This window comes from Lepidochelys kempii, chromosome 8, assembly GCF_965140265.1.
Source record: "Lepidochelys kempii isolate rLepKem1 chromosome 8, rLepKem1.hap2, whole genome shotgun sequence".
NCBI lineage: Eukaryota > Metazoa > Chordata > Testudines > Cheloniidae > Lepidochelys > Lepidochelys kempii.
Window position 1 is genome coordinate 54,277,364 of NC_133263.1, and position 62,018 is coordinate 54,339,381.

Here is a 62,018-nt window from a genome sequence, read left to right on the forward strand (position 1 = left end):
TCCCCATCTCACAAAAAGACAGTGCCTACTGCCAGCTTTGCATTAGTGGCATTTATTGGTCATTCAGAGACAGTCTTTGCATTGTGTGAGCTGGGCCAGAGAAGTCAGCCATAAGAGAACCTTACAGTGATCTCCTTTACAACCCCCCAAGATCCACACAGCTTCCAGAGCAGAAAGTTCCTCTTAGGTGTCAACTAAGAGGCCATTTGGCTAAAATAAAAAGTCTAGTATCCACTTAATACCTAATCAGGGGCTGCCTCCTGCCCCTGCAGGGGAATGGACTCTGATCATTCTAATAGGTCTTCTCCATCTCCAGCTTCCATGGTCCCGGTTTTATCTGGATGACAAGTCGTGCTGCAGTTCCCATCCCCCTCTCTTGGCATCTGACTGGGGCTGTTGCTCCCTTCCTCATTGCAAAGGCTTCTGAGGAGACACCCTGTACAAGCAGGCATGACCTTTGCACTAACAGCCAATATGAGAAGACCTAGACCGGCCGCACCTTTCTTCTTCTCCCCAACAGCCTTTGGCTCTGACTCTTCTCTCCATAATTCCTCCCCTGCCAGTCCTGGGACCCATTCACCCTCTGACAGGAGATAGGACCCCACACACTTACATGGAGGAGTAGTAGGGGGAGAGAGGTGGCTTGAAGACCACAAGTTCTGTTACCCTCTTCCTTGCTTTTGTAGGGTCACCTACTAAGCTTGTTGTTCCCCATTCCCTTGTCTGCATCTTCAGGGAAACGGCCTGCGTCTGCCTGCCCATTCAGCAGCAGCAGGATTGAGAAATACTGTGCCAGCCATGCGCCTTCCTACAGCACCCTAGGGACTTGCCTCATTCTTAGGCCCAAGGCCCTGTGAATGCACCATGCGGATATCTTGATTATCACTACAAAAGTTTTTTTCTCCTGCTGATAATAGCTCATCTTAATTAATTAGCCTCTTACAATTTGTATGACAACTTCCACCTTCTCTGTATGTATATATATATCTTCTTACTATATGTTCCATTCCATGTACCCTATGAAGTGGGCTGTAGCCCACGAAAGCTTATGCGCTAATAAATTTGTTCGTCTCTAAGGTGCCACAAGTACTCCTGTTCTTTTTGCGGATACAGACTAACACGGCTGCTACTCTGAAACATGTGGATAGGGCACCCCCAGAGCACACAGGGCAGAGGGGAACAGGGGATGGTAGACTCACACCCTATTGGGAAAGGAGGTGTATCTTCACAGTATGGTCACAAGGTGAAAACATTTGCTAGTTCTTGCAGCCCAGTTTGCCTGTCAGTGAACAGAAACAGCTGTGTGGGGATGTGGTGTATGTGTGGTTACCTGCAAAAAAAACCTGCCATTGCGTGTTAGGGAGAAACTGATGTCATGGGTATACTTTGCTGAGCAGCTCAGCAGTATACATATGATGCTAAATGGGAGAGAAAACTCCACCCCAGACCAGACTGTATTATCCGCCCCACCACTCCGAGCTGAGTTTGGCCCCATCACACATGCTGAAGTTCAAGAAGCCCTAACCTGTGACAAGTCATAACCTGTGAAGCAGATCCAGGTCCCTCCTAGATGGTGAAAGCCAGTGAAGAACTGTGCCTACTACTAAGGGAAATGCCTCCTTCAGTGAAGCACACTGCGAACCTGGGAAGCCAACTGCCAGAGGGAACACCATACCATAAATCACATCGGGCCTGACACACTGTTGTCAGAATCTGTATCTGAAAGATGATATGTAAGGTGTCACACATGAACAAATAACATGCAATTCATTAATGTTATTGTGTGATGTATGTATAGGCAGTGTATAAAGATATACAGTTGAGTGCTGGAGATGTTCTTAAAAGGTGTTTTGCAAGCAGTTCATAAGCCCCGCCTGTCTCAGACCAAGAAATGTTGTTTCACCTGATTTCGTATGACTCCAATGTAAATTGAGCCAGGGGGACAATGAAAAGTACATCTACATCGAAGGTAAACAAAGCTCTCATGCTAACAGGCAGGGGGGAAGAATACTTAGCAATCACAATGGGGGATGGAGCCTGCACCCCCAGGAAGCCTGCCTGACTCTTGATCAGAAACAATAGACCCTGGGAAATATAAGCAAAGGCAGAACACCATTTTGGCATCCATCACTTGGGGATGAACGGGGAGCAGCACCCTTTGACCTCATGAAATGTGGATCCTCTTGGCCTGAAAACCAAGGAGAGCTGGAACTGACTATAGGTGAGAAACCTGCTTAGACAAAGATTGTAACTTGCTGAAGCTAAGTTATAGTCTCTAGAAAGTGTTTTGTTTTACCTATAACCATACCTGTGTCTTCTGTTCTTACTTATCACTTAAATATCTGTTCTTTGTTCATAAACTTATCCTTGTTTTATTACAAAAGCCATCTCAGTGCTGTGTATTACACTGAAGGGTGAAATCCTTAACTAAGCTAACAGGCTCTATGGAGGCAGTGAATGTGAGTATCCAGGGAGAGGGATTGGATGCTGCTGAAGGACGTCTTTGGGGAACTCGGGAACTGGGTTCACTGCCTGTTACTACAAGGCAAGGGTTGGACTGGCAGAGTCCTGAAGAGTTTGCTGGCAGGGCAGACACACAGCTTAGGTGCAGCAAAGCTCTCTCTTGTTGAGGCAGAGCAGTAACACAGTGGCTCGCAGTTCTGAGTGACCTGAGCAAGCGGTCACACTGGCATAGTCAAACTGGACTTACACACAGCAAAGTTAGAACTGGCCAGGATGGAGGCTGATCAAAGAGATAAATAATGGGAAGCTGCAAAAACAGTGCACGAATACCAAAGATGGGAAGCGAATCACAGAACCAAAGAAGCGGACCAGAGAGTCAAGAGAGGAGGTCAGCAAAATAACAGCAGGAGGAGGCATACCAAAAATGAAGAGAGAAAGAAGCCCAAGAAAGAGAGGCTATATAACCTGAGCATGTTGGATGAGCAGGAACAGATCTCACAGTCCACAGGTGCTTCCCACCCATGGAACACCCCGCTGGGATAAGCTGCAAAGAACAGTGCATCGAGGCATAGCTCATTACTTTGGAAAAGATTTGTGAACTACATCAATTCCAGAGGACAAGGGAGTCCCCACACTGATTGCACAGCTGTCTGGTAAAGCATTAAATGTATTTAATGAGCTGGAAGCTAGGCAAGCTTTTAAAATCAAATGTATTTAAAAAGGCTCCATGGCAAAGGTTTCACATTACTGCCGTACTGTGTACAAGGTGAGATTTAGAAAAAGGTGTCAATATGAGTCATAGAGAATAAAATATTTATAAAATGTGAGATTTGATGAGGAAATGAGCAAAGGGAAAAAGGGAAAAGTGAGAATTCTGACCAATTATTCGACCTCTTTGCACAAGAACATTTCCTGACCATATGTTCTGAGGAGATCAGAGAAGTAATATGGGATAAATCTTTGCATTCTGTACAGGATGTTGTCGATTTGGCTGATATCTATGTGCAAACCAGAGTGCCTAATGAGCATGAGACAGAGAAGGGCAGAAACCTGAAGGATTCCTGATACACCTTGTAAGGTCTGACCCATGGGAGGTTTATTGAAGTTGCCAGAATGAATGGCAAAGAATGCCGAGGGTGGAGAGACACGGGTGCCCAGATCTCTCTGGCTGGAGAGGGCATGCTGCATGGGGAAGTTTTAAAACCATTGTGCTTTTAGCCTAAGGAAAATGGAATGGGAGGTGCAGAAGGCATTTTAAGAGTTGGTGTGTTAGATTGCAGTCCTGCAGAAATTCTGGTGGGAAATGATGTATTAACTATGTCTAAAACTGCTAATAGTGTAACCCACAAGAAGAAGGAATATTGTTCTGTAGTTCCAGGAGGGAACTGAGGCCAGAGAAACAGCTGAGGGGAGAAAGGGATCTCCAGCCCTAGCATGGCAGAGCGGTAACAGTGGCTCACAGTTCTGAGTGACCTGAGCAACACACACACACACACTCTCTCTCTCTCTCTCTCTCTCTCTCTCTCTCCTTACAAAACTGCTTGGAAAATGCAATAGCTCACCCCATCCTCAAGAAGCCAACACTTGACCTGGAAGATCTCTTCACTGCCATCTCACCTGCAACCTCCTGTTGCTGGACAAAAGAACTGAGAAAAGTAACAATCAAGTTCCAACAACATGCGACATCAGCCAACACAGATGCCTCATAAGGCGTTCAGATGAGAACACAGCACACAGACTGCTCTAGTGGCACTGAAAGATGACCTCCTCATGTCTATGGACACAGGAATTATCATACCTCTGGACCTCTCGGCAGCCTTTGACACAGCGAAATGCTAACCCATCTACATGACACAGCAGGAGTAGATGGCCTAGCACTACAGTGGTTCTATTTGTCCCTAACCAGCAGAGCTCAGAGTGATGATGGGCAACTGCTCCTCCTCTGTGAAGGCCCTCGCTGGTGGGGTTCTGCAGAGATCCATACTAGCCTCACTTCTCTACAATATCTAAATGGAACCACTGTGGGAAGCAGTGAGATGGCTTGGCCTCAGCTGCCAATGGCACCCAACTATATACCTCATTTGCAGCTGGTGCAATCACAGCCACTAATAAGACAGCAGAATGTCAAGAAGAGATCTGCTCTTGGATGAAGAGCAGCTGCCTCAGGCTGAACCCAGGCAAGACCAAAGTGATGCTATTCAGACAGAGGAAAAACTTCAAAGAGCTGGCCAAGGTGTGTCTCCACCTTCAAATGAAGCCATGCATCCCCTGGTTGTCAAAGCAGAGTGAAGCCTTGGGTCCTGTTTGACTCTTCACTAAACTTGGGTGACCAGGTAGCATCAGTGTCCAAAAATGTCTTCTACCTTTCTAGGAATCTTAGTCCCACCCAATGAGGACCTGGCCACAGCGATCCATGCATTTGTCACCTCCAGGCTGGATAACTGTACCTGAAACTGAATGTGAAGATGATGTATAGATGCCAGCTGGTACAGAACATAGCTACACCTTCTCCATGGCTCAGGCTGCTCTGTACACATCAAGCTTGTGCTCAAATCCCTCCATTGGTTCTCAATTGATGGATCAAGCCCCAGTTACATCAAAGACCACATTTCAATCTAGGAACCCCAGTGACAGCTGCGATCGCCTGGGCCAATGCAGATCACAAAGCCCAGGACGAAGCAAGTGAGAACAGGGGACAAAACATGAATTTGATTTTTCCTGTCTAGTCTCCTTCTGAACCCCTTAATGATGACTTCTTAACTGCCTCCCTTGACAAATTGTTCCCTAGGCAGACTTATTGATAAAGATCTTTTCCAAGTGTCTACCTCAAGTATTCTTGTTTTGTAATTTCAGTTCACGACTCCATTTTAAGAATCTCTCCTCACTTGTGCCGCCTTTTACCACTTTAAGTGGTACCTCCATCCCATCTTTGATACTTACTATAGCCATGCATATCCTTTATTGATCTTCTCTTTTTTCTAGCTTACATGTATTACATTCCCTTGATCTCTCTGCAAAGGCCAAACTCTTAAATCCTTTTATAATCTTTGTCTCCTTCCTTCGGATTCTTTCTATCTCATTTATCTCCTTTTTTATTATTTAGTCAGGACTCCTGGTTTTTGCTTTACTAAGGCTGTGTAAAGAGGGATGATCATTATTGCTAGGACTGGGAGAACTTACTTTATCTGAACTAGGTTAATTCCAGCCATCACCAGGCAAGGCTTAAGTGTGCCCTCCCACAGAATTAGTCATGAGACAGGCTGGGATGTGGGACTAGAAGTGCTGTGAGTTCCCTTTAAATCTGCCCTTTAAGGAGGAGGGAAGCCAGAGGGAGCTTGAGGTAGAATCCCAAAACCTGAGGGTCCCGGGAGATCCAAGGGGAAGACAAGCCCAAATCTGTCCCCTCCTTGCTGCTCCTGTGGCCCCTCCTCCTGTCAAGAGGAGGCACAATTCCTGAGGGAGTCATGCTAATACTGACTAGCCACTCCCCCTCCCCTGCACACACACACACCAGGGGGGCCTGAAGGTAGAGAGCAATATTAACTCACTTACAGCTGGTCAGAACGTTCCAGTGAAACATTTTTTTCACTGGAATTTGGAGATCTGTCTAAATCAAAATGTTTTGCAAAGGACAGTTTGAAGTTGAGGAAGTTCCAGTGGAACCCAGGCAGGTTTTAAATCCCACCCGGTTACCTGCCAGCTTACCTGTGTGGCTCCTTGGCAGCCTGCCTGCTGGACTGCCACTGAGCTGGGAAGTCCAGGGCTTACAGGGTCTGTGGCTCCAGGACAGCCTTATCATGCTGTCTGGCTTGGAGAAAAGGACCCATTCCCTCTGGTGAAGAATTTCAAAATTTTGGGGTTTTATTCCAAGTTGGACTTAAACCAGATTTCAAAAGATTAAAATCCTCCTCAAAAAGGAATTATATTTCCCTGCACCACTCTAGACTCAGTCAGGGATATCAGAGCAGATACGAGAATCCTCTGACATCATGGCGAGTGTCTCCCCTTGCCCTAAATCCCACTCTAGATCCCTGACATCCTGCAGTCTGCTAGGAGAAGGCTAGGTCAGACAAAATGGGGATTGGTATTTTAGATGCTCATTCACACTGACCCTCCCAACATTGTGGGGTTTGTTCATCTTCATTTACATTTTAAGCTCTATGGGGCAGGGACCGTGTCTTCTTCCTCTGTGCTTTGTACAATCCATACACACTGGTACTCAAAAATAAATTATTAACTCCTCAGTCTCCCACATAATATCTCTGTGTTTGCTTCTGAGTATAACATTTACTCTCTTTCTTTTTTTAGGAGGAGAGGGGGCTCAGCATCACACCTTGAGCTAATATTTAATTTGTTGTCCACTATCGCCAGGGTCAGCCCTGGCTTATTGCAGGGCGCGATGCAGAGTAAGCCATGAGGAGTCGTCATCCATCACTCAAACTGTGAAATGCTGGTGGTTAAGGTGTATGTGCATGGCACCCCTGAAAATAACTAGCAGAGGCTGTGGGCTGCTACTAGATCTTCCACAGAGTCTTCTTTGTATTATTCCTCTGTAACCAATCTTCTGCTTGTTTTGAGCTGGTAGTTGGTATTTGTCTGCCCGAGGTGTACAGCTTCCCATTCATGTAAATTAAACCAAAATTAATGCCATTTCATTTCTGCTACATACAAGCACACATGCTCACACGTGCATGCTTGCGTCGGTCACATACACACAATGGAATCTATTTTCAAAGGCAGATCTCTGCACACAATGTCCAGATCCTACGCGGTATGCGTTAAATCAGCCCTGTGACTCAGAAAATGGCTGGATGTTCCTTCAGTGCTGCTCTCAGAGCTCATACGTGGAAATCAGACACCTGAGGTTCCCTTTGGCCTGCAGCTTTCCTCACGCTAGTTTCCAAGAGCTCCTCTGCGTATCTTCAGCCTGGCTGATATGCTGGGCTCTGGAGATAGAGAACTGTTGAAAGGACATGGTTTATTAAATCCACAGTCCTGGGGTTGAGGGAGCAGACCTGGATAAACAGCAGGCTGGATAAACTGAGCAGAGAGATGGAGTGAGACTGCCATTTGTCAGTGTGTATATGACTAAACAGCAGGTGAATTAGCTCTTCTCTGGGTGTAAAGGCAGTTTCTGTGTGATGCCAGAGTCAAACCACTGTCGTCTGGCATTATTACAGTAGCACGTAGCAGCCCCAGCTGAGTTTGTGGGCACATTGTGCAATGTACTGTACATACATGTAAGTGTTAGCTGCTGCTCTAGAGAGCTTACACGCTACGTAGACAAAACCTGGGTGAAAGGAAGTACCTAGTTCACAGATGGCAACTGAGTAGGGCGATGAAGAGACTTGCCCAAGATCATGCAAGGAAGCTGTAGCAGAGACAGGAATTTCACTTAGTCTCAGTTCAGGGCCTTAAGCACAAGACCATCTGTACCAGAGTCCGCAGCGTCTCCAAACTGTGTTAATGTGTTTGATTGTTACCAAAGGTGAGGGGCAACATCAATTCTAAACGTATTTCAAGGACTTCATTCATCACACTGCAGACGAATACCTTCCAGGGCTCATTGCTGGAGAGAAATACTTAATACACTGGCCCTTCCATGCTTATAAGTTACAGGCAGTTATGCCCTGGTTACTGAGGAGCTTAATAGCACCTCCCAGGCGTGTTGTGAGGGTAAATACATGAAAGATTGTGAGGTGCTCAGACACTGTGGGGATGGGGGCCACACAAGTACCTAGGATAGACTGATTGATCGGAAGAGGGAATGGGAATGGGAGGGAGAGAAAATTCTTGAAGATCAAACAAAAACATCATGAGCCAAATTCATCCCTGATGTAACCCTGAAGCAGGGATGAACCCTGACCAAAGACATCAGGGACAGTTTTTTAAAGGTGCCTCAGCCTCTAGACACTTTGGAAGATCCCAGGAGGTATCTGTAGGTACCTAACTCCCACTGGGTGCTTTAGAAGATCCTACTAACTGACTATCTGCACCATTAGGCACCTAATACCTTTAAAAACATGGCCCTTTAGGCCTTGTTTGCACAAGGCCTTTTTGCCTAAAATTTCACACGGTTGCTACCATCAGTGGGACTGTTAATGTGGACATGGTCACTGGTGTTTTAATCTCGGTGTCACGTAAAATGTGCTAGGAGACAACATGGTGCTTAAAACCTCTGGAGCCCTGTCTACACTAAGACTCGAACCCTCATTCCTTCAGCAGGAGTTAGTATTAAGTCTGTACTTTTTTACAATCTTTTTTTTTTTTGCTTCTTTTTATTTTTGTTATTTCAAGACTGTTTTCAGAAGAATAAAAACCAGATATACGAGAAATCAACAAAAATTCTCACTCACATACAACCCCAGCAAAAAAAAGCGTACAAGACAGAATTAGTAATAAATATTCACACACATGCACACGGACACACAGTAAGAAACTGCGGCTCTGATCATGCAAAAGCTTGGGCACATACTTAAATTTAAGCATGTGAGTAGTCCTGTTGAACTCACTCCGAATACTCCTCTCCTCAGCATGATCCTTCGCAGGATCAGGGCCCAAGTATCAAATATTTTTTCTGCAGTATCTTTTTTCTGTAAACATCTAAACAAAGCATGTCCATACTTATTAAGAAGACATTTTCAACTGTAAAAAGCAGACACAAGACAAAGAATTAAAAATAAGTAGATTGTAAGCCCTCTGGGGCTTTGTTCTGTATTTGTACAGCGCCTAGCACCAGGGGGTCCAGGTCCAGGATTGGGGCTCCTAGGTGCTCCCACAATACAGATAATAAAGAAGAGGAGGAGGAGGAAGAAAAAAAAAGAGGAAAAGGGGAAGAAGAAGGCAGCAATAAAGGGTTTCTGAGAATTAGCTAAAAGAAAAGGCGTACTTGTGGCACCTTAGAGACTAACAAATTTATTTGAGCATAAGCATCCGATGAAGTGAGCTGTAGCTCACGAAAGCTCATGCGCAAATAAATTGGTTCGTCTCTAAGGTGCCACAAGTACTCCTTTTCTTTTTGCGGATACAGACTAACACGGCTGCTACTCTGAAACCTGAGAATTAGCTATGTGTGTCTTGATGAGACTTTTAAAAATCTAACTTGCCAGGTTATTTTATTGGTCAGTCTCAGTCAGTTAAACTGGCACAGCTCCAGCACCCTGTGTTCACGCTGCCACCAGACAGGAACCCGGATTACAATACAGACTGGATAGTGTCTGTAAATTCCCATCACATAGATTGCAACTCCCTGGGGCAGGGACCTGCCATTTTCAAGTGTCTAATACCACCATGCTAGCGCTGCAGATACAAGAAATAACAGGGTCAGTGGCTTCTGGTGTAAGCATATGTATCTCGGCCTGTGCATTCCTTAGAGGGCTTTCAGTCTCGCTAGAAATTCTGTCTCCATTGCTCCCCCCACTAAATATTTTATCTGGGTTTTCTCCCCCCCCCAGCCTTCCCCCCCTTTTTTAATTAAGAACATTCACATAGGCACAGGCAAAAGTCCAATTAGCAGCCAGTCTCTTGTCAACACATATTATCTTTGAATGTGAACTGCATTCTTAGCTGGCCACTTAATAACACGTTACCAGTCAGAGAAAATTTTCCACATGCTAGGTAATCCCGAATTGGGTCATGTGGAAGTGCTCTACCTCGGGGCCGTGTCACCAGCTGCAAGACACAGGCTCAGCAAGGGACAGAGAGGGCCCAAAGCCAGGAAAAAGGAGAATCGGCCCTCTCCCATATTTGGGATAAAACAAGAGCTCAAAGTGGCAGCGGATGGCATTTGGGAGGGGAGATTGGAGCTCTCCTTCTTCAAATAAAAACACACAAGGCCACGATTTTCAAACGTGAGGAACAATTTGGGGTGCTTTCATTTCTGGGTGCTCTTCGAGACACTGGAGCACAAACCCTCTGAAAAACAGGCCTCTGCAAGTTCTCTCAGGTTGGGTCTCCAACATCTTGGCCATGGAGCAGTGAGGGCTTGTAGGGGAAGGAAGAAGTTATTCACATGTGAATTGCAGTGCTTTCTGAAGGCTGTGAATACTGAACTCCTCTGTCCATCCACAGAACAGACAGCTACAGGGTGAGCTTCCCGGCACTGCTCTGCCCCTGCCATGGAAGGAACCACCATTTAGGGGGAAAAGGCTAGATCAGGTACCATGGCCCATTCAATCCTTGGACAGCTGATGAGACTGCCAACAAGAAAGTCACGTGGCGAGGCGGGGGGGGGGGGGGGGGGAGGATTGGTGATATGCACAACAGTGATTGGACACCACCCAACTAATCCCACAGAGACCACTGATTATCTTAGGCTGCACACGGTCCTGGGGTCCCTGTCACCAACCCCAAGACTCAGTCCTACAACACTTACTACCATGAGTAGCCCCATTGAAGTCAAGGGAACTACTTACCTGAGTAAAGTGTGTAGGATCCAGCTGCTGGGTTGGATTGAGCCAGCATCCGGAGGTGTAAAGGCACTATAGTCCGCATGCAACCCTGTGCTCCCCAGGGACTCCTGCTTCAAGAACAGCCTCTTGCATAAGCTGAGCACCTTAGCTGACTGCAGCTACCACTGAATGCCATGCGGTAGATGCAGGGTCTCCCAGGTAGCCAATGTCCCTTGTCAAGCCAACAGGCCATTCCAGTAGCCAGGAACAGCCTGAACATAGAGATGCTTCCACCACTCTCCTTATGTCAAGGGGGTGTGTGGGTGTGACATATGGCTCTCTGCCTCGGGCTCCCCAAGGAGCAAGTCAAGCCAGCCCTGCGGTGCATTTGCCCAGGGGAGAATCTGGCCCACTAGGTTAGTTCTTTCCAGCCTGCATAGCAGGGTGGGGATTCAAGTGTTGCCTTGGTCACAAAGGAAGGAGTTCAAAAGGAAGGAAATCTCCTCCGTAACCCCTCTTTGCCTGCAGCTCAAAGCCACCTCCCAACAGCATGGAAAGACCGAGCCCAGCTATTGTGAAACAGTTAATCAAATGGAAATGCAGACAAAACCATTTTACCACTGACTCCAAGCAGTGAAGTTCAAAGGGTTTTCCAGAGGAAAATTCCACTCTATGTTCCCCATGCAGCCTTTTTCCTGGCTAGCTATCAGCTGCCTCTGGGCTTCCTCCGGGGCTCCCGCCATGGACTTTTTATTAAAGAGCCATGTTGTTGTCCAGAAAGCTGCTGCTGTCACGGCTCCTCACCGTTTCACATCTGGAAGGGAAGAGTTCAGGAACAAGCAAGCAGGGCATTTCCCTCTTGCACATCTGGGAACTGAACTTGTTTATTGCTTTATGGAAGGGAGGGCTTTTTGCTGTGATTTTTTTTCCAAAGCTGGCTTTGAGTCCATGCAAAACAAAGCTCCGCCCTTACCAAACTGAAGGCTGGCTGGGTGCAACCAGAACAGAAAATGGAGAGACCTTTGGTGGGGGAAGGAGATATTAACTACCTTTTTGTGTGAAATGAGAGCTGGATTGACAGCTCTGAGACACATGCCCTGTGTTTATCCTCAGAGCCTGTCCAGTGCAGACAGCAGCAGCACAAGCTTCCCCCATGCTGTCTGGCCAAAGCATCTCATCCCTTAACACTGGGTTGAGAAGGTAGGTCAGTTGCCATGAGCCATCCAGTCCCTGGCCTCTCCTGAGATTAGCAATGAGCGCACTGTTTGGAACTCGCTGTGGGAGTTGGGGGATGCAGACACCTGTTTGTTAGGTGCTGGACCAAACTTACTGAACTCATTTCATACAGTATAGATCTTCAAGCAACTACCAGGTGCTCACAACAGTGTTTGGTCACAACCCAGCTAGGCTGGATTTGGGCAGGTGAAGCTCTCTATTATCCCATTACCAAGTCCTCTATTTATTGTCTTAAGAATTAGAATTGTGCAACACCCCTCATTCCTGGATCCCAACGTGATGGGGGACTAGACTTTTATTCACTCCCTTATTTTTCAGGTGATCAGCTAGACACAGGGAGGTTAGTAATGGATTCAGAGATAGAACCCAGGTCTCCTGACTCCCAGTCTCACACTCTGAGCAGAAGACCACACCTTTCCCTTAAGAAAAATGCCATTTAATCCTAACACATGGTTGCAGTGCTATAATCACGATATGTTGCAACCTATAGAAAACCAGTATATGCCATACAGAATTGTACTCCATCAGATCCCTGTATCAATGAAATGCGGCTTTTCCGTAAGCTACCAAATTTGCATGTTATCATTAGAAGTAGCCACTGGAATTTAGAAGTAGATAAATAAGGAATAGGAAGGAATGCTGTTTATTCATTAAAGTTCTACAGGCAATTAACATCTCTGTGTCCCTTTGTTGAACGTGGCCTGATTAAATCCCTATTCATATTCACAAATATCTAGGAGCAGCAGCTCTTGAGTACAGGTCAGGAATCTGATTTCTTGGCCACTTAGCTATGAAACTGACAAATGGCCTCTAAAGGCTTTATGTCACTTATAGCTGAGACAGTTCAGGGCAACTACATCTGCATTCCCTTTCTATGGTCCACCAAGGGCACCTACCCTTAGGCTTCCTGCTCCCTAGCTGTCACATCTCTTAGGCAGAAGCCCACATCTCTCCCACTCCTGACAAGGGTTTTTCTAGGCTGCACAATTCCCTGCCTACATTGTTTCAGAGTAACAGCCGTGTTAGTCTGTCTTCGCAAAAAGAAAAGGAGTACTTGTGGCACCTTAGAGACTAACCAAATAAATTGGTTAGTCTCTAAGGTGCCACAAGTACTCCTTTTCTTTTTGTCTACATTGTGTTATCCCCAGCAAGCCAGACTGCCCAAGCAGGCCTGCTTTGCTCCTCAGTGGCTATAAACAGCATAATTGCCCACAGCTATAGGTTACCACACAGCCCTTTCTAAGCAAGCACGTTTATTCTTAAGGTAAAAGCATTACAGAGAAAACATGAAAATAATAGAAGAACCTACACACATGCTAATAAACTTACCAGAGATCACCCCACCTCTGGCAGGTGATCAGTCTTTCAACCCCCACCAAGGAGCTTTTTGTGGTCACATGTTCATAACAGCTGTTAGCTCAGAACAAGCACCCCCATGAATAGGTCAAGTTCTCCCAACCCTTCCCCGGAAGGATTGGGGCCTCCCTTGGACAGAAGGTTCTGTCCATTTGCTTGATTAGAATGAAGGCCCTGAGTCAGTTTAAACTCAAGCTATTTATCCCAAAGTCCTTTCTTTGTGTGGTGGTCTCTGGAGAATCCAGTTTGAATCAGTATATGCGAGCCTCTCCTGGTGGTGGCATCTCTCTGGAGATGTTACAACCTGAGTGAATTTGCCTAATCACCCCTCACTGTTCTTAGTTCCCGGAGGGCTCTAGCTACCTGTCCCCACACCATGGAATTATATACTGGCCCACAGTGATGCAAACCTCATTGAATAATTGCCATATCTGTTGCCATAGTGATGGGTGAAAAGACTAACATCCAAAGGTTGGGAAGCCAATCTAAACATTAACAGAGCTAGCCGACCCTCCTGGGTCTAGACATCTCATGAGAATGGGCTCCCTCAAGAAACTGCCAACATATTCAACAGGACCAGAACTGCAGCGAGAACATGTGCTTTGCACTAATGCAATAGCACATGCAAAGCAACCACACTTCAAAATAGGTCCTGTACAAATTTGGTTTAAGGGCTAGGCAAAGGTGTGATCAGGTCCTAATCAATACAATCCCCAAGTTTATTTTACAAGCATCTTCATCCTTAGTCATTCAGTTTGGAGCTGGCTGTATCAACCCAGTAATGATCCCTTTGGCATTGGATGGGGAAGGGATGCAGAGGGAAGCCCACTTCAAAAGGCATTTCAGGCAGAAAGTTGGATGCTGGCACAGAAATACTATAGCTCGTCTTTACTCTACTAGTGGTTCAAAAGGTGCAAATGGCTTTATACATTAGGTATAGAAATATCTTGGTATCTGGGTGTGACAGGTTTATCAGGGTCATACAATATAGCAATTGGTGCTAAATTCGGCTCCAGTTTACATTAGTATAAATCAGGACTAACTCCATTTAAAATCAATGGTGTTACTCCAGGATTACTTCACTGTGAGAATAGAATCCAGACTTTTATATCTACAAACCATTGACTAGTCCCTTGTCTTTCACAGTCAGTCATGCCACAACCTCCAGGCATGTGTTAGTGAGCAGAGGAACTAGTGATCTGTGCACTTTAGAAAAACCAGGTACCAACTTTCACAGCAGCTGCCAGCACCATTGAGATTTGCTGAGCATCCTACCATTGCCTATGGGCTCAATCCTGCAGGGTGCTGAGAACCCTCATTCCCCATTGAAGTCAGAAACAACTGAGAGTGCTCAGCACCAGAGCTGGTCAGAAAATGAATTGTTTTTCCCATAGAAAGTTTTGGTCTTCTGTTGGGAAAAAACCCCAAATCACAATTTTTCAAAAGCTTTTGGGGTTTGTTTTTTTTAGTAGAAATTTTCAGTGTGTGGGTTTTCAATTTAAGGTCAAAATTTTCCATGGGGGGAAAAAAAACCTTTGTTTAGTAGACAAACCCAAATATTCCATCACAAACAGTTTTGATGGCAAATTTTCAACCAGCCCTACTCAGCACCTTTTGGGATCCCTCTTCTCTATATATCCAAAGAGAATGCATGGATTACAACCTATAAAAAGTACAAGTTGACCTAAGGCCACTACATGGTATTTTGACAGACTGTTGATTCACAGTGTGGTCTAGTCACTTTCTGGATTTATTGAACACTTTTATTATTATTAAATGGCCTAAAGTTTTGGATATGTGACTAATTACATCTGGTATTTTCAAAGAGACTTAATTACTTGCTCTTAGGTCCCATAGAACTGAGTCAACAAGTGCTGATCCTCCAGGGGATGTGGAATAAAAGTGCCTTGAACTGTTCACAACTCTATGCCTATGGGTTAATTTAGGGGAAGCATTAGCAGGCTCTGAAGGGAGACATTGTTCCAACAGTTGTGATGTGGGGGAAGTTCCTGATTCCAGTTAAGCTGGAGAAACCCTATGTTACATCGGCTCTCCCCTTCCCAGCAGGAGTCAGAAGTTCAGAAGGGAGTGCAAAATAAATGAGGTTAATGAGAATGTGCCATCTCCTCCAGAATGAAAAAGGAAAACCACCACAGGCAGCTGGAAAAGTTACCATCTGGAAAAGACACTAATGCAATAAACCCTGCCAAATTTAAAGGACCAGGCCCAGAAAGGCATGCTGTGGGAAAAGTTACTATAAGAGGCCATCCCACACTGGAGAGGAGTTAGGTCCTGATTTAGCAAAGTACTTAAGCACATGCTTAACTTTAAGCATATACTTAAGTGCCATTGATTTAAAGTTAAGCACCTGTTTAAGTGCTTTGCCAAATGAGGGCCTTGGTGAGAAGAAGGCAATCAACAAAGGAAGGTGCTGTTGCTACTGTGGCTGCATGTTGTATAACATCGTTCTAGCACATAGAAATAAACGTAACCAAACTTCTTTCAACCTCAAGAGTTTTGAATGAGCAGGGAGGGGGCAAAAGTTCTGGGGCAGGGAATTTGATTTTTTTAACCAGTTCAGCTATTCCATATATATTTTATATATAAATACACACACACACACTCCCCGGAAAAGCCAACAACAATTACAGCACCTGACAGGTTTTATTATAATTCTGTTTTCACATGCAGATAACCTTCTGAAAAGTTCATCAATTCAGCTTAAAGGATATTTTTGCTCTGCGAAATGATTGCCAAGATCTTCTATGTTTACTGTGTCTTAATGTCAATTCTACATGAGTCAGAATAAAATCTAGCTCATTTTCTTATACACTGTACAAGGCTACCAAATAATAAAATGCATGTGTCATTAAAGTGTGCAGCTGTGATTCAGAATGTACACAGATCTGCTGAGTAAGAAGATGCAAATTTTACAGGGTTCCTTTTCTGCCTAGAGCCACATTATATTTTTTCTAGCTTCAGCACTGCCTGGATTTGAATTTGAAGTTTGAGCAACAGAAATAAATTCATAAGAGGAATTAACAAGCTGCATATATAACAAGAACAACAACTCATGATCTCTTGTAACCCTCATTGCCCCATAAACCTTCCTCTGTCTTTGGTCTATTGTCATTTCTTGCAGTTACATCTAATTTATGAAAAGAAAAGGAGTACTTGTGGCACCTTAGAGACTAACCAATTTATTAGAGCATAAGCTTTCGTGAGCTACAGCTCACTTCCTCAGATGCATATCGCCACGATATGCATCTGAGGAAGTGAGCTGTAGCTCACGAAAGCTTATGCTCTAATAAATTGGTTAGTCTCTAAGGTGCCACAAGTACTCCTTTTCTTTTTGCGAATACAGACTAACACGGCTGTCACTCTGAAACCCATCTAATTTATGCTGCAGATCTTTATTATCGCAGGATTCCGTTGGGACTACTCACATGAAAAGAATTTGCAGGATCAGGTTCCTCAGGTTTTAAAGCTCCTTGCAGGGAAACACTGGTTTTTATTTGTCTGGACAGTGCCATGCACATCTTACTACATAATAACAGCTTTTCAAATTTCCATCACCTTGTTAATTTCCACTCACAAGCATAATCCTCACACAGTTTTGTATTATTGGTATAGGGGACAGGGAATATATTGCAATATTACAGCAAGGGAAGTATATTTTTTTCCATACACTTGCAACTCAAAACCAGCTGACAGCTTTCATCCAAAATAGAAAATTTTTTTTGGTAAGAAACAAGGAGGTTATAAAATTGCAACCCTCGCTATAGAATTTGCTAGCAAATAGTCACTCAACTACATTAATCCCCAACACAGCTCCCACATTGCTATCCTCACTAATTTTTCAGTTTTGGATCCCAGATGATGCTATTTGATCTCCTCCTTTGAATGAGGGGAAGGTAGAATGTACTGAACCAAATCAAACTGCTTTTTGGCAGAGTGGAGGCAGCTCATCTGATTGCCTCTGGTTGGAAGGGCAGCCTGGAGCTGGGAGGAGCCTCCAATCAGGCTGCTGTTAGCTTGTTGCTAGGGCTTTCAGGGCTGAACCTTAGGAAATTAGGTAAAAGGTCCAAACATAAGGTTCTTTCCTCCCACACTCAGCGGTGCCCCTGCCTATCACAATCCCTTTGCCTGCTGAACACTGTAAGGAAAGCAGCTGGGATCAGGAATTAACTCCTTCCACCTCAGGCGCGATGGCGTTATTGGGAGTGCAGCCATGGGTGCCGGAACTGGGGGTGCTGCCATGCCCCTTGGCTTGAAGTGGTTTCCATTATATACAGCATTTACAGTTTGGTTCAATGGCTCTCAGCCCCCCGCCCCCACTATACAAATTGTCCCCGCACCCCTGAGTGCAGCTCAGCAAGCTTGTTACTATGGAGACACACTCTTGTACAATCAAGGGGAACATATATATCTGCCTCTCAACCGCACAGCATCAACACAGTGTGAAAGAGAAAGATCCATCCCCACACATTCGGCATTGCTCTCCTCGCATCCCAAAACAGCCCATCCCAAAAGACTACGGGACTTCAAAATCTAACCAGCTCATTAGATGTATTTAGCGCTGGTGGAAGATGCTGGTCGGAGCTCCTGGACGCCTGGAACTCTCTGTTTAGCCACACAACAGGGCCAGCACCCGGAGGAGCAACGCAGGTATCTCCGGGTCACGGTACCTAGGGCAACCCAGGGAGGTGAGAAGAGAGAGTCTCCATAGCTCACTGGCTCCTCACATGAGGTGGGTACTGTGAGCGTCAATCAGTACCAGACACAGCAGTTTTATGCAATGGACACTTATTGGACTGAGAGACCAAATTCACTGCAGACAGAAGTAAGTCTCTAGTGACCTGAGCTGGACTTGGGCATTCTAGGCGTAAAATTCTATTCGACATTGGTGAGGCCTCATCTGGAGTACTGTGTCCAGTTTTGGGCCCCACACTTCAAGAAGGATGTGGATAAATTGGAGAGAGTCCAGCGAAGGGCAACAAAAATGATTAGGGGACTGGAACACATGAGTTATGAGGAGAGGCTGAGGGAGCTGGGATTGTTTAGCCTGCAGAAGAGAAGAATGAGGGGGGATTTGATAGCTGCTTTCAACTACCTGAAAGGGGGTTCCAAAGAGGATGGCTGTAGACTGTTCTCAATGGTAGCAGATGACAGAACGAGGAGTAATGGTCTCAAGTTGCAGTGGGGGAGGTTTAGATTGGATATTAGGAAAAACTTTTTCACTAAGAGGGTGGTGAAACACTGGAATGCGTTACCTAGGGAGGTGGTAGAATCTCCTTCCTTAGAGGTTTTTAAGGTCAGGCTTGACAAAGCCCTGGCTGGGATGATTTAACTGGGAATTGGTCCTGCTTCGAGCAGGGGGTTGGGCTAGATGACCTTCTGGGGTCCCTTCCAACCCTGATATTCTATGATTCTATGATTCTATGAAAAGACCCATAGCTCCTAAGTCATCCTCCCACCAGGTTTGCTGGAGGAGGGAGCTAGAGCCTGAAAAATGCATTCAAAAAGGCCCAATCTTCAGAGGCTATTGGGTGCGTCGAGGCCATGTTGTTCACTCCCCAAGTGTCAACCTAGCTGGCAGCTGGTGTTTGGGAATGGTGCAGTCTGAGCCACTTTGCTCAGCTGGCCTGAATGAAGGCATAAGTCCAAGTGATATTGTGATTGCTGACAAACCTGAAAACATTAGCAAGTTGCCAAGTTCAAGTCAGAGAAGTATTTGGATGCTAATCCAACTCCTCCCAAACCCTTTTTTGTCTGGCTATTGGGCTGGACAGTTCACAGGAAGTAACTCAGGAAGCTGGATAGGGTAAGAGAAGGCAATGAAAGTATTTTTTTTATATCATCGAGGAAGTCTGGATTTTAGTCTTAGGTTCCTGTCTGCTTTTATTTTACCCCAACCCATCTACCCCTCCCTAAATAGAATGCCTACTAGATGGAGCCATTTTTTCAGAAGAACTCAGGGCCAGATTTTCGAGTGCTCAGCACCTGCAACTGGGGCCAGATTGTCAACAGTGCTCAGCACGTTGGGTAGTGGACTACCTTTGAAAAACTAGCCACTTAGGCTGGTGTCCAAATGAGCATTTTTGATAGCGTGGCCCCTAGGGTTTACCTGTACTCTCTAAGTGATGCAGTGTGTCCATGTGCTGGCCTGGATGCTTAGCATTATTGGATTTGCCAACTGCTTTTGTTACTTGTTCCTAACGAAGACCTCTGTCCTCACAGGTATGCATTCATCGCCCCTCTCCACAAGTATCAGACTTACCGTACCTCTGTCATTAGAGGTTACCCACACCATATAATTTAAAGATCCACAGTCTAAGGGCCATGCTAATTTATCTTCTCTCTTAGACGAATGTCTCTTCTTGTTATTAAATGAATGTACCAGATTATTTAGCATCTTGTCTCTTTGTAACAAGGATACGTACATTGACCCAAATGATCAGGTGGGTACATTTTAATGAATGGAAACACACACATGTAAATGAGAGGATGTTTTGACTGCATTAGCACCAGGGTCCAAACACCCAAGGTGGAGTTTTCGGAAGTACCCAAGGGGTGTTGGCTGTTCTCAGGCTCTTTTGAAAATCCCATCCCTTGTCCCTAGCTGCAAGAACTAAGTCCCTTGCCTGTATCAAGAACCAGCTGACTTTGAGTGTAGAGTACCCTGGAGTATCTTCAAGTAACCAGGCTGCTCGGGAATTTCATTGCAAGTCAATATTTCTTTATGCAGCCCACATCCCTAATGGAATATTGCATGAGAGTATAGCATGGGGTAGGAATAAAGACAATACAATACACACTGTAAGACCCTTTAAAGGGCATCCCTTTTAGCATGTTGAGCAATGCATCACAAAATGGCCTGTGTTCCCATCACTCACCCCAAAGTAACCTGCAGCATATCCCTGTACAGTACAATCTGAAGTAGCTGTCACTCCCACCACACAGCCCCATGAAGCAGCCCCCAATGTATCCTGTGTTCCTGCTACAGACACCCAGCTCTTCCAAAAGTGCCATAAGTTCTCTGCAGTGCGGGGTCTGGTCAGTGAAGTGACTGTGTAAAAATAGCACCTTTGTATTCCACAGATCTGCTCCGAGTGTGTTCCAAGTTATAGCTCTGTACTTTGCTGTCCAAATCAGTTTTTACTCCTTTGAGTCACTGCCAGAGCCAGTGCAGTTACGGAAGCATGAGCTAGATTCTGTTCTGGCTCACCCATCATCAGGAATTAGGTTCCAATTGGAGGGGCAAATTCTGTTCTCAGCCATGCCTGTGCAATTCCATTGAAAACAACGGGAGCACACAGTGTAAGTGAGGGCAGAAGTGGAAGGCAGGGGTGGAGTTCGAGAGGTGTAATTAAAGGTGTAGTTTGGCCTTCAGAATCTTTACTCCTGGTGATGCACAATCCCAAACACACTCTTTCAGATCCCAGGCTGAGTCAGTAGGGCTGGTAGTTAGAAACTCCCTCTTCTCACTTGGGAGCGGAGCATTTGCTCTGAATGTGACTCAGGCACTGTGCACATAGAATCATGATGTTTTTTTTTTTTTTTTAAATTAACAAAAAAAAGAGCCGGTTTTCAGAGCAGAGCCACATTTCCAGATCCATACCAAGCAGCCAGGACCTCAGTTTTAAAAGCCTCATCCAAAAGACAGCAACACAACCTGCATGGAACACAATCTGCCTCTGGTGCCTTGAAAGGACAAGGGGTTGGGTTTACCCTGCCATGAGTCAACCCTGTAGTTTCAGGCTGGTGAGGTATTTTGGACCTAGTGCTTTTCCCACTATGCCATCCAACCTTACAACAAAATGGGAAGGAACAGCAGACAGACTGAGGGGAGATCCACTGTAAGAGCTAGACAAGGGACTAGGCATTCAGCCCTACAGCTGGTTAACCAAATACATATGCCTGAGCAGCTCTGTTTGCATGCTCAGTACAGCAGTGGGTGGGAGAGTTCTTCCAAGCAAAGAATTAACATCTCCAAAACTCACCGCAGAAGTTAATCATTCATTTGCTCATCCGTGAGGAGATGGGTAACTTGTACACAATCTTTTCTAAGTCCGGTTATTCAGCACTTCCTTGTTCTTCTTTCTGCCAGACCGAGGGCATTTCAGGCCATTGCATATATGCATAGGGGGGTGGGGAGGGACTGCCCCTGCTCTCAGAGCTGGAATATGCCTGTTTGGGGAGCCTATTGCAGGGGGGGCGGAGGTGCTCCGAGACTGAGAGCCTGAAATCTGGGTGTACTCCCATCCCACCTGCTAACCAGGTGGGGCTAGGTTAGTATGTGGCTGGGAAATCTCTATGGAACACGAAGTGCTGGAAGAAGTGGTGTTCGTTCAGAGGTGCTCCTCCTCTCAGGGCCTGATCCGGTGATCTCATGCCTGTTAGAGTCCATGGGAGAGGAGAGTGTTCAGCATCTTGCAGGATTAGCTGTATGCTATTAAACAGCTTCTGTGTTCCCCCTGGCATGGTGAAGCGATATCCCCTACATACAGATAGTGTAGGGAGGCGGCTTAATTAGTTCATCCCTGAATTCTCTCTTGCCACATACAAACATTAAAAAATTGTAAAGCAGTAGGAAATCCTCAGATGAAAGCTCCTCTAGAAAGGCACAATATCATTATAGTATTTTATATGCACATATGATTTATTGTCACAGAAAATAAAACTAAATCTAGAGGAGGGAAATAAACAATAGAACCAACCCAATTCACACTAAGTAAAGATGAACCAACAAGAATAGAGAAAATAATTGATGGGAATAATTTATTTGATTAGTTTTGTCTCTTTTTCTGTTTGCAGATTGTTCAAGCTTAAAGAAAAATGATAGAATCATAGAACTGGAAGGGAACCTGAGAGGTCATCTAGTCCAGACCCTTGCACTCATGGCAGGACTATATTATCTAGACCAGGGGTCACAAACTCAGTTTACCGTAGGGCCAGTGCCAGTCCTCAAATCCTCCCAGTGGGCCAATAATGTCACTGAAGATGGTGTTCAGAAAAGAAAATGTTTATATTGTATTTCTTAGAAACAATAAAACTGTCATACAACTTTATACAATTCTTCGCCTGCCAGAGAGTTTTTAGTGTTTGCCAGACACCTGGCAGTGCTTCAGTTCTGTCAGTTTGTTGATGTTTGGCCTCAGTGACTGAGCAGTTGACACCTTCAGGATTGCAGCAAGGTGGGCATCAGATAGTTGTGTTCGGTATTTCGGCTTGTTTATATTCATTGTGGGGAAAAGTGACTCGGCCTCCATGGCTGAGTCTGCCCGGTGACTAGTGATGGTATCTCTGTCCCTCTCCCCCAGCCAATGGGAGCTGTAGGGGACAGCGCCTGCGGCTGACAGCAGGGTGGCTACATGGGTCTCTTCTCTGCGGGCCGCAGTGGGGAGGTTCTCGGACGGCAGATGTCCCACGGGCCGGGACTTTGAGACCCCGATCTAGACCATTGTCCAGCCTGCTCTTAAAAATCTCCAATGATGGAGAGTCCACAACCTCCCTAGGCAATTTATCCCAGTGCTTAACTACCCTGACAGTTAGGAAGTTTTTCCTAATGTCCAACCTCAACCTCCCTTGCTGCAATTTAAACCCATTGCTTCTTTTCCTATCCTCAGAGGATGGAAGAACAATTTTTCTCCCTCCTCCTTGTAACAACTTTTTATGTACTTGAAAACTATTATGTCCCCTCTCAGTCTTCTCTTTTCCAGACTAAACAAACCCAATTTTATGATGTTAAATCATATCATGATTTTGAAACAGTCTCTGAACACTTTCTGAAAATATCAGCCTGTAAATAGTTGTGTGTATTCAAGAGGTGTTCAGTCAAAATGAACATAAGTCACATGGTATGGTTTGTGTGTTTCTCTTGGAATCACACTTTGGGGGCAAACACAGTTTCCAAGTTCAAAAATTCACTTTCCATGATGAATATGCTCTAATATTCACTTAACAGTTGATGTTTCCACAAATATTCCTACTAATAAACAGAAATCACAAGGCTATCCAGATATGGCGAACATGAAAGGGGTGCAAACATTGTTAGAGCAAAATCATATTTCTTTTTAACAACAACAAAAATGGCAGGGAAGTTGGAAGTATTCATTCAGCCCGAGAATTAACACAATTCTGATGAGCAAAGGCTCCTAGAACAGTTCTTTACATCAATATGACATGAAGCATCAGAAAGTAAAGCATATCTACCTAGCAGTGGGCAATATTGTTCCATGTGTAATGAACCATGGCTGCACATGGTCATCAGCAGGGATTGAACTTGGGACCTTCTATAAACATAAGCCTCTACCACTCACCTACTGGAGAGCTCCTCTGCTCTGAAAAAGTGGTAGGCTGTTGTAATTGCTTCCACTAGAGGAAGACACAATCCCATGCACTAGGCCAATGTGTGAGGAGACACCAGGAACTTTCAGATATACCAGAGCAGGAGACAGGGAGTCAGAAGATCCGGGTTCTCTTCCTGGCTTAGAAACTGACTTAAGTGTGTAACTCTGGCCTAGTCGCTTAGCCTCTCTATGCCTCAGTTTCCCTGTTCACTCTAAGATGTTGATGTAAGGGGACTGTTGTCCCCTCACTAAAACTGAGTGAGTTGGCTAGCACCCTGTGCCAAAGGAAAGGGGAAGGGTGGATAGGAAATCAGGACCCTGAGACAGACAAGTCAGCCTGATTGACGGGGGGCCAGGCTAATCAGGGAGTCAGGAGGCCAGGGGGGGTCCTGTCCTCCCTGTGAGCTGGAATTGCCTGGGTCAGACAGGGTGGGGCCGAGCTAAGGAGAGAGCAGGGGCTCAAGCTGAGCTGGGGAGCAGAGCCATGCCAGATCCAGAGGGGCCAGAAAAGCAGCCCAGGAAGCAGGCCAGTGCTGGGAGCAGAGTCACAGAAGCAGCCCACAGAGCAGACCTGTCCTGGGAGCAGAGCTAAAGCAACCAGAGCCAGAGGGGCCAGAGAATCAGCACAGGGAGCTGGAGGCAGAGCAGCAGCAACAGCAGCCGCAGCCGGGCTGAGGCAGAGTGGAGCTGGAGCTGGGGCAGAGTGGAGCTGGAGCAGTCCGGAGCCAAGTGCAGCGAGCAGCTGGTGAGGGCAGCGGGCCCAGTGCAGGGAGACACTCCCAGCCAAGAGACCCTGCAAGCCAGACTTGGAGGGGCATCGTAACCCCGATGGGGCAGGGGCAACCCTGGGAAGAAGGGTCCTGCCACCTAGAGCATGTGGCCACCACCAGAGCAAGTGTCTGACCCGCAGCATCGCTGCAGCACAGCCAGGGCCTGAGAAGGGGCTGGGACTTGTGAGGAACAGACTGAACTTCCCTTACATTCTAGAGACACTGGTTGTGATGTCCCCGTGCCACAGAGTGGGCTTATGTGTTTTCCTTTAACCTTTCCCATTTTTCCCTTATTTTTTAAAATTGATTGTTGTTTAATAAATTGTATTTGCTTTGAACTGTATGCTTTGAACTGTATTCCCCCTCCCCACATAGGTGAATCCCCCAGTGATGTAGGGCCACTGTAGCAGCTTCTAGGTCACCCCTCAGCCTATCCCAGATGTGAGGGTTTTGGGTGAAGAGAAGAAGGTACAGCTAGATTGCCCCGACACTCCTCTGATCTCTTGCCAAAGGAACGACGCCTCTGGTCATTGACAGCCAGGGTACATTAGAGTAGCCCTGAGACTGCTCTAGTGTATTCCCGGGACCATGTCAGTGCTCACTGGCCCTGGGATCATTGCTCACCCCCTATCTTGCACTAAGCGCAGCTCGGTCAGACCACAGAATCTGACCGAGACAGTTAACCGGCCAGGAGGAGCTGAAGGAAGGAAGGAGACAGCAGATACCATGGCACAGGTTCCCACTTAAGGGGGAATGCAGAATGAAAACAAACCCAGGCACACTGCAAGTCTCGGTCCTGGGCAGATGGTGGGTGTATGATTGTACAGGTGTCTGATCAGACAGGGTCTAGCTACACTTTGATAAAAAACCCACAGCACCAAGTCTCAGAGCCTGGGTCAGCTGGCTCAGGCTGCGGAGCTACAAATAGCCACGTAGATGTGCAGGATCGGGCTGGAGCCCGGGTTCTGAGACCCTCCCCTCTTGTAGAGTGCAGAAGGCGGTGCTAGGACAACTTGCCATGCCAAGGCAGTGTTTGGAAAAGGATGTGATTGAATTACGTTCCAAGCCTCGGGGCTTGTCAGAGCCCCAGTACCATGGCAGGGACCAATCCTGCACTCCCCAAAGTCAATCGGAGATTTGCCATTAACTTCAATGGGAGCTGGACCGCCCCTGAAAAATCAGAAGAGCTCTTAGAAGCCTACAGCTGTGGACAAGACTCCTGAGCAGTAATGGTCTCTGTTGTAAAAGAAAACACACTCGGGTGTGCTGGAGAAAAGGGTCGACGTCAATCTCTGGAACATCTGGTACTGCCCTTCCCTGCCCCCAGTACTACTAAAATTCAAAACAAGTTGTTTTTGAAGCCCAAACCGGGACCTGGAGTTTGCCCTGTGGCACCTGGCAAAGTGAGACACCGCTTACCCCCTGGGACAAACATTCAGCGTTGCTAATACTTCCCTGAAGCACTAGATAGTTGCCAACATTTTGTATTCTTGTGTCTTTTCCTGGCACAGTATATAGCTGTCCACACAAACAAACACACACACGTGAGGCCCAGGTGCTCTGCACAAAGCACATTGACCTGTATACTGAACTAAGCTTATACATAGGCTATAATTTTTAAGATGGATAGTTTATATCAGACTGTCTTTTTAAGACCAAGTCCCAGTGGCAAATCTCCCAGGGCTATGAAAAGCCTGGCCGGAAGCAATCTCTGGTAGATCAGCTGGCTGAGTTCTGCGGGTGCTCTGTGTTAATAAGGAAGGGACTGTTGTTACAGTCACAGTCTATACAGCACTCTTTCCCCATAAAGGATCCCCAAAGTGCTTTAAAAACCCAGGGCCAGAGCCATAACTGGTGTAAATCAGCATAGCTTGGACTCACACCAGCCATGGCTGCAGCCCAACATTTGTGAAGAGCGCTTCACCTCCTATTTCAATGCAGCCATCTGGCCGAAATATAGCAGCCATTCAATAGCATGCACAGAAAAATCCTCTACAACAGAAAATGGGGGGGGGGGGGAGGGAACACTACAGCAGATTTTTTTTTTTTTAAAGTATTAATGTGTTTATCTCACAATTTGCTTTTGGGCAGAAGATTGGCGCCAACACTCCTGTTCACGTTCAAGCACCATGAAATCTTTAATGGCTACGAGCCAGTACGAACACAGTTTGACATCCCGTCCAAAGCACTGGACTCTCCAGCACACCTGAACCTACACACCTTACACTTTGTGCACCTGAACCTGTACAGAAGGGGTGTGAACTGTCTGCAGCTGAGACTGGGGGCCCTGTATAGCCATTCTGCATGGGTGGCAATGACAACGAAGGGCTTTGGAGAGCTAGGCCCCGAATGCCCAGCAGCACACCACCCTTCTGTGCCATGTTGGAGCACTGAGCCACCAACACAGCTTTCTGCCCCTCTTAGGGTTTCCCTAGTGCTTTCCCATCCTAATCCAGGCCAGCCCCATTTTCTCTGGGACATGTAGCAAGATCACATCCAAGGCTGTACGTTCGCAGATCATGACCCTATAGTGGCTGCATGATTATTTTCTAGGGAAGCCGCACGTCTGTCTGAACATCTGTATTTGAATTTGTTCAGGAATTGTTTTTAAGTGTCTTTATCCCTCAGCATATGCAGCCAACACCTTCCAGGAAAGACAGCCACATCTCGGTACGCCTTAGGATACCTGAGCCATTGGAGCAGGAAGGGCAGAGGCGAGACACCACCTTTCCCGTATGGGTAACTACAGGATCTATGGAGAGCCAGAAGCCCAACAGAGCTTGTACCAGGGTAGGTGGCCCCTTAAATGAAGTTGGGCTCAGTGCTCCTATTCCAATGCAGGTGCACCTTAGTATGGCATAATGAAGAGGGTGGGGCTGCCCCTGAGAATTATAAATGAGAGCTCAGAAGCCTCCTGAGAATAAAGAGAGCTCAGAGGAAGAGCTGGGCTGAGTACTTCAGAGAGGGGATGCCCCAGACAGAGGGAGTGGTGAGAGACCCCTGATTGAGCAGTGGAGCCAGGTCAGGCTGGTGAATGCAGAAGGTAGGAAAGCAAGTCATGGGGGGGAAGAAGGCAAATCCCTTACAAACTTCCCCGGGCCAGAGAGCCATGGCTGGAAAGGGCTGAAGGCTGAGAGCAGCAGAGGGAGATGCCTGCGGGTTGTCTGAGCTGAAGCCAGAGGGCCAGAAAGATCGGATGGCTGAGGAATGACGGCTGGGTGAGCCTGCAGATGTCTCCAGGCAAGAGCTGGAGCAGTAGCTGTGAAACAGATGGGGTGGGGAAGCTCCCCAGCTAAAGGGCATGGGGTGAGAGATGCTGGACCAGAGCCGTACCTGAGAGCCGAGCTGTTGGGACGAATAGGAATTCTGCACACATGGAAAAGAAGAAGGTTGGAGAAAGGACAGCAAGAAATGGACCCACACCATAGAAGTTCTGCTTGCTGAGTCCTAATCAAGCCTCACCAATCATCCCTCTGGTTGTCCCCCTGCCTCACAGTCCCCCAAATGGAGCCATCTTTAATTGGGATTTAATTCTCATGGCTGTGATGTGTGTATTTCAAACACAATAGGTGACCCAGATCACTGACATTAGACCAGAGGTCCTCAAACTGTGGCTTGTGACCCCATTTTAATGGGGTCACCAGGGCTGGCTTAGACTTGCTGTTCTTAGGGCTGAAGCTTCAGCCCTGGGTAGCAGGGCTCAGGTTACAGCTCCCCTGCCTGGGGCTGAAGACCTTGAGCCTCAGCTTTGCCACCCTCCCTCCCCACCCGGAACAGTGGGTCTCTGCCCTCCCCCCCCCAAGAACAGCAGGGCTCAGGCGGGCTCAGGATTCTGTCCGTCCCGTCCCCCCCCTTCTGGGGGCATGTTGTACTTTTTGTTGTCAGGAGGGGGTCACAGTGCAATGAAGTTGAAGAACTCCTGCCTTAGAAGAACTCCTGCCTTAGACCATGCGTAGAGAGAGAAAACATTCCATTATCAGAGAAAACTATCACATACCCCCCTGCCTGCAGCACTACAGATGGAGAAGAAAGAAGAAAAGCCGAACTTATTTTAACAAGTGGCATGGCTAAAAATCCAAATTTTAGAGTTTGTTTCCAAGAAATGGCATTATTAATTTATAGTACCAAATGTAGGGAATTTCTTTTGTAGAGAAGCCACTTTAAAATGGACATTTTCCTTTACCAAAAATTACGGTAAATTAACATGAAATGTGATTAGATTATGTCCATTCTTTCATAGCAAATTATCTTTCAGTACGATACTGGCTCACAACATAGTCCTAGCAGAAAAGCTTTGTTTACCTCAAGTTGAAAGAATCTTTCACTTACTTCAGACACAAAAACCTTATGCAAAAAATGCAGTTTCTCTCCCAAACCATGCCCCCCACCCCACCACACACCCACTCTAGACAGCCTGGAAATTCCAAGTTGAGGCACTCAACTGATAAACAGAGGACTTCAGCCTCCAGAACTGTCAATCCAGCGTCTTTCACAAACCGTTTGTAAAGCTATACGTATAATATCTGTGTGTATAGGCTGCTGGTCAGCACAGGCCTGACCTGCCTTTGCTAAAGTACTATATTCTTAGCCAGGGGTTCTCGAACTGGGGGTCAGGGGACCGTGAGGTTATTACATGGGGGGTTGTGAGCTGTCAGCCTCCACCTCCAACCCTGCTTCGCCACCAGCATTTATAATAGTATTAAATCTAAAAAAGTGTTTTTCATTTATAAGGAGGGGGTCGCATTCAGAGGCTTGCTGTGTGAAAGGGGTCACCAGTACAAAAGTTTGAGAACTGCTGGTAGCAGAGGGATTACTGCCAAAGAGGTGGCAGGAGCTATATAGCCTGTGTTATGCAGGAGGTCAAATGAGATGATCAATGGGGTTTCTTCTGGTTTTGGAATCTGAGTCTATCTCCTGTACTGTTAGACTGTGCTGGGGGGGGGGGGGATTTTGGAGACTAATGAACCTGCAGAAAAGGCTATTTATATACTTTGAAGGCTGTACTGCACTTATTTGAGGAATCAAGAGGGAAACTGAGGCAAGGAACCATGTGCAGGGCAGCCCTGAGACCATGAGGGGACACCCAGGAGGAGCCCACGTGTTTAGAGCTCCTCATACAAAATCTTCCAGGCTGAAATAGCCACCTCTTAGTGCAAATCTTCCAAGAGATCCACATGGTACAGCATGGTAGTGCTGACTTGAATGCTCACGTAGCAGTTGCATGTGAGTGTAGAAGAGGGCACTCAGCAATGGCATGCTTCCTCGTGGCCGGGCATGGTGTAGCAGGCTCTCCTTATAGCACTCCCTGCTTACGGACTCTCCAGTGCTCTGCTTCTTCTCAGCCCTCCAGCTATGTCACATTTAGTCCTGCCCCTTCTAGGGTAAGAGCAGAGCCCAATAAACTAAACTCAGGCAATTTCATGTTTCGCCCCCATCTGGGCTTGCACCTTATACACATTCTTCCCTCCTTCCACGGCTCTGCCAGATTGTTCTCCAACTCTTGCGCAGAGCGGCGCCTCCCAGAGCTTCCTCCCTGGAGGCCTGGCTCCAGACTTAATAGTCCTTCTTCCCTTTGCAGCAGGGAGTTTATGCACCAGCTTTTCTGGTGGACGGGTAGGAGAACCCAGTCCCTTCCCCTTCTCTGTCCAGGGACCCTTTGGAGAACAGCAGCTAAGGTTTACTCCCTCAGACTCCTTGTTGCCTCCCTGGACTTCTTCCTCACATGGCCTTCTTTCAAGGCCCTTTGCCGCAGCCCCCCAGGCTTACTGTACATCTGCCTCTCTCCAGGCCTTTCCCCTACACACTAGCAAGCAGAGTAGAGAGGGCAGATTTTTTTCCTCTTCTCTCTACAGCCTCCTCCTCATCTGTGCTTCCTTCCTTTATGCTCACCCCCACCTGGGCTTCATCTTGAGTTGGGCCTGGCCCCCTTTCCAGGTGGAACCAAGTGCACCAATTGCTCTCCATCTCCACTTAAGTCTTTCATTTCCTGTGTGGGGTACCTACCCCATCACAGTAAGGAAGGGCATCTGTGCAAGGGAACAAAACAAAAAAAATAGTCAAAACCGTTTTTGCTCCAAGAAGTGATGCTAGGATCTTGGCAAAAGCTGCTGACCCCAAAAATGAAGATGGGAAATTGAGTAAATTAATCATCAGCTTTCATGTTTCAGGCTTTGTCATGCAGGAGACGCTGTGGTGCCGCACCATGGTGCTGAGGCAAGGTCACCCTGTGGTGAGGTCTGCTACGCAACATGAGTTGCTACAAACAAATTCACGGCTTTCAACTATCCTGTACACTAAAGTACTGCCCTGCAAATTTCAAGACAGACAGCCTCACAATCCCCACACCAGCTTCTTAATGGACGACAATCTGATAACACAGAGAGAATCCTAAATGTTGTTATCCACTTAGCTTGGTAGCTCACTCAAGAACTCTGGTCACTTTCACTAAATCGGGGAAGGCCTCTTGCTCAAGTGGATTGTTCTTTGTGTGGGTTTAGAGGATAGATTCGAAACTCTACAGTACTTTTGTCAAGGTTTCTTCCCCACTCTGAACTCTAAGGTACAGATGAGGGGACCTGCATGAAAAACCCCCTAAGCTTATTTTTACCAGCTTAGATTAAAACTTCCCCAAGGTACAAACTATTTTACCTTTTGCCCTTGGACTTTATTGCTGCCACCACCAAGCATCTAACAAATATATAACAGGGAAAGAGCCCGCTTGGAAATGTCTTTCCCCCCAAAATCCTCCCAAACCCTACACCCCCTTTCCTGGGGAAGGCTTGATAAAAATCCTCACCAATTTGCATTGGTGAATGCAGACCCAAACCCTTGGATCTTAAGAACAATGAAAAAGCAATCAGACTCTTAAAAGAAGAATTTTAATTGAAGAAAAAGTAAAAGAATCACCTCTGTAAAATCAGGATGGTAAATACCTTACAGGGTAATTGGATTCAAAATATAGAGAATCCTCTAGGCAAAACCTTAAGTTACAAAAAGACACAAACAGGAATATACATTCCATTCAGCACAGCTATTTTACCAGCCATTTAAACAAAACAGAATCTAACGCATATCTAACTAGATTGCTTATTAGGCCTTTACAGGAGTTCTGACCTACATTCCTGCTCTAGTCCAGGCAAAAAAAGCCACACAGACAGAGAAAACCTTTGTTTCTCTAGCCCCCCTCCCCCCCCCCAGCTTTGAAAGTATCTTGTCTCCTCATTGGTCATTTTGGTCAGGTGCCAGCGAGGTTATCCTAGCTTCTTAACCCTTTACAGGTAAAAGGGTTTTTCCTTTGGCCAGGAGGGATTTAAAGGTGTTTACCCTTCCCTTTATATTTATGACAACTTTAGATCATGAATTAATTATCTATGTACAAGCATCCCTACCTAGATCCTAATGGAGAATTAGGGAGACCTTCCAGGGTTGTGCTCTCTATCCTCTCCAATCTATCTTGACCCCTGAACCAGGTCTGATTTCCAAGATCTGGACTCAGGAAGCCAGAAACACCTTAGCAACACACAATCAACAAGGCAGCATCCACAAAGACCACATTTGCATGCTTGAAGTCTCAACCAGGCATGAAAGCATACAATTTAAAGGCCTGGAGAATCCCATGTCTTATGGAAATCAGATTTTCATTTTAATAATACTTTTTAAAGTGAATTTAGCTCTGGAGCCTGAAGTCTCCTGTTAGTCTACAGAATGGGCTACTGTACAGTAAAGGTACTGGCAGTACAAACTTCTTCCCCTCTCCTCTACCAATGTACCTACACCAACTCACCTGGAGAGTTGGACCTTTTCTGGCAACAGGAGAGCAATAGCGAGGCCTATCCAATCTAATCTGCCCAAATAAGACTGACTCAGTGTCAGTTGTGGTGGTGATCTCTGATGTGCACACAGCTGTCCCCTGGGAGCTGGGCCGAGATCACTAGCCTCATTTCCTGTAGGCCAGGCCTAGCCTGGCCTGGCCTCTCACTGGAGACCAGGAGCCGAAGGGCAGGACGTGAGGGACTGACTAACAAGAATTGCTCCTTCTACCACGAGAAACTGCCTAGGATTGTCCAGCCTGCCCTTCTTGTTGCCAGATGTGGGGGTGAAGGAAGCAAACAGAGCAAGTCTGTGTTTACCCAGGCCCGCTGGGAAATAGCCCTGGAGCATACGGCCCCTACACCTTGGTGCAGAATCAGCTCTATCAGTTCTGGGCCCCCTCTGCGACAACAGCTCTGGGGACATGTGGCATTCCAGGGCAGGCAGGTGCAGAGGGAAAGTGGAGTAGGGGTGAGCCACATTAGGGACAGGTGGGGTCACAGCAATTGCATGCTGGCAATTCCGCACCCCTGCAAAGCTCCAGGAGAGCCATTAGGGGCACAAGTTAGGGCCAAGCTGACTAAGCTTTCACTGGGACAACGCAAGCTGGCTTCCCTCCATACTAGCACTGGTGCAGGCATGAATCTAGCTCTATGAGTGCAGCAGTGTGCCCAACTGTTAAAGCAAGGATCAGGAAGTTAGGAATTCTGGGTTCCATTCCAACCTCTGCCACTGATCTGCTGCTTCACCGTGGACAAGTCCCTTAGCCTCACTTTCCTCAGCTTTCTAAGCAGACTAACCTAAATCACAGATGTGTTGTGAAGCTTAATGAATGGCATTGGTGAAAAGATCCTAGGAATGATGGTGCTGTATATGGGCCAAGTATTGTTACGGCTGTAGAAAAATGAAAGCTGCAGAAGGCAGTCAGGGACAAGCACAGAACTCAAAGCCACATGCTCAGCCTACACCTGTGATGGGCAAACGCAGGAGAGATTAGAAATCTCTAAACACAGCCATTTTACTGCTCCTGGTGAATTATCTGTGCCTGGTGGCAGAGATTAAACCCAGCAGCGCAAGAATGCTGGTCCTTCCTTTCTCTCGCTTGCTCTGAATTCCAAGCTGACACCATGTCAGCACTCAGGGTGTGGGTTACATAAAGGAGCTTATGAAAGGAAAGTGACCCGGCCGTGCCAGCCTGGGTGAAGCTCTGTGTGAAGAGAAAAACAGGATCATGCTTAACTTTCCTGCAGTCCCTGACTGGGGATGCTTGTTCAGGAGTGCAAAGCAGAGCTGGGTGTTCAGAGCTGCATGGGGGTCCCAGACAGCTGAGCTGGTCCCAGGGCTGACTGATCTGACACTCTTCCATCAGGAAGTGATGATAGTGGCAAGGTTGGCAAGGGGGCTGGGGTGGAAAGAAAACAGGAGAGAAACAAAGAAGGAAAAGGGATGGGGAAGAGGTTTAAAAGGAATAAGAAGGCAGCAGCAGGTAGGAGGATCAGGCCCTTATCTATGGACCTCTTAAGAGATTATCAAGGACCCAATCCTCAGCTGGTGTAAATCGGCATCGCTCTGCTGAAGTCAATGGCCAGAGAGCACCCTCACTTATGGACCTCAGTGGGGGTTCAACATCCCTTGGGATCTGGTCCGAAGGTTACACATTATAATTAGCCTTTCATTATTAGCCTGACTTAACTCAATCTTTGTCTCTTCCACTTCCCTTCCCAAAAACCAACTCTGATACACTAGAGCCAGGTTCCCCAGCTGGTCTATACCAGCACAGCTTCACTAAAGTCAATGGAGCTACATCACTTTACACCAGTGTGTGTGTTGGGGGTGGGGGTCTGTCCCCAAATTGTTTACTTGCGATCTCTTGCCACAGGAGAATTTTGGGGTGCATTTTGGGTGATGAGGCGTTGCAGAGACATGGCAATTAGACAGTGGGAGGGGTTTGCCGGTTATGAATGGTCACAGCTATTTGCCTGGTATGATACATTTCTGGTAGGTTATATTAAAACATTTATTTTAATCATTTATCTTTGATGAAAGCCTATGTTTGGAATATTTAAGAGAAGGTTTGATTTGGTTACAAATGTATTTATTTGCTATGGACTTTTGAGCCTCTCCCTAGCTGATTATTATTTCTAATGCAGTAGCCCCTAGGAGTCCCAGTTTGTGAGCTCTGCTGCTACTTTCACAGATCCACGGTCTTACACACTTCAGAATAATCCCATTCTGCTGAACTAGCTGCTTTGCACTAGCCGTTCAGTAAATCCTTCAAAGGACTTTGAAGACCAGGCAGTCAAAGCCTATGTGCTCTCTAAAGCCCTTAGCATAGCTGGTTAAACTCACGAGCTCCACAGAAATCTCTGAATGAAGCATGGACTCTCCTTTCCATACTTTCTAATACTTAGAGGTTTCTGAGCTTCTGGTTAACTTAGAATTTCCTATTTGTGTCTTTCCAAACCATCAATGCTCTCTGAATGCCTTTCCCCTAAAATCGCTGATCCGTGTTTGCAACATTGACTTCAACTTCAAGTTAATCTAGGAATTGGAAAAAATATGCCAAGCGTTGTCAGGTTTGCCAGCATCCTTTCTTGACTAGGGATGGATGACTCTCTGGAGGTTTGGATCAGGTTAGTCCCACAAGTTCAGAAACTTAGCTGAACAATCAGAGCCTCCTGGGTTTGCCAAATTGGGCAGGAAAGCTCACGAGAACACGCTCGCTGAAAAGGATACTAGAAATAGTTTAGCCATTTTCCTCTGACAGGCTCTGAAAGCACAGAGACACCATGAATATGCAAAAGAAATGTCCACGTTATCTGAACTTTGTCAAACCTCTCTGTTTGGGGTTCAGTTTGCATTTTGGGCAAGGTTTCTAGGGATTCTTTTTTTAAGTCTCTTTTAAAAATTCTTTCCACTGTGAGCTCTATGGTGAATCTTGTTTAGCTGGATAGTAAATCCCTTTACTGTTCCCCTTTTCTAAATTAATTTTCTTTTAATCTATCCTTCCTTAGTCTGGGAGCTCCTCAAGACAGGGATCATCCCTTCTTGTATATCTGGAAAGCACCTAAAACATTGTAAGATGTTGCTGCAGACAAATATTAATAATTGGCTTTCAGATCAAAAACCACTTTGCCTAGCAACAACGTGCCATTGGGTTCTACTGCATCACTAGTTTGCACAGCTTTACCTAGCAGACCAGAAAAGCGAACAATAAGGGTGTGAGGATTACGTAAAGGGCAGAGATGGTGACAGAAACCTGAAACTGTTCTGTCCACCTGGCAGGAATCTAATCTCTTGGTGGCAGCATTAGTTACTGTTTATGATGGACATGCGCACTGTACAGAGTCCCGAGCAGCCCTGGGCTATTTGAATAGCTCACCACATGCCAAAGTTATACTGTCATTTGCTTTTTTTTTTCTTCTATATCCAATCACTAGAATCTTAGCTCTCTTCCTGGTATTAACAAAACGCAAGATATTCAGAGTTAAAGTCAACATTCTCTCCTTCACCTCGGTTGCTTGCTTCTTTCAGTGCATGTACGGTAGCTAACTTCTTGATGAAACCAGGGCTGAAGCCACTGATTTAGACTGGGTTCACCTTTAGGGCTTTAAAGATCCTAAAAGCTGCTTCCAGCTTGAGGATTCTGCATGGTCCTCAATCCTGTAGCTATATATATTTATTAAGTGTGTTACCATAGCACCTAGGAGCACAAACACAGAACAAAAAGAAGGGCCCTGCCCCCAAAGAACTTACCATCTCGTGGATCCAGAGAAACGGGGAAGAACAAGGAAACCGACAACACTGGGAGCATGCCAGGCAGTGGTGTCAGCACATCCCCAGCCTAATCGTTGTCAAGGGCTTTTTTTTAGGCATCACACCAAAGGCGAGTTTTAAGTTTTGAATTTGTTTCCAAATAAAAATCAAAACAATGGAAGTAAAAGAACAGTTTGTTTTCTCTGCCCCTTCATCAGTGTTTAGTACGGGTCTGCAGTTTTGACTGGAGCCCTAAAGCTTTACATCCATAGGACTGGGATCGTTGAGGAGGTCACTCCCCCGAGTCCTGCCCTGTTGCCTTTCAGTGTATTGCTAGTGAATGAAACACAGTTCTGAACAGTTTAGCCAGTATAGCAGTCAAGGCCATCCTGATGCCGAACTGCCAGCGTCCTGCACTGCAGCTCAGTGAGGCTTATTCTAAGCACTACAAACTGCAATCAGTGATCCAGTGCTGCAAAGAGGCACGCCGTGGAGACTGTGCAGCAGGGGTCAGCACCACCATGTTGTGCGACAGACACTTGACAAAATTACCGGACTTAGTGATGGACATTGTGGGGGCAAGGGGGGAATGTATGTCATTCAATCTTTTGAAAAATTACCACGGACCTCAAAATTTTTACCATGGACACTTGTGTCTGTCTACAGACACGTTGCTGCTCTGGCTCTACTCCACGCACTCATGTTTCTGGGTATAGGGTTACAGTTATTCATATGCTTAAAACTAAATCCTGACAAATGGTCTTTTAAAAAGGTAAAAAGCTAGGTGTAGTACAAAAGCTACACGCCCTGGGGAAGCTTCTGTCTGATAGGACTGCTTTGGCCCTCATCACTGTGGCCCATAGGGTCAGGAGGAAGACAACCTGCATGGGCAGCAGGTAGACCCCCCCACTTCAGGAAGGCTAGCCCCACGGCTCCACCCCTTCCACACAAGGCCCCACCCCTCACAGCCAGAACTCTGAGCCGCTTCCTCCCCATCCGTGACTGGAGAAGCCCTTGGCCGGCGGAACCCCAAGCCACCCCTCCCCACTGCCAGAGGAGTCCCGGGCTGTCCCCAACTGGCCAAATGACCTGAGCCCTGGCCCGAGCTGGCCGACCAACCCGAGCCCCAGCCCGAGCAGCCCCAGCCCAGCACCCCGTGGCAGCAGCCAAGGAAGCCCTATTATATTCTGGCACCGCCCATGATGACCAGGAAAGGAAAGGTCATTCAAAGGTATCTTTGCTGAGTTGGTCTCCAAATGTTCACATGTCCAGTGTGTAATTGTCCCCCATACTGACAGCTGTCTCAAAATACCTGGGCAATAAATATCCCCTCTGGCCCTGCGACCTATAAAAGTAACACTGGCCCGGCAGTTAGAGGGGTCTACGTTGACAAGGCACTGACTGGACGGGGATCAATCAGGAGCTCTGGAGAGGAAGGGAACCTTTGCCCAGGAGAGCCTCAGAAACAGCTGTTAATCCCTTGAGACTGTTGGATGTGAGAAGCTCAGATGTACAGAGATTAGAGTGACAGAGACATGCTGCTTTATTCCCCCTGTAAGAAAATCCCTTCTAAGGCAGACCTTAGAGCGGCACAGCCGTGCCACGGCAGCTGCGCTGCTGTAAGGTCTCCCGGGTAGCCGCTCTATGCTGGTAGGAGAGAGCTTTCCTGCTGGCCTCCTGCAACGAGCAATGGCAGCTATGTCAGTAGCAGAGCGTCTCCCACTGACCTAGCGCTGTCCACACAGGTGCTTTTGTCCGTGAAACTTGTGTTGTTGGGTTTTTTTCCACACCCCTGCCCTGACCGACAAAAGTGCTAGTGTAGACATAGCCTAAGACATGTTTATTCGTAGATTTTAAGGCCAGGAGGGACAATTATGATCTAGTCTGAACTACTGCATAACATAGATAAGAGAACATCACTCAGTAATCTTTGACAGTGGTTCTCAACGAAGGTATCCTGGGGATGCGCAGAGGTCTTCCAGGGAGCACATCAATACATCTAGATATTTGCCTAGTTTTACAACAGGCTACATAAAAAACACTCATGAGGTCAGTACAAACTAAAATTTCATACAATGATTTCTGTATACCACTGCATATACTGTACACTGAAATGTAAGTACAATATTTATATTCCAATTGATTTTTTTATAATGATATGGTAAAAATGAGAAAGTACATAATTTTTCAGTAAGTGTGCTATGATACTTCTGTATTTTTATGTCTGATTTTGTCAGCAAGTAGTTTTTAAGTGAGGTGAAACTTCGGATATCCAAGACAAATCAGACTCCTCAAAGGGGTACAGTAGTCTGAAAAGGTTGAGAGTCACTGATCTCTGCATTTAACCCATAACTGCTGTTCCAGTTCTGGCTTACCTGCCTACATTTTCTTTACCACCACCACCACCCCTTCCGTAGTGGAAGCTTGTCAGGCCTCCCAAAATCCAATCAGCCAATCATGCCTTGTCAGGTTAATTACAATAGAGCCAGCTCCTTAGCTGGTGTAAATCAATAAAGCACTATTGAAATCAACACCAATTTGCACCAGATGAGGATCTGGTTCAGAGACTGTAATTGGATGAAAATGACAATGACAGACAAGGTGGGGGAGGTAATATCTTTTCTTGGACCAACTTCTGTTGGTGAGAGAGACACGTTTTGAGCTCACACAGAGTTCTTCCTCAGATCTGGAAAACTACAATAGAACCCTTATGAAGACCTTGCGAATGGGGGTTGTTCGTGACTCTGAAACGTTCGTAACTGAAGAAAATGTTATGGTTCTTTCAAAAGTTTACAACTGAACATTGACTTAAGACAGCTTTGAAACTTTACTATGCTGAAGAAAAATGCTGCTTTCCCTTTGTTTAGTAGTTTACGTTTAACGCAGTACTGTACTGTATTTGCTTTGGGGGGTCGGGGGTGTCTCTGCTGCTGCCTGGTTGTGCTTCCAAATGAGGTGTGTGGTTGACTGGTCAGTTCATAACTCTGGTGTTCATAACTCTGAGGTTCTACTGTAGTGTCGCAGCTAAATAAATGATTTGAACAGATTGTTTAGCATAAATTAACATATTTCAAGAGACCATTCAAGGTGAAGTGGCCCATTAACACCCCCCCCACACACACACACATATGGGGGAAAAGGAAGATGCGGGGTTGTTAGTAGGTTATAGATTGTTGTAATAAGATCAGTGTCTAACAGCGCAATGAATTTAAACTCTCAGGCAGATGAGGTCTGACCATGAGAAGTTAGGAAACAACAATAAATTGAGTTAGTTACAGTGAATCATAGAACTGGAAGGGATCTTGAGAGGTCATCTAGTCCAGTCCCCTGCACTCAAGACAGGACTAAGTACTATCCATACCATCCCTGACAGGTGTTTGTCCAGCCTGCTCTTAAAAATCCCCAATGATGGAGAGTCCACAACCTCCCTAGGCAATTTATTCCAGTGCTTAACTACCCTGACAGTTAGGAATTTTTTCCTAATGTCCAACCTAAACTTCCTTTGCTGCAATTTAAGCCCATTGCTTCTTGTCCTGTCCTCACAGGTTAAGAAGAACAATCTTTCTCCCTCCTCCTTGTAACAATCTTTTATGTACTTGAAAACTGTTATGTCCCCTCTCAGTCTTCTCTCCTCCAGACTAACAACCCAATTTTTTTTCAATCCTCTCTCATAGGCATTGGGTCCTTATTTACAAACTGAATCCAGCCACTGCAGAAAGTCCGGATATTTATCTTCAGAATCAGGTAGGATGGACTAAGTCCCTTGGGACTGCAAATATCTCTTTCCCAAACAGAGTTAGGAAAATGGATAATTCTTGTGACTCACTTCAGGCTCAATGGCATAAAATACTGCTGAAGTCCTATTTATTACAGTAACTTCTACAGATCCCAACCCACATTGGTGCCTCATTTTGAGAGAGAGAGAGAGTGTCCCTGCCCCAAAGAGTTTACAATCTAAGTAGACAGCAGGGGGAAATAGAAGCACAGAGCAGTGAAGTGACAGGCCAGTGACAGTGCTGGGAATAGGCCCAGGACTCCCAATTGTCAGCCTAGTGCCCTATACTTTTGTAGACAAATTTCAAAGCATCCACCTTCAATCAACATAGACATTGTCCATTTTCAGTTGTTTTTAAAATTCATTTTCTTTCCTTCTCCCAATGACCATTTGTCACCTTGTTAGTGCCAAAGGATTCCATCAATCAAGGCAATCCCATCCTCACTGTTAGCATTTAATTAACTGCAGCTTTAATTGGATCAGGAGAACAAGGAAGTGAAATGAGGAGTTAGTAGGTCCTTAGAAGCTCAACCCAGCCTATTCCACTCTTGGAGCTGGCTTCCAGAGTCCAGCTGCCATTCTCCCAGACTCCAGCACGTGGCATCTTCCAAATCTTACACGTTCAGTAGCCACACACAGTGACTGCAGGTCTTAAACCTCAATGCACCACAGCTTCCCTGAGTTGCAGAGGGAGAAGGTGAAGTCAAGTAGGAGTTATGGGGATTGTCAGACTGGCTAACCCAGAGGAAAGACTCCACGTTCCTAACCCCAAAGCGTGCGAAGATGCTGGTTTACAGACCAGAAGAAAAGATTGTGATCCATGTTCCTGCTCCCAGCGCACAGCGAATAACTAAAGGGAAATAGAGGGAAGCCAAGGGATTGCTGGGAAATGGGAGCAGCATGAGGGAAGAGAAGGGGCAGAAAGGACAGCTGAAAGTGGGAGAGATTAGGGGGAAATTGCCTATGTCAGAAATTTGACCAAACTCTGATTTGTTCTCTCCTAAAAGTATCATAGAAAATAAGCATCTTGGTGATGGACCATATTTCAGTGCTAGTCAGGGTACTGCACGTGAGAAGTGTGCAGCTGGAACAGCACAAAGCCTCTCCTTCATACATTTCCAGAAAATTCATTGAACAAATTCATCACATAAATGATGGGGCTAATCTCAAAGCAGCTGGCACGTTGTTTCTGGCAGCGCTAACAAACAAGGGTAACATCATTTGCTCAGCTCTACAAGATGAAAAAAGAATGGGGAAAATCTTTTATTTTACACTTTGACAAATAAATTACATTATTCAGTGAATAGTGTTCCTCCAGGCTGAGGTGCAATCTAATCTACACTAAAGCAATAAAAGAGAACATGCCCTTTGCCCTGGTGAAATCTCACATGAATCACAATGGATCCCAAGGCACTTCACAAACTTGATTAACTGTGTGGCATTACAGGATCACTTAGCCCTCCGTTGGTGAGTGGCTATATATGAGATAGGGGTAGAACAGGCAAATAAAGACTGTTCCTAGTTAGAACTACAGAGGAGATTTTAGATGGGTAATTAGCCAAATCAAAAGTTGGCCTGAACAGAAAGCCTGGATGCCATGTGGCCTAGTGGGTAGAGCACTGGAATAGGCCATTGGCCTGCACTTTGGGCATGACTCGTCACTACCCCTGTGCCTCAGTTTCCCTATCTGTAAAATACAGATAATAGTACTGACCTCCTTTGATGATAATTTGAGATCTACTACTGAAAAGTGAGATAGGTATTATTCCTTTTGTAAACCATGCAAGTACTGAGCCAACTAAAGCCTGCTTACCATCTGAGAGCTGACACAACTACAGCTTGGAGTAATACTCAGCTCCAATCCAGTACACTAGGTGAGCAGGACTGTAAATAAGTCCTTATTTATTACAGTAATAAGGACTGTAAATGCAATTAAAAGCCATAAAATCCAGTTGCATGAAACTGGCAACTACATACCTGGTTAACTACAACTAAAAACCAGAAAGACAACAATGGAAGCTTTGATGCCCTAAGGACTCTGATGCAGTTATTGTTCTTCCCATTAATGAATTACTCCTAGGCTTTGACTGGTTTGGCAAAGGCCCCAAGGAGAACAGGATGTAGTCCCAGGTCTATCTTTTTATCACTTTGCCATCCAGCCACACCTATTATACAGATCTACGCCCTCGGGGAAAACCCTGAATGACATCTTCCCTGCCTTTCAAGAAGCATTCTCATCCTACAAACTGGGTTCCTCAAGAGGCTCACTGCTTTGGTGTCTTCCTTGCCTTTAATTAGTAACTGATCAGGGTGATATCCTAGACCTGTGGAAGTCAGTTGCAAATCTCTCATTGATTTTACGAGGGCCAGGATTTTACCTCAGGTTCTTGATGTACACCAGCTTACTAGTGGTGTTACAAATGCCTCTAGAAATGCAAAGGAGCTAACCTAATCTGCTTTGATAGGATCATGGTAAATCTTGTCCTCTTCAGTTCCCAATTTCTTTCCACCACCTTCTGTTTCTCAGGGGTTCCTTTCGCTTTCTGATGAAGAACAGCCCCAGACCCACCCCCCTCCTCCTGTTTGAGAGGCAGTATCTCTGATTCAGCCCACTCCCGGCATTATCTGCTTTATTGCAGGTGAGCACATAAGAAGGGGATAAAGGGTCCTACCTGTGTGAATCTGGGCATGGTTCCTCTCCCACTGCTCTCCCCTTGCTGGATACAATGAGGATGAGTTTCTCAGCCCAGACACAGTCTCTCGCATTATTATTCATTATCTTCCAGTTAAGACACGCATTGTGCTAGGCGCTGTACATGCACAGATTAAGAGGCTATCTGCCCGATTCATTTGCTAAGAGTGCAGCTGAAAGCAGGTTAAACTGAACAAGTGGAACTTTATTAAACCTTGTGTACTGTTCTGGCCATGTGGCTGAATTGCTTCCAGTCTAACTCCCCACATTTCCTTTCCCCTGCTGTCTCCTCAATGACAGCCCCTCCAGGGACAAGGGCCCTCTGCCTCCAGTTTTACCGATCAAGCTACACTGCCCTGGACAAGGTACAGTCTACGTAGACAAGACAGTAACGAAAAGTTAATGTCTCCATTTTACAGAAGGGGAACTGAGCCACGGAGAAATTAAATGACTTGCCCAAGGTCATACAGCAAGTCGGTGCCAGAGCTAAAAATAGAACCTGGTTGCTTGAGGGCATCACCGTTTTTCAGCTGCAAGATCATCATTCCTGCTATCACGCTTCTTTCCAGAGCTGAGAGAATGGTTCTCAGTAGTCCTTGGAGAGTTCGCCACTAGCTGATATAATACATTAGGTATACTAGTAGGCAAATCCACCTATGGCATAAAGTCACGGTGTATTGTTGGATTGCATTACATGAGACTTTAGCAGATCTTTAGTAAAACCCACAAACTTGTGTACACTTACAGCTAAATGGGTTTAAGACAAATAGTATCCAAAACCGAAACCGGTGTGAGACTCGCCTCCTAGAAGGGCTCCTACATGGCTGTAAAATTTTAAGGATTTTTTTAATGTGAGTCACTTTAAAACCATGTTAAGTTTCTTAATACAGGTCAAATGTGTCAATATGAACAGCACTGAGTGGGTGTCAGATGACTGGGATGAGGGCGGTCTAGCCTAGCGGTCAGAGCAGGCATCAGGAATCAAGTGTCAGAACCAGAGTCAGAGCTGGAGTCAGTAGTTGGTAGCCAGAGCCAAAGGTCAAACCGAAGGTCAGGAACTGGAGTGAGCAGGGTAACAGGCAAGGAGGGGTTCAAGGCAGGGCCATGGCTAAGGCAAGGCTGGGTGCAAGGCAGAAACCCAAAAGACACCACAGTGATGGGTGTGAGCATTGAGCAGCCAGTGAGCAGCTGCTGCTGCTGGCTTAATACCCAGACTGCTGCTCCCTTCAGCCAGTCAGGTGTTGTGGACAATCAGGCAACTTGCAAGTTGCCTGGAGACTAACTCAGCTGCAAGCCTTGATTCCCTCTGTTCCCTCTAAGCTGTGCTAAACCCTGTACACACGGCAAAACACCACACGCACAAAAATTTGCACAGAAGAAATTTTTTGCGCACATGGCCTGTCAAAAATTTGCACAGAAGAAATTTTTTGTGCACACGGCCTGTCAAAAATTAGAGGGAACATTGTTCCTGACCATGGGCCCCCATTTCTATGTTGTCATAGCCTTACATGGTCTTTCCCAGCAGGTCTCTGGCCAAAGAGCTTACAATCTTTGGCCCTGATTCTGCAAATGATTCTGCACCATCTTAATTTACTCATGTGAGCAGCCCCCTTGATTTCAGTGTGACTACTCACATAAGTAAAGTTACAGAAGCGCATAAGCATTTGCAGGATAGGGGTGTATTTAGAGAGGAAGGGATGCCAAGCAAAAGGCAGAGGTGGAGGAAGGACGAGGATTACAATGGTAAGGGTTTGGCCATGTGAGGCAGCTTAACAAGGGTGTACCAATGTGTTAACAAACAGCTCTATGTTAACATGCACTTGGGAACTTTTAGTGCATGCCAGCAGGGTCTACACAGGCCAGTTAGTGTGCAATATGCTGATGCACTTTAGAAATCACACCCCTCTAGTACATGTTGCCACACCAGGCAGACAAGCTAAAAGATAGCAGATCTGCTCAGTTGCATACGCATCTTGTTGGTTCCTTATTTTAATACATTGATATTAAATAGTGTTTGGATCAGAAAAGAGGAAGGCAGGGCTGATCCAGTTGCGTTAAAAATAGCGTTGGTGGTCAAATAGTAAAAAGAAAAGGATTGTGAATATTTTCAGAAGAAACCCATGGATCTGAGTTTGTGGGATTTGTGGTTCAAACAGCTGTCAGGTCATTATTCCTGAAAATGTCTGTGAGTACTTACAGTTTCCCAGATTTTACCAAGAATGATTATTTGTCTGAAATTTCAGGCTGGAAATCCATTAGTTAGTACTAACTATTTGTTATTCTGTTGCTGATTGGAGGACAGACTTTTTCAGTAAGCAGACGCAATGCCATGTGATTCAGGCGACCAACCACACATCACAAATAATTAAGAGCAAACAGCTGACAATCTGAAAAACCCACAATCTGAAAATTATTTATCCCAACTATCTGGTGAATCATTACTACTAATGAACACATGGGAAGAAAATCCAGGTTGGTTCATGGCCAAATTGCTCTGCAAAAAGCAGCTAAATTGGCAACTAGTATTATTGGAAACAAATAGTTCACTTAGCTATTCTTGTTGTTCGTCATGTTGTAGAAAGAAAAGGAGTACTAGGGGCACCTTAGAGACTAACCAATTTATTTGAGCATAAGCTTTAACAAGAGCTCACGAAAGCTTATGCTCAAATAAATTGATTAGTCTCTAAGGTGCCCCTAGTACTCCTTTTCTTTTTGCGAATACAGACTAACACGGCTGCTACTCTGAAACATGTTGTAGAAAGTAATTTAAATGAATCTAAACCACATGTTGAGTTATACTGAACACCATCAAGTCTCTAATAAGAGGTACCCAGTTACTATATTACTCAGAGATGTTTATCTCTTCCCTCATCTACTATGTCTCTTGAATCTACCACCACATAGGAACTTTGATATGAAAGATTCTGATTCCAGGTCCCACTTTAAGATATTCCTTGAATACAATAGTTACAGAACACTCGTGTATGTTTCAGCTCAGTAGGGGAACTGCTTATTGAGACTTCCTCAGAAGCTTCATGTAGTGGTGGGTCTTCATTACAAACAGTTATAGGATTTTAACAAAAAAGTATTAGACAGGGAAGCTCTACATCATGGACCATAATTTAGGCAGTGGGTTTTGGCACAGCCATGAGTTTAGAGACAAAAATCCCATGACTCTTAGGGGTCTCCTAATTAAAAGTCATGGGTTTTGTCAAGAAAAAATGACCAGAGCTCTCAAGAAGCAGTTCCAGTGAGCTGGTCACTACTTGACATTTTGCTCTGCAATATTAGTGAACATTGCACTGTATCTAGCTTGTAAACCCCTCAGGGAAGAGAGTCTGTCTTCTCAACACTCTTCTCATCTTCCCTGCACATATACTATGTAGTATAAATAACAGCTGATTGGAAGATTCCGCTGGGGCCCTCAGCCAACATGGATACTCCTTTTGTCTCCAGCAACATGACTCTAGGACTGTGCAAGTGGGGGAGGTTTGCTGAAGGGGAGCAAAGCAGGGGGAAATGAAAACAGACTTGAAGAGTGAGAAATAAAACCCAGAGCAAGGCAGAGAAATAAAAAGTGAAGCAAGCGGGACACCCCATCACCCACCTTCTCCACTGAAACTCTGCTGTTGCAGTCCAGGATTCACTTTGGAGCCACTGCCCTTCTCACAGAGCCCAAAGGCTATGGAAGACCCAATCTGCTGTTCCTTGGGGTAACCTAAGCACATTAACAATCACTCAGGTGGAGCAACCCCTCTGCTCTGCTTTAATAGGCTGCTTTGTAGAGCCTGGTCCCCAGGCAGAGTGACAGGGCCTGGCTTACTTCACTCATAGTTAGCTACTTCTAATTTGTTCCAGTAACTTTCCAGGTACCGCAGTTAGGATGACTGGTCTATAATTCCCCGGGTCCTTTGTATTCCCCTTTTTAAAGATAGGTACAAAGTTTGACCTCCTCTAGTCCTCTGGGACTTCACCCATCCTCCATGAGTTCTCAAAAATAATCACTAATGGTTCCAATAGTTGCTTAAATACCCTATCAAAGCACACATTTAACCTCACAGAAGCTGTATTCAGGAAGAAAGGCATAGTAGTGAGTACAGAGGCTGATGTTGTATGGTATAAAGGCTGATTTACAGAGAGATCCACGAAGACCAAACAGCTCTACTGTATCATGAAAAAGGAATTGACGTTGAGACATTTGGTACGCTTCAGGGCACTGTGAAAATTTAACAGGAATTTAACAGGAAAAATACAGAAGAAACTTGCAATACAAGTTCATAATAAATAAGGGGGTTGCATGGAAAAATCTATTCCCAGGCACCTCCACACAAAAAATAATTGGGCTGGCATGACTGTTTATTAAAAGAACCTAGGAGGGCGATAACAGTTAAATCATCTTCCCTTGCACAGACAAACCTTTGAAGAGACTGGTGGATAATCTTATTTTGATTGCATCAGAAAAGAATCAGAAAAAGTTTGGCACATTATAAAGTTTAACACTTGTCTCAATGCTTCTTTGCCTGGTAATTGGATTTGAGAAGGCTGTGGTTCACAAAAAAGGATGCAATTGACAAGTGCATCCAAAAGATGGTGATCTCATTCTGACTGCCTTCAGTCTACACGTTTCGTATTTTCCTGGCTTTATAGAAGCAAGGTTTGAATTGTCTGTCAATTATGTTTCTATTTTTATGAAGAATGTACTTTTGCGTCATTGTTTATTAACGTTGCCTTAAAATGTGAACATGAAATCAATTCATTTTTTTAATAGCTTAGTGCATGAGTCAAAACATTTGATTTAAAAAAATAGCAAGTTCATCTTCTGAGGATTTCAGGTGAAGAATCTTTACTTTTTAACAGTTCCAATCTCAAAAAACGAGCTCTTTGCACTCTAACTAATTAAGAGGTAATGCCCAGATAATAAGAAGAGACTCAAAAGTGAAGATTTATAGAAGAGGTTTTCTGAAAAGAAAGCATTTTTTCTCCCAGTCAGTGAAGAAGTCTCTTAATATAGGCTTGTGGGTTTTTTAATTAAATAAGTAGATAAATTAGATTTTAAAACTGTAGAGATCAGTTTTATAGTTTAACGATGATGGTGATCAAATTTCAGCCCAGTATGTATTTGATATGTTAAACGTGAGTAGATTTAATTCTTTTATCATCAGAGAACAAAGCAGTGCTGTTATAAATTACAAGCACTGGGTTTTAATTAGTACGTCAGATAACTTGAGAAGCAATGGACTTGGGGAGACAGTGCCATTGTTTTATCCGTGCTGGTCACTCAAAGGCATTTGATCATGTCATTTACAAGCACCTACTAAGGCCCTCCATGTAACCCTTTATTTGTACATATTAAAAAGGCCCCATGTCCTCCACTGCCGTTTGGGGGGGGGGAATGGGTTGCATTTAGCCCTAGCATAAAACACAGATGCCCATCCCCTGCAGCCTTTGACACTCAGTACACTTCATGGGCTAACCTAGGATCACATGGCCTCTTTTGTGCTGGGGGAACCACAGCAGGCGAGTAAAAACTCCATTACAAATGTCTGCCTGCCTGGGAGATGGATCTGGGAGCTCGTACAGGAAATAATAGGCGCAGCCTGCAAAAAAAAAAAAAAAAGCATGACTATGAAAGGCCTAATCCTCTGCTCTGTTACCCCTGGCTATTCAAAACACACAGGCTTGGGCAAACCTCTCTAGGCTGGCGTCTTCTCCCCACTAAGGAAGATAGAAGGGGATTACTACTAGTCTAACTAGAGGATCTCCACTCAAATATCTCAGCCACATTTGGGAATGTCCGTGGACAGTAATTCTGCTATTGAAAGCCACAAATTCAGGGGCTTTTTCTCCTATTTTCCTCACTCCCACATGTAACAAAGGTGAGCATGTTGCCCCCACTTGCTACAAGAACCAGGGAAAGAATTGGGAGAGAGAGGGATTCAAGCTGAGCCTCAAATGGGTGATTGTTAAAGATAACAGTGCACACAGGAGTTTTGGGGTGGCTTTTTGTTTGCAAATTCACGGTGCTCTGGGAGTGCTTACTCTGGGAAGGATGTTATTCGGCTGCTAGCTTTCCCGGGGGACAGGATGAGTCCTCATGGAAGATTTGGGGGGAATGTTCAGCCATGGGCTATTTTAAGGATAAGAGGTGATGGGAAAGACTCCATAAGAAATAAAAGTGGGATGTCAATATGGAGAAAAAGAAAATCTTGGCACTCTACATCTGTGCCACAATGGGCAGTGAGCTTGTCAGATCTCAAGCTTACCCAGGGTGAGGCCGGATCAGTGCTGGAGGGGAGATGTCCAATGAAATCCCAGGCCCTGCAGGACAGTGATGGGGGCAGGTGGGGGTGGGAGAATGCTTGGCAGTGCTAAGCCAACAGCCAAGATGGAGGGAGGAAGCACATAAAGAATGGTGCTGGTGCTCCCGGTCACAGGGGTAAGGCTGAGATCATCACCACGCATGGTTGGTCATAGGACACCTGTGACATGTCTGACAAGAGCAGGAACATTACCCCAAATTTGAATTTGATCAAGAGTGTTAATCACTTTCTGCCACCTTAAAGCCCCTCTGCACAATTCATTCTTCACTTGTGTTGCTGGCATGTTCCCCCTCCCAGAAGTAGCTGCATGTTCAAAACAGGGGAGTGATCCATAGCATATCACACTAGCCCAAAACTATCACAAAGTACTGTGATCTATGGGTAGACAAAGCATCACATGCAGGAGAGGATTCAGACTGGCCTTTAATAACAACATGAACTTCTGTAGCATAGTTAACAGAGGACAGATCTGGTTTATGATTTAAGCCACAGGCCACTCATTAAGTAAGCAGCCTCCCCACGTTACCCGCACAGAAAAGGAGGGAGAGCTATTAAACTACCTTGTCCAAGGTCCTACAGCAAGTGTTTTGCACAGCTGGGACTAGAACTCACATTTCTGGCTCCCATTCCCTTAGCCTAGCAGCCAGCCCACACTTCCCTCCAAGGAGGGCCACCTACACTTTAATCTTTAAGTTGTGCACCCACAGCAAGGCCGCTGCTATGAAGGGTGGTTTTGTTTGTGGGAAGCCGCTGGGTTGTTTTAGGAAAGCAGGCGAGTCGGTGTTTAAGCAGAAATCCCCTCCACTCCGAGGAGTTACCTTTTTCACCTTTATCAGAGGATTCAGGTTGGGATTCCCACAGGAGCTGGGTCAGTCTTGGATTCCCAAATCCCCTTGAGATTTGCTTGGTTTGGGGCACATAACTCTCCTCTGCACCTGTGAGAAGCCCAGCCTTGCAGAAAGTTCCATGTCCACAGTGGAGGGCCTCACAAACCTCCAGCACACCAGAAAAAAACATGTGAGCTGTACTCTTCTCTCCTCAGCCAACCAGGGTTCCTTGGAGCTTGTAATGGCCAAGCTTCCCCCTTCCCAGGGCTGCCAGCATGATCAGGCCTAGTATGCCTCAGAGGTTAGAGTGACAGCCCATCTGAATCATGCATGCATGCCTTCTAGGAATAGGGTTGGGGTTTTTTTGCTGGCTGTGGTTATGAAAGTCCTTACTGCCATCCAAGCTGTATGGGGCAAACACTTATTTTCCCGTCCACTCATCTATTGAGGGACCTGGGTGGTCAGACCCGGATAGCCTGCTCTTATATTACTAGACGTCACTTTTAGGAACCAGGTGGCATCAAGACTACCACAGAACCCTGGATACAGACTTGCCCCATGCACGGAGCACCAAGGTTTCTCCAGTAACGTTATGTGAATTCTGTGAGAGCATCCCTACTAGAGGCTACCTGGCACAACTAGGAAAGGGGATGCTGCATGGAGTCTTCCTGGAGGGGGAAGCTAGAGGTCACTTTCAATACATGGACTCTATGGTTTTAGGAAGTGAGGCCCATCTCAAGTAGCATGGGAAGTTAAGAATGATAAATATTTGTCTAGAAAGATTACATGTGAGATGCACAAAAGTGCTCACCCTTGGCTTAGTGGCTTCCACTAAAGTCAACAGTAAAATGCCCAAGATGGGAACAGAGGAAGACTAACATGGAGCATTTTTGAAAATCCCCTTAGGAATCTGGGAAATGTGCAATTCTTTATCACAGTGACCCTGATCCCAAGTGAAACAGGCAGGATTTGCAGGTAGTCAGCACCAACTGGCCTTCTGTTTGGATAACTTTGAGGCAAGGCATTGCTACTAGTCCCAGGTTCCTGCATTAACCTCTTCTGAGAAGGGGGTTTGATTTGGTGGATTCTTTCAGGGGCAGACAATTAGAGGAAAACTAATGTGAACAATAGCAGGTCACAGCTCCATTTCAGGTACACAGATGCAGACATAATGAGCTGAATTTGGCCAAACGGCTTTGTAAAAATGTGTTCTTACATAATTGAATGGCTTCAGATTTTGGGAGGCTTTTTAAATGAAAATCCCACATCTGAGTTCCCCAGCTCATCTGGGGTGGGATAGCACCCCTACTTGGATTAAAGTTAATCTTTAATTAAAAATTATGTCATGCAATGAAACACACATCTGACCAAAATTGGCAATCCTAATCCCAGGAGTTCCTCCAGGCCAGCTATGGCGTTTTGCCTGGAGAACGAGCATGTGTCCAGGATTCCCCATCTCATCCCAGGAGAGAATAAATCCAGGCTGAAATCCCTCCAGATAGTTAAAAGCCCATGATGTGACATTTCAGAGGAATAAAACCACAGAGAGGAAGTCAGAATTAAGGTTTTTTGTTATTATAAAAGAAACTATTTGTAAATCCAAATGCAACGGCATATATTGGCACCATCCAAAATCCCGGAACATTTGAACCCACTAGGCATTCCCCTGAGAGAACTTAGGGGCAGCCTGGGGACAGCAGGGGAACAGAGCCCCTTCCTTAGAGTAGTCCTGGCTAGGTGGCAGGCAGTTTGTGTGCCAGGACATACCAACAGTTAACACTAATGGTCTCTGTAAACTGCACAACTTTAGAAACCCTAAAACATTATTAAAATCTAAAACTTGTTTCTTTTTATCAAAAGCTCTGCTTTAGTGATATGCTAATCCCACTGGAAAATAAAACACTCATGACCCCATTGCTAACACAATTAAGTTGACCAGCCAACTCATAATTTAGAACATCCTCCTTGTGTTTCAGCCACGCTACGCGCTCACATCAGCTGGAGTTTAATTTACGATCGTTACCGCTAGCTTCCAAGTGCTGAAACGATGTCCTGCCAGGAATGGCAAAGCCACACTTCAAACCCTCCCCTCCTGGACACCCCGCCCCCCATTCTACCCTCTGCTCTAGCCCAGGCTGGAGTTCCACCTCCAACAGTACCTTCAGGAACCCCGCCTGCTCTAGCTGGCTGAGTTATTGGAACGTCATTTTTTTTAAAAAAAATTTATATATATAGCTTTTGTTTTTACATTTAAATATAAAAAAATACTACTCACTCTGTGTTATACACAGGAGATAGAGTGGCTTCCAATGACAGAGCAGGGAGGAATTTTGCTACCAGCTCCCACATTTAGCTGTGACAGTAGAAGGCAAGAAGACGCCCAAAAGTCTTATCAAAGCCAGAGAAAGGAAATTTCCCACCACATGTAAGTGTGCAAAGGGGTGAGAATCTATCATAGCTGCTTTACTCCTTTCTCCCCTAATAACCCTAATCCGAGGGCAATTGGTCTATGGAGAGCTTAGTTATGTATGTTATCATGGGAGTTACTCTCTTGGGCAAAACCTATTACAGCCTCTTGTCCATTCACCTTCCTTCAGCCTATCACCCTGTGTCCATGGAAGCCACTGGGTCCTGTCAGACATACAGATGAATTAGACAAAACAGTGGTTAAAATTCTTCTCTAAAGCACACTCCTCCTCTCAAGCATCAACAATAAAGAGACATCGACAAGAACTAAATGCTCCCTCCCCCCCAACACAACACGAGTTACTGGGACACAAAGAAAGTGGTAACTTGTGCCCTCAGAATTACATCTAGAAGGGACGTTTGGTGGGTAGGCGGTGTCTGTCAGGGGGCAGTTCACTTAGTTCTTGTACTCAAAGGGCTCATCCCCGGTCTCGCTGAGAAGACACGTACGGATTAGTGCCTCTGTCACAGCATAAGGGTCGCAGTTGGCTGAGGGACGGCGGTCCTCGAAGTAGCCTCTCTTTTCTTGGCCCACGTTTCTGGGGATACGTATACTGGCCCCACGGTTGGCCACGCCAGCAGAGAATTCATGGATGCTGGATGTCTCGTGGAAGCCAGTCAGGCGCCTGGCGTTGTCCAGCCCCCCTTTTGGGTCGTAAGCACGGATGTGGTACTGGTGCCGCTTGCCGAGCTTCTCAATGGCCTCTTCTATATGCCTGGAGACAGGTGGGAGGTTGTGAGCCTTTGGCAAGAACACGGGCTGTGCTGCTCTTCACTTAGCCATGGATAACATTAGCCAAGTGGGAGAGTTCCTGCCTTCTCCCACGACCCACCCAAAACCACACAAACCTCATGTTTCAGTCCCTTATCTGCAAGCATTCCCATTCACGCTAGTACCAGCCATGGGCCCCTTCCTCTCATTGCTAGTGAGCTACAGTGGATTCAGGTTCCTAAAGTATCACTTCGTTACATGGTTCAAATCTTACTTCCCTACAGCCAGTTCCCCTGCATGTGGAGTTGGGTTTTGCCCCCTCCTTGCCTATTCTGGCCAGTGAGGCTCTCAGAATTTTTTTTTGGGGGGGGGGGGGGTGAGAGGAGATCCCAAAGGCAGGCAAGACTCACTGACTGAAGTCAAAGAACATTACAGCTTGTGGGGGTGCCAGTTAGAACCAATAATTTGGCTGAGTTGCATTTCCATTAAATATGCCTGGTACAGCTTCCTTTATTCTTGGGAAGAGAGAGGTTGTGCTTTGACACGTTTTATTATTTCAGGAACTTATGAGTTCTGCAGGTGTTGTGATAATCTGAATGCACCAACTGAAGTTATGGGAGAGGAGTGGGCAGAGAAATGCCCAAATTGATCCTTAACAGAATTCCATTGTACTTGAAGAGTACAATCTGGTCCCTGAAAGTCCCAGACTCAAGTACAGTGGAATCTGTAAGCCAGTGGTCTAAGAATAGTCCAATCAGAATCTACTTTCAATATTCGGCCTTGTTTACAGTGAGGCAGAAATTCTCCCTCCTTTGGACTAGCACCAGAAATGCTTACTATAGACGGAATACAGGCCTTTTTACAGAGGTGAGTAATCCAGTGCTAGACAGTGGTAAGAATGGCTGCCCCTTGTTTATTAGCACTTCCACCATTGCTAGGGTTGATGGAACTGTACCAGTGTTAGACCACTACTGGGGGGAATTTCCTCAAGTCTTCAGTGCAGACAACCTCTGAGTGCAACAGCTACAGTGGGAAGGGAGTTCAGTACCTGTAAAAAAAAATCTATAATCTCTGGGGTATTCAAGCCAAAAATCTCTTGCATGGAGCAAGAGATGTTGCTATTCCTCTGGAAGCCAACTAGTGCCTCAAGTGCAGTCTCAGCTCTGTAGAAATCTTGCTGCTGTTGGTAAAGCCCACTTTCCCTCGATGAGCTTGCCAGACGGAGCATAGAATCCTAGAATATCAGGGCTGGAAGGGACCTCAGGAGGTCATCTAGTCCAACCCTCTTGCTCAACGCAGGACCGATCCCCAATTTTTGCCCCCGATCCCTAAATGGCCCCCTCAAGGATTGAACTCACAACCCTGGGTTTAACAGGTCAATGCTCAAACCACTGAGCTATCCCTCTCCCCTAAATGCAACTAGCCCAGCTGCAGAGAAACTTACTTGAGGCCTCCTTCCTCCCTCATGGATTTGGTGCTGAAGTTGGTGTGGCAACCGGCTCCATTCCAATTCCCAGAGATGGGTTTGGGATCGAAGGACACGATTACCCCAAAGTCTTCACACACCCGATGTAGGATGAAGCGTGCAATCCAGAGGTGATCCCCCATCTCAATCCCTTCACATGGGCCCACCTGGAATTCCCACTAGAGAGCAGAGAAAAAAAAACACAGAAATCATTGGCTCAGTTTGGTGAGGAACCATTTGCTGCAAGGTGCCATTCACTCCCTCTGCACCCTCCTGCACACTCAACGTTTGCAAAGCCCCAGGGTACATACTGACTGTAGCAGCAGGATTTAGCATCATGAGCTTCTGCATTGCATTGTTGGCCGGGGCCAGCTGACTGCAATGGCTGGTAAAACCAAAAGAGTTACCTGTGCGGGCATCACTTCTGCATTTGTTCCTCCAATTTTAACACCAGCATAGAGACATGCACGATAATGCGCTTCCACAATGTCTCTGCCATAGGCTTTGTCTGCTCCTACGCCGCAGTAATATGGACCTGCAGTGGCAGAGAGCACAAGAAAGGTGAACATAGTCTTCAGTGAACTCAATCACAAGCTATTTGAAGAGCACAGAGTATAGTTAGGAAAGGATTGTCAGAAGGCACAGGTCACAAGAAAGTCTCTATACCACTTTTGTTTGGGGTAGCGGAAGAACAAAATGCCTTCAGAGTGTGACTCCATTCAGAGTCGGTAGGTTTTGGGCTCCTGCTTCTGAAAACCCTGCCCAACTGGTCATATTTAAATGAATTGCAGACTAATGGAACTAACACTGGATATGAATCTGGTCTATATGTCATAAGATTACCATACAGTCTCTAAAAAGATTACTTTTGTTGCTTAGTTTTGGTCATTGTCAGCATAGCTTTTGGTGATCCAGTTTTAGCAACTCCTTGAATCTTTCGTCTCACTTTAAACATTTCCACTTAATCCCATTCATTACTGATCTATAACTTTATGATTTGGGGTTAAATATTCATGAGAGCTCTCATTACTAGTTCAGACATTAGCTCTTGAAAGCTTACCCTGGGGCCCAGGGAAGCCATTGGAAGGCCAGCCAAATGGATGTCCATCTGTCCCAAGAAGAGTGTATTCCTGCTCCATTCCAAACCAGGGGATCTGGTTAGACACCATATCCATAATCCGTTTACAGGTGTGCCTTAGGTTTGTCTCTAGAATGAGAGAGAAGCACAAAGCTTATTAGCTCAGCAATGTTCTCGCCACTGGGCATCCCACTGGTTTTAAAAAAAAAAAAGTCTGGTGAGCTGCTCTGGTGGAACAGCCCAGATCCTTATCCCACTATGGAAGCTATGACTTGCCAATGTATTCCGGACAAAGCCACTACCATACAGGCTGTCTGGGGGAAATCATTTCCCCACCCATACCTCTAGGGAAGCCCAGAAATTCAGACCCAAAGAGACTGCTCTGTCCCCACCATCATTAGCCAATGTAAAATCTAAGTGGTAGGTAGGACCGCTGGCCTTAAATATTGGGTGCTCCTATTGGTTGGTGGTGCCATCTTATGGACTTCCTTGTACTGTTCCAAAATGTTCTTAGTCTCCTGAACCATATGCTGGCAATCATGTGCCCAGAAGCTACTCATCCATGACCAGGCCTGCATCTCACACGTCAGAGGTTTTTGTTCCCTCAGGTTCACATTATCCGCTCCAATCAGTGATACCACTCAATTCACTTCTTTCCCCACTCCCTTCCATGCTGCCCCATGAAATGATTTCCCAGTCCCCAGATCTCTCCCAGCATTGGAGTTCCTCTTGAAGAGTCCTTCAGTATTTCCAAGCACTGACCCATGTCATACTCCCATCTATGTGTTGCCAGTGACAAGAGGGGCTAGACCAGAACAGTAAACATCTAAGTTTCTCCCTTGGTATTGCCTACTGCATCTTGTTTTCTTTATATTTAAGCTCTTCATGGCAGGATTATTTGTAGGTCTTGTACAGTGTTAATGCCTTAATGGTGCTTGGTAAAGTCTTCCATTAACTACTTTTTTTACAGTTAGCCCTCCACCCTCCTCTACTCCAAGAGGCAGCAGACCTTCTCACCCCTCCCAGAACTATTGCAGCCACTCTTGGGGGAGGCACTGCACCACACCTGCTGACTTGCGGTTGTATTTTAAGACCTCACAAAGAACCAGCTTGTTGGGGTCCTTGCGGAAAGGGTCCCGGAACATGGCAGCAGGGAGAAGGTACATGTCACTGTTTGAACCCTCAGACTGGAAGGTGCTCGAGCCATCAAAGTTCCACTCAGGCAGATCTAGAGCAGGAGAAAAAAAAATTCACCCCTTTATGTTAACAGCTTTCCAAAACCGAGAGGAGTTCACCAGCAGATTCAGCACAACCATTGTGCAAAAAAAGATTGCTCGTTAAAGGACACTGGTGCACACACACTGTACTTTTTGCTGATTTTGCTCCCACTGAAAGATGGGTGAGGAAATTGCTCTTTGACACCCTGTGGAAAAACAAAAAGCTGGGACATCAGCAAAGTCCAATTCAGCTAATTGCACTGCAGACGTCCTTGACGAACACTTCCTATCTTGTACCCAACACGCTATGGTAAGATGAAGACCCAGATGGGTTTCCCTAGCCAAAACAAAGGAAGTCAGGGAGATGCTATAAGACAAAAGCAATGAGAAAGAGGGAATCCGGTGTCCTCAGTTGTCTCCAGAGTCCTGGACGGCCCTGAAACATGCTCCTCCACATTGATGCAACTGCACAGAGCTGGTGAAGGGAACCTTGGGAGAATGCACAAGGCCTAGAACTGCCTGAAGGGGGAATATCTTCAGTTTTTGTGGGGAGTGAACATCCCTTTCACACTACTTATGCCCCTCCAGTTGAGCATGGCTTAGGCCCCACCATTGAATACTGCTTTTGCAGGGTGACCACATTTAATTCCTTCACAGCTGCTTCAACTCTGCCCCCATTGTTATCCCCTTCCATGTGCTGTGGGTGCCAAACAAGCTGTGCCAGCCACTTCCTCGGTGGGCGGGGAGATAATTCTGATTGCTCATGCACAGTGCTTTGGTTTTATAACTGTCCTGGCCAGTGCCATGGCAACAAGTGAAGAAATCCAAATGCTATTATGTCAGTCGGGGCTGTTTGTTCTGAGACACACAAGCTCTTAATTACACTGGATAGATTATCTCCCCAGGGCCAGAAGAGGAGATTTACAGGTAAAGAGCCAGCAGGCTGGTAATACCCTGCAGACAGACACCCCTTTTTAGCAGATGGGGACACGTCACCGATTCCCAGCTCTACTTACACTCTGCCCCACAAGGAAAGGAGTGGTCTCCCAGATCTCCTTCCGCATCAGGAGATTATGAAGTGCATCTTGCTCAGCCTGTCCCCTTTCCCAAACACACGCTGGAGTGAGATGGGAGCTATGCACTCAATACAAAGAACTCGAGGGGTGGAATGCACTGACTGTCTCTGGTCCAGATTTCCCCCACGTGGGAGAGGCACCCTAACTCAAAAAGGAGCTTTGCCTTCCAACTGCACAGCAGTGTTTTGCAGCTCTGTGGTCAGATGCTCGACCCCAAGCCAAGCCCTATATTGCTGCAAACCCACTGGGTGCAACTGCTTGTAGTCCCAGCATTCGCTTTGCGTCAGTCACACACCTGCCCTCTTACCTTCAATGCTCTTGGGCTCTTGGTCCAGTGTCCGGGTTTTACAGCGCAGGTGCTCCCCAGTCCCATCAATCCAGATGTACATAGCTTGCACCTTTTCACCCTGAGGCAGCTTCATGTACATCTGCTTTATAGCTTTGCTCAGGTGGGAACTTGCGGAGGTGGCCATGGCTGCGGGGTGCGTTACTGGGGTCCTGCCAGAAGGGGAGGGAAAAGCCAACCATGAATATTTCTGTGCTCCAAGTGGGTTCTCACACCCATGTACAAGAAAAGGACCACCTGGGAGATCTTCACAGCTCAGCAACAGGAGAGAGATGTGTGTACTGAGTGTCCCCTAGACACTTATGCTAGAATATCCCAGACAGTGTCATAGCTGATTACACCAGTTGTGAATCTGAATACAGTAGATTACACTACAGGAAACAGACAGTGGATCAATACAGCAGTTCAACAACATGGTTTGGGACCAGCTACAATAATCATTTGGCTTCAAAGATTTCCTGTGATCTCAGGATATCCGAGAACTCATCTACTGAGGGGTTGGGTCCTGCCCTGGCAGCTGATGGACTTGTTCTTTTCCCTCTCTAGCTCTATGAGCATTAAAAGATCAACAGCCCCTCAGAAGGGCTCCTTGACTCCACCGTGAACTCTGCACTCACAAAATGCAATTTCAGAACATACATTTTCCATCACTGCACAGAGGTTTTGCCCACTTTAGCTTAGACAGGGCCTTCTGCAGTCCTTCCCATTCCAGTAAGGACCATTTGCCAGAGACAGCCCATTTCCAGACCATGTGATCTGAAGATATACAATACTGTTATCTAAGGAAGATGAGGGGCCCCTAACTACAGCCCAAGGCAAAGTAAGTAACCTTTGAACAGCAGAGACTCAAGAGGCCCCTCAGCCATGGAGCATCTGGAGGCAGGGAGAGCTGTAGCAGATTCAGAGGATGCAAGCTGAGGTCACTGGGGATCTTTTACAGCCCCCTGGCTCTGCATATTCGGGGGAAAAGCCCCTAACTCTGAAAAGTAGCTGCTTTGGCGGAAGACACTGTACTCCCTTGTCCCATATGAGGAATGCAGATTTGCCTCTGTCACACCAGCAGCTGTGCTGGGGGTCATGGAGCCCTGCTGGCCCCCGCCAATGCTATTCCAGCCTTCCCAGCAGGCCACCAAGTCGAGCCCTCTCTGGTACTCTCAGAAGCAGCCACCCCTCTGACCGGCACAGACAAGATTTTGTTCAGCCCCTTCCCTGCCTTTATTTATTTCTTGGCAATAAAAGCAGCACTGCTTTGACTCCAGCCTGGAAACAGCTAGGGTCTCAGAACCAGCCTGCCTGTCCCCTACAACTGGCCAGAAGACAGACCACCCCCCAAGATACAAACCTCTCTGGATTCTCCTTCCCCCTCGCTGTCACTTCATTTACTGGCCATTTGATTGCATGCCTCTACCGTGGCAGTCCAGGTTTGGCCCTGTAAAAGCTTCCAACTGAAGGACCCACTGCTGCCCCCCACGGCTTCTCTTTATGGTCAGCAAGAAATTTAGTCTATGGCTTTTTCCTCTCTTCACGCAAATCCCTCCTCTCCAGTTCTTCTTTCGGAGCCTGCACTCCCAGTTTTTTAAGGAAACTGCTAAGGAGCCTTGTGCAGAGCAACTGGGAGAAGATCTTCTGCCCCAGGAAGCTCAGAGCAAAGAGAAGCCCCTTAGAAGATCTAGAACAACCTAGTTTCCTCCTCCCCTTTACAGAGCTAAATCGGAGCTGCCCCCTGGAGTGGCTGCTTCTGGGGCATAAAGCAGCTAAACACAGCAGCCTGGAAAGGGGAGCTATGCCGGTGTACCTGCCCCAGACACCATCAGAAATACAGGTACCACACACCCAGCCGTCCCTTTGTCGTCAGGGCAGGAATCGCCCTGCTCGAGGAATCGGAGACTGACTGGAAGCAAGACAATGAAATAGGGACAGACACTGAGAGGCATTTCAGAAAATGAAACACAAGATCCATCCTTTTAATACAGCATTGCAGACCCGAGCCCCGTGGGGGACCCAGCCCTGCGGCATATCTCTGCCGCTGTACGAGCGGCCTGGCAGACGCCGGGTGCACGGGTTTAAGAGGAGCGGGGCCATCCTCTAAGGGAAAGCAGCAAAACCCCACATTAAGCAAAGCGTCCTCCTAGCCCACCCCACTGCCTGCGAACAGCACCCCCCAGGCGCGGGGCGACAGCGCATTCCCAGTCCACCTCCCCCGCAAACCCAACCCAATCCATGGGAGAGCGCGGGCCGACATCCACCCCCGCCCGTGCTACCTTGCCTACCGAGCAGGGGACGGCGATGCGGAGGAGAGGCCGGCTGGCTGGGCGGGCGGGCGGGCAGACGGGCGAGTGCTCACTTCCCCCGAGGAGCTCCCATGCTCGGCTCTGGCGGCGCCGGCTCCCTGCCGGCCCATTTATCGGCTGCCCGTGCCGGCCCCCGGGCTGTCCGATTGGCTTCCTCCAGACATGAGCACGACACGATCAGCTGATGGGCGGCCCCTGGATCCCAGCCATTGGGCCGGCGAAGACAGGGTGAAGGGGGCGGGAGGGAGAGAGGCGGGCCGGGCCGGGCCGGGCCGGCAGAGAGGAAAACAAGAGCGAGCTCCTGCGGGGCTGGGGACTCCGCCTTCTCCAGCGGGGAGAGGAAAACAAGCTCAGGGCGGCAGCGGGCGGAGAATGAGCCGCCTGCTCCTGCAGCCGCACACTGGCTCCTTTGTGCAAGCCTTGGCCCCTCTGCCGGAGCCTGCTCCCCCGGCAGCGCCTGCTGGAGCCCCGCGGGGCGATCCCGGGAGCGGTGTGGGCCGGGCCTCCCTGTGCCCGGTTTCAAAACGAAGGAGGCACCCCAGAGTCAGCGGCCCTGGGCCTCTGCTGGCGCTGCCGCCCAAGGAAGGTGCGGCTCGGGATTTGCATTGTAATTGTGGTAACAATAAAACTCTGTTTAGGGTGAAGTAACCCCCCCCCCCCCCGCTTCTCCCACTGGATTCCCAGCATTGCAAATCTCTGGTTGTCTGTTTACACACCCTGTGCCGCTCTTTTCTGGCAAGCAAGAACTCTCCCCAGTCACTTGGTGCCCCTGGGGAGGGAAAGGCCAAGCCGGGTTTAGAAAGCAGGGGGAGGGGGTTATTTTTTCCCTCTGAGGGTTCTTGGAAAGTGGGGACAGGATCAACTCTCCCTTCTTTCCAAAGCGTTTATGTTAACAGCTGCCCTTTCTTTATATAACTGCATGCACAAAAACAAGCCCTGCTCGTTAAGCAGGGCAGAGAGGGGAAAGCTGCCGAACTAGGGCACCCATAGTTGGCAGGGGTAGGGGGTGCCAGCTGAGTACCCAGCTTTCCCCCCTGGCTATACAAAAACAACGGAGCTTTGAGCACATATAATTTAATTTCATATCCTGGCTAGGCAGGGAGGAGGGGAAATGGAGTCAGCAGCGACCAGGAATTCAGGGAGGCTGACATCCTAGGACTGGGATGGCAGGGAAGCACACAGTGGTCGGTATGGCCTGCTAGAAGGGTTGGCCAGTATTTTTCCATCCTGCGAATGGTCTCTTTTCCCACTTCTGCTCTGCCCTCCTCACTTTCCAGCACATTCATAAGAATCAGGATTCAGAGGCCACTGCAGTGCACCATTTGCATTCAATTTGCCTATCCTTCCCCATCACAAGAGGCACTGGGGCTGCTCCCTGGATTGCTTTAGAATAATCTCAGAATGTGGGGGGAGAGAAGAATGAATTTCCTTAGAAATCCAAACCCTGCAAGTACAAAGGCTCAGAGACCTGAACTTCACCAAGATTCTCGCCTCCAACCATCCCCGGAAATGAGCTTTTCAGCACAAACACTGCTCTCACTTCTCTCAGCTCCTACCTATTTCAAAGAGGAAATCTGATTGCCACTGCTCCCTGCTCTCTGGGCATCCAGGGGGCACTCTC

At 46.4% G+C, this 62,018-nt stretch overlaps 1 protein-coding gene and 1 long non-coding RNA gene across 4 annotated transcripts in view; one reads left to right on the plus strand and one right to left on the minus strand.

Moving 5' to 3' along the window:
• LOC140915934 (uncharacterized) overlaps positions 1-1,180 on the plus strand; it is an 18,667-nt gene extending 17,487 nt beyond the window's left edge. For both annotated transcript variants that reach the window (XR_012160326.1, XR_012160325.1), the window contains exon 4: positions 1-1,180. This exon is cut by the window's left edge and continues 1,411 nt beyond it. This is a non-coding gene — a long non-coding RNA (uncharacterized lncRNA).
• Positions 1,181-51,299: 50,119 nt separating this feature from the next.
• On the minus strand, positions 51,300-60,535 carry GLUL (glutamate-ammonia ligase). Of its 2 annotated transcripts, none has more exons than XM_073356598.1 (7): positions 60,377-60,535; positions 58,068-58,258; positions 56,534-56,695; positions 55,450-55,596; positions 54,797-54,924; positions 54,369-54,568; positions 51,300-52,928 (listed from the first exon to the last, which is right to left on the minus strand). In XM_073356598.1, the coding sequence occupies exons 1-7, from the start codon at positions 60,505-60,507 to the stop codon at positions 52,610-52,612; spliced, it is 1,278 nt and encodes a 425-aa protein (XP_073212699.1). In that variant the 5' UTR covers positions 60,508-60,535; the 3' UTR covers positions 51,300-52,609. The 2 variants fall into 2 exon arrangements, with proteins under 2 accessions (XP_073212699.1, XP_073212700.1); XM_073356599.1 differs by having other exon boundaries at positions 60,368-60,424.
• Positions 60,536-62,018: the final 1,483 nt, after the last annotated feature.

Bases quoted from the DNA above. Each gene is read 5' to 3' on its own strand.
- GLUL (XM_073356598.1), bottom strand. From the start codon at position 60,507: ATGGGCCGGCAGGGAGCCGGCGCCGCCAGAGCCGAGCATGGGAGCTCC. The intron at 58,259-60,376 runs GTAGGCAAGGTA...CCCTTCTGGCAG, and splicing joins GCATCGCCGTCCCCTGCTCG to GACCCCAGTAACGCACCCCG. The intron at 54,569-54,796 runs GTAACTCTTTTG...TCTGCTCTCTAG, and splicing joins CAGAAGTGATGCCCGCACAG to TGGGAATTCCAGGTGGGCCC.